At 36.7% G+C, this 72089-nt stretch overlaps 2 protein-coding genes across 2 annotated transcripts; both read left to right on the top strand.

Moving 5' to 3' along the window:
* The first annotated feature begins 23709 nt into the window (after window positions 1–23709).
* LOC103707704 (putative cellulose synthase A catalytic subunit 8 [UDP-forming]) lies at window positions 23710–36569 on the top strand. Its single transcript, XM_008792298.6, has 15 exons — window positions 23710–24719; window positions 24921–25058; window positions 25230–25422; window positions 25540–25748; window positions 25879–25975; window positions 26091–26280; window positions 27132–27398; window positions 27543–27888; window positions 27978–28115; window positions 28499–28624; window positions 28708–28920; window positions 29304–29568; window positions 32274–32476; window positions 34845–35195; window positions 35709–36569. The coding sequence occupies exons 2-15, from the start codon at window positions 25035–25037 to the stop codon at window positions 36291–36293; spliced, it is 3207 nt and encodes a 1068-aa protein (XP_008790520.3). The 5' UTR covers window positions 23710–24719; window positions 24921–25034; the 3' UTR covers window positions 36294–36569.
* A 26596-nt stretch (window positions 36570–63165) lies between these two features.
* On the top strand, window positions 63166–67976 carry LOC149753137 (polygalacturonase-like). Its single transcript, XM_089924120.1, has 9 exons — window positions 63166–63426; window positions 63509–63640; window positions 63730–63900; window positions 63984–64004; window positions 64116–64323; window positions 64548–64629; window positions 64762–64870; window positions 67572–67688; window positions 67758–67976. The coding sequence occupies exons 1-9, from the start codon at window positions 63166–63168 to the stop codon at window positions 67974–67976; spliced, it is 1320 nt and encodes a 439-aa protein (XP_089780246.1).
* Window positions 67977–72089: the final 4113 nt, after the last annotated feature.

Below are 72089 nucleotides of genomic sequence, written 5' to 3' on the forward strand. Positions count from 1 at the left end.
ATGGATCAAGGAGTTGATCACAATTGGACCTAGAGGATCAAGATCGAGTCAAGAGTTGAAGACGATCAAACCAATTGACGTGCATGTGCTTGTAAAATGACCCCATCTTGGATCCATGATCATCACCATTTAATTTTATTTTTGATAAATGCCTGGATGTTTAATGCTTATGATTATGCGGGTAGACTTATATTTGCATGAGATGTGAATACGCGATCGAGTGAGACCTAAATCGAAACCTCCCTAATCAGTCGAGGGTGAACCAACATGAGTTAGTCATATTAGATTAATTGATCTAATTGGTGTCTAGGCAAGCCTATAAGGTGGTTACTTAATTAGGACCTTATTCTCTGAGTAAGGGGAGCCTCCCACCTGCTTACCTGGCCAATTGTTCGATTACCTCTTATGAAGAACTCAAGTTGCAAACACTAAGACTTGATTATGCAATATTAAGTCCATAGGTCTTCCACCGTAGTAGAGTTGCTAAGGCGTTGATTTGTCTCGGCTGGACACAGTGGGCAAGTTGCATCGGGGGACTGGACCTCTCTATTAGACATGAGATGTTGTGGGGTAAAGGTGGGGTTGGGCACCAATAACTGTTAGGTGAGGACCCAATGACGACTTTATTTCTGCGGTTATATGGTGGGTCTGACTTAACTAAGTAATGGGGCCAATAACTGTTAGGTGAGGTCTTCATGACTTAGAGACCAAGTACCACTGCAATTTGCTTGAGAAGCATTGTACAAGAGTTGTACACTCATCCATTTATATGTCACCAATAACTGTTAGGTGAGGCGGCATGTAAATCGGTGAGACCGCAGTACCCACTAAAAATCCTAGTCGCGTAGGGTTTTCGTTTCTCCATCAGGGGAGTATGAGGGATTCGAGAAAATAGTGGGAGCATATTTGTTTTAAAAGTCCCTAGAACAAATTAAGTTCAAGTACAAAGTCTAACTAAAATCTTTACTCTCTACAGATCACAATGTCAGCTTCAAACCCTTTGATCCGAATCCTTGAGACCAACAGACTGACCGAAACCAACTATAAAGACTGGCTTAGAAACCTGAAAATTATTCTGAATTGTGAGAAAATAGGGTATGTGCTCGAGAATGATATCCCTAGGCTACCAGCACGTCCTACTGATGATCAGCGTGAGACGCATCAGAAGTGGACTGATGACGATATTAGGGTCAAGTGCTACATCATGGCATCCATGACTAACGAACTTCAATGCCAGCATGAGAACATAAAGACTGCTAGGGAAATACTGGCTCATCTGCAAGAGTTGTATGGTGAGCAGAGCCGCACTGCACGCTTTGAAGTGTCCAAGAGGCTCTTCAAGGCAAAGATGCGTGAGGGGCAGTCTGTCCACGATCATTGTCTGACTATGATCAAGAACCTCGAGGAGCTTGAGAAGCTCAGTATGTCCATGCATAAGGAACTGCAGATAGATCTGATCCTGCAATCCCTTCCTAATTCATTTGGTCAGTTTATAGTAAACTACCATATGAATAAAATTGAATGCGCAAAGACCGAATTGTTGAATATGTTGGTAACTGCTGAAGGGGCCTTGAAAGGTTCAAGGGGCTCTGTTCTGGCTGCTGAGCTGACTTCTAGTTCCAAGAGAAAGTCTACTTGGAAGAAAAAGAAGCCTGCAAAGAAGCACAAGAAAGACAAAAAGCCTAAGAAAGAAGTTCATAAGAAAAGGGCTGATGACAAAGGAAAATGTTTCCACTGCAACGTCAACGGCCACTGGAAAAGGAACTGCCCTTCATACCTCGAGAGCCTGAAGAACAAAAAGGACACACCTTCTGAAGGTATGCTAGACTTGCTCGTGATTGAAACTAACCTTACGGTTTCTTCTACTTCTAGTTGGGTTATAGATTCTGGTTCTAGTGCTCATTTGTGCACTACTATGCAGGGTCTAAAGGAAAGTAGGAGGCTGGCAGAAGGTGCAGTGACCCTTCGGGTTGGCAACGGGGCATGAGTTGCTGCTGTAGCTGTGGGCACCTACCCTCTGCGATTACCGTCTGGATTTAGTTTATTGCTTAGAGACTGTTATTATGTCCCTGCTGCTAGCAGGAATTTGATTTCTGTTTCGTGTTTAGCACAGGATGGTCATGTTTTGACTTTTGACGAAGACTGCTGTTCTATTTATTTCAGAAATAAATTAGTTGCATGTGGTTTCATGATTGACAGTCTCTATCACTTGCATATTGATGTGTCTGTGAATGTGTCTGAGCAAGTAGTGGATGCCATAGGATCTAAAAGATCGAGAGATGAGATAAACCAGAAGTATTTGTGGCACCTCAGGCTTGGCCATATTGGAGAGGACAGAATGAACAAATTGGAGAAAGATGGGCTTCTCGGCCCATTGACTTCTGAGTCATATCCAGTTTGTGAGTCCTGTCTTCAAGGAAAAATGGCTAGGTTACCCTTTGTAGGACATGGGGAGAGGACCACTGAAATACTTACCCTGGTACACACTGATGTGTGTGGCCCATTCGATGTGCTAGCCAGGGGTCGTTATTCATACTTCATTACCTTTACCGATGACTATTCACGATATGGGTATGTGTATCTTATGAGATACAAATCTGAGTCTTTTGAAAAGTTCAAAGAGTTCAGAAATGAAGTAGAAAAACAGATTGGAAAAACCCTTAAGGTTCTTCGATCAGATCGAGGAGGAGAATACCTTAGTGGGGAATTCCGGGATTATCTCAAGAAAAATGGCATAGTCTCACAATGGACACCTCCGGGTACACCTCAACTCAACGGGGTGTCAGAAAGGAGGAATCGGACTCTATTGGATATGGTCCGATCCATGATGAGCTTCACTGATCTACCTATATTTCTTTGGGGAGATGCCTTATTATCCGCAATTTATTTATTGAATAGAGTTCCCTCTAAATCCGTTCCTACCACACCGTATGAGATATGGCATGGTAAGAAGCCGAGTCTTGGTCATCTCAAGATTTGGAGATGTCCGGCCCACGTCAAGCAACTACAGGCGGACAAGTTAGAGCCTTGGACCATAAGTGCTCGTTTCATTGGATATCCTAAAGAGTCATTAGGATACAATTTTTACATCTCAGAGGATCACAATGTGTTTGTGAGCCGACATGCCGTCTTTCTGGAAAAACAGTTTATCCTTGATAGAGGCAGTGGGAGAAAAATTGAGCTTGAAGAGAGAGTCTCTGAAAAGCAACGAGTCATGGATCCTATAGAACCTATTCATACAGAGCCAGTACACGTAGTACCTCCTCCACCTCGTAGATCTAGTAGGGTCTCCCATCCTCCCGATAGATACTTAGGTATACTAGTAGAGGACACCGAGGAAATGTTTCTCATGGGAGATAGGGAACATGTACAGGATCCCAATACCTACGATGAGGCGATATCTGATATCGATTCCGAGAAATGACTGGAAGCCATGAAGTCAGAGATAGACTCCATGTATTCCAACCAAGTCTGGACCTTAGTAGATCTACCAGAAGGTATAGTACCTATTGGATGTAAATGGATCTATAAAAGGAAGATAGGTTTGGATGGAAAGGTAGAGACCTATAAGGCAAGGCTAGTAGCGAAAGGGTATAGTCAGCGCGAAGGCATTGACTATCAGGAGACCTTTTCACCTGTAGCCATGCTGAAATCCATTCGAACATTGCTTGCCATTGCAGCATTTCATGATTATGAAATATGGCCGATGGATGTGAAAACTGCTTTCCTGAATGGATATCTTGATGAAGATATCTATATGGAGCAGCCTTTGGGTTTCACTTCTAGTGATGGTGATCACAAGGTTTGCAAGCTGCAAAGGTCCATCTATGGACTAAAGCAAGCATCCCGGAGTTGGAACACTCGTTTTAATGATGCGATCAAATCGTTTAAGTTCATCAAGAACGAAGAGGAACCGTGTGTTTACAAGAAGGTTAGTGGGAGTGTTGTTGTGTTCCTCGTACTGTACGTGGATGACATCCTCCTGATAGGAAATGATATTCCTATGCTAACCTCGGTCAAGGTCTGGTTATCAAAAGAGTTCTCCATGAAAGACCTTGGGGAAGCATCCTACATTTTGGGGATAATGGTCTATAGGGATAGATCTAAAAGGATGCTTGGCCTATCACAAAAGATGTACATAGAGGAGGTACTGAAGAGGTTCAGTATGGAAAACTCCAAAAGGGGTCTATTACCCCTTAGACATGGGATTCATCTCTCCAAAAAGATGTGCCCCAACACATCTGAAGAGATTCAACGCATGAGCAGGATTCCTTATGCTTCTGCAATAGGAAGCCTCATGTATGCCATGCTGTGTACACGACCTGATATAGCCCTTGTTGTGAGTGTCACTAGCAGATATCAGTCGAATCCAGGTGAAGAGCACTGGACTGCTGTGAAGAACATTCTTAAGTACTTAAGAAGAACTAAAGATTTGTTCTTGGTCTTTGGAGGAGCATCAAAGTTAAAGGTAGAAGGATACACAGATTCAAACTTTATGACTGATATTGATGATAGAAAGTCTACATCTGGATATGTGTTCTTGTGCAATGGTGGTACGGTAAATTGGAAGAGTTCCAAACAACCGATCATTGCTGATTCTACCATGAAAGCTGAGTATATCGCCGCCTCTGAAGCTGCAAAGGAAGCCTTCTGGTTCAACAAATTTATTGCAGAGCTAGATGTAATGCCATCGGATGCCATCACACTCTACTGCGATAATAATGGCGCCATAGCTCTTGCTAAGGAGCCAAGGTCTCATCAGAAGTCCAAGCACATAGAGCGGCGCTTTCACCTCATACGCGAATACCTCGAGAAGAAATATGTCGAGGTGCAGAGAGTAGACTCCGCGGACAACGTGGCAGACCCGCTCACTAAGCAGTTAAATCAGCAGAAGACAGAAGCCCACCTTGAGAAGATGGGACTTAGATATATGTCTGATTGGCTTTAGTGCAAGTGGGAGATTGTTAGATGTATGCCCTAGAAGCCAATCTGGCGGACACATTATTAATTCTAGGACATAAATTTGTACTTGACTTTATTGTTATTGGATAATAAATGGGCATCTTTTTCATTCATATTGTTTATGTGTCTATGAATCGTCCAAGGAATTAATAAGATGATGATACATATTCTCAAGAGTTGAGAATTTGAGCCATGTATCATTGGTGATTAATTTCTAAATGCTCCTGATCAATGGATCATCACGAGGACGGTGATCGATCCGATCAGTGCACAGATCACTATTCTTCTGGATGGACGAGACTCGAGTCCACAGTGTAGGGACACTGAAGTGATAGTGCAGGTGCTTGTTAGAGAACAAGGGTACTGAGCGTGACCAAGACAAGAAGTCACTTGGATGTCTATCCACTCGTCAGTGACTTGCTTGATGTTGCAGTAGTATGACTGGTCCTTTGACCTGCGGTACTTCGGCTACTCACAGTGAGGTTATTGTAGTTTGACTACACGTATACATGGTCTCTAGCCATATGGGTCCTTATAGTGTAGATTGGCTGCAGTAAGTTCACTGTAGGAGTAGGGTATGCACTTACATGGAATCTATCGACCTTGATAGAAGAGGAGTGATCCTATGTGATTTATTAGACTGAGTTCTAAGACCTTGGCCAGGGCAGTAATATAAAGTGGAGAAAGAGTTTTCCACTATCGAACTCAAGTCGAATAAATCTAGACATATGACAGACGACGGAGTTTGACGAGTTATCCATGACTTCCGGTCTGTAGGGATCCACGATAGAAGGACTGTATCATACGATAACTGCACCTAGAGGTTCATCATTCTATTCTGCTGGGTGGCCACTACATACTGCTAGGTATCACTGGTGGATGGTGAGACTCACAGGGATCATCTTGATGGTCGATAAACCCTGATGAGTTGAGTTGAAATTGTTTCAACCCATTGAAAGGAGTTTTCAATGATATTGTGATAGAGATCGCAATATTTCTCACTACCAATCAGAATAGAACCTATGGGGTCACACACATTAGAGGTATTGACCGATCCGATGGTTGAATGTGATTAGGAATCATAAATAATCAATTAGATTGATAAATGGATAACCCGCTAAGAGTTAGTGGTTGGAAGAAGGAACAATTGCAATCGAATTGCAATTTAATTTAATTAATTAAATTTAATTAATTGGACTTGATCACGAGTCCTACTTGGAGTAAGATCCTTAGAGTCCTAATTGGATTAGGATTTCAAATTAAATTAGAATCCTATTTGGAATAGGATTTCTAATGTCCTAATTGTCTTAGGGCTGAAATTTGAACAAGTCCTGATTAGATTAGGATTTTCTTAAGTCCTAATTAATTTTAAATTTAATCTAATTAATTTCATGACTCCTAATTGGATTAGGATTGAAGAGTTCAATAGAGTTATGGTTCAATTAAGTCCTAATTAGATTAGGATTGGGAGGAAATTGAAATAGGTCCATACAAGTCCTATTTTGACTAGGATTGGACTCATGCTCTAGACCCAAATTAAAACCCCCTTTAATTTATTTAAATAGTAGATTTAAATGAACTTGAGGGAGGGGCCCACGCTCCTCCCCTTGGGGTGTGCGTGGGAGAAAGAGGAGGGGCGCACGCCCCTCCTTGTTAGCCAAAAGAAGAGATAAAGATGAGTTCCTAAAAAATAGGAACTCATCCTTATCTCTTAACTAATTAAAAGGGAGCATGGAATTTCGAAAAAAAAAAAATGAATGTTTTCTCCTCATTCCAACCGTGAGCACCCTCCTCCATCTTCCTCCTTTGAGCCACAATCAAGAGAAGAAAAAGAAAAGCTTGGGACGCCCTCTTCCTTCTTCATCTTGGTTCCAAAAGGAAGAAAAAGAGAAAGGCTGCGGGTCTTGTTTTCTTCTTCCTAAATCCATCCTTCTTCTTCTTCCTCTCAATCCAATCAAAGGTTGATTCAAAGGAGAGGACTTCAGCCATCCATAGCCATCTCTGCAAGGGAGCTAGCACCCCGGTGAGATCCAAAGGCTTCGATCGAGTCAGTACTTCGTGTGGATACCTGTAGAGGCCGGACGCGTATGCGGCTTCCACTGAGCCTTGATCAAATACCACGTAAATCAGATTTGCGGAGACCATCTACCCGCACAAGGTGAAGATCTGATCTTCTTAATGATTTTAAAATGGTTTAAAATAATTTAATTCTAATCTATCTACAAACGAATGGTTTTAAAATACGTTCATGCGATGAACGGATCCCGCATAGTTTTTCCGCTGCAATCTGAAAATTATTCGAAATTTTCATGGCATATGTGGGATGCTAACACTTCAGTCAAACGAGAGTCAACCCTAGAAGCAAGCAAGTCAACCCTTGAATGGCTATGGAGAAAAGACAGAGAGCAGTAAATTCAGTCTGCTGGAGAGTTGACGCATAAAAATATCGAGTCAACTCCAACAGATCACAAGTGGACCTTAGAACAATCTTCGACAAAAGATAGAGAGCTGTAAATTTCATCATATTGGCGAGTCAACCCATGAAGAATAAAAGCTAACTCTAATTAGACAAGAGTCAACTTGAGAAGAAAAGGAGTCGACCTCTGAATGGCTCCAGAGAAAAGACAAAGAGCTGTAAAATTTATCATATTGCCGAGTCGACCTATGAAGAACACGAGCCGACTTTAATTAGACAAGAGTTGGCCCCAAAAAAAAGGAGTCAACCCCTGAATAGCTACAGAGAAAAGATAGAGAGCTATAAATTTTATCATGTTGGCGAGTCGGCCCATAAAGAACATGAGCCGACACCTATTAGACGAGAGTCGACCTCAAAAGCAAGCAAGTTGACCCCATGAACGGCAACAAAAAAAAGACATGGACCAGTAAAATTTAATCTGTTTGAGAGTCAACTCATGAAGATATCGAGTCGACCTCTAAACTAAAAGAGTCGACTCTACAATGGTTACGGGAGAGAGATAGAGTGCGACAAAAACAACAAATTTAAGTCAACCCCAAAAAATCATGAGCCAACTTCTAGAGATCATGAGTCGACCCCTGAAAACGTTGAATCGACTTCTTTACTCCTGATAACAGTAACGACTAGTTTTTTATAAATCAAAACGGCTATTTTAATCTCACAATGGCTCTTTTAACTTGTCTAATGGTTAGGAGAGTCTTCGAACCACTCCTAAGTGGTATAAATACATGAGCACACCCAAAGAAAAAAAAAGAAATGGAATGAATTGAAGAGCCAAGAAAAAGAAGAGAGCTTCAAAGAGAAAAATATTTAAATGCATTCATTGAGAGCTAAAAGTTCACATCTGAGAAAGTTGGTGAAGTGTATTCAAGTTCAATCAAGGCTAACCAACTAAGACAAAGCTCCATTTATTTATTGTATTTATCATTAAGGAGCAATACTTTGTTGTGTTTACACATTATTCTTTATACTATATTGTAATAAGTTTTAAGGACTAAAACTTGAGGAAAGGTCTATCCAAATCTTGAACTAGATTCTATTGAGCCTGGGATAGGCTCGGTGGTAGTTTTGGTTGATTACCAGTAAAAATCAACTAGGTTGATTGTGATCTCGAGTAAAACAATCGTACTGTAATCCTAGAAAGATTATAGTAAAAATTTTTAAGAAGAATGTCTTGGAGGGTAGATATAGGTGCAGGATTGGCACCGAACCACTATGAATTTTGCTATATTTGTGTTACATGAATTGTCTGAATTGATCACTTGTATATTTACTTATTAATTACTCGCTGCAATTCACATTTACTCATTGAGTTTTAGTTCGCTGTATATCACTTAATGTTTTCGAAAAACCTAATTCATCCCCTTATTGGGCTGCATAGTTGGGCAGCAGTTAGCTTCATTTGTTTAAGATCCAAGTGATGGAATTGTCTTGTCTTCCCTTTTCTACTAGAGAATGGACTATCTTCGGTAGTTATATTTTAAAACCTTGTATTATGTAAGTAATGCATTCTTATGTGATACTTTACATTAAGATGCGTATATGTTGCAACCTTTAGGTTTTGTTGATAGTAATTATCCTAGTTACGTTTGAAAACTATAGAGTTCATCATGTGGATATAAATAGGCATCGCATGCCTGGTTCTAGAGATTAGACAATATCTTTCGGCACCTTGGTTGTTTTGAAGTTAGATCATCTCTTATTTACAAATCTGGTTCTAGTGTTATCTATATATCAATATATGTGGATGATATTATTGTCAAAGAAAATCACTCTTGTTGCCCAAGGTGACAAGCCAAGAGGGGGGGGTGAATTGGTTTCTTCTAAATTTTGGTGCTTTAATCGTTTTCTTAATTAAGTGCGGTGGATGCTTCCTTAAACTATTTGAATGATTTAAACTAGTGCAAAGATAGAAGATGATGCAAGAATAAACGTAAGCACAAGCACAACACAAACACAACAATATATAGTGGTTCGGTGCTCTCCTTAGCACCTACGTCCACTCCCCAAGCGTCCCCTTGGGAATTCACTATAATCCCGTGGATTACAGTTGGATTGTTTTCCGGGCTCACAATCCAAAAACCTTTGTTGGTTTTGCGGGCTCACCAACGAACCTATACACTTGGTTTTCCGGGTTCACCAAAAACCTTTGTTGGTTTTACGGGCTCACCAACGAACCTATATTGGTTTTACGGGCTCACCAACGAACCTTTACACTTTGGTTTTCCGGGCTCACCAAAAACCTATGTTGGTTTTATGGGCTCACCAACGAACCTTTACAAAGTGTTTAACAAATAAAAAGAAAAGATTCAAACTCCTAAATGAGCATATAAAACAATATGAACTACAAAGAAGAGTTAGAAAGTATTTATCGCTTTGAAGTGGCTTTGCTCTTCTTTGTCAAGGATGCTTCACTCTTCAAGGAAGGATGGAGCTCTTGATGCCTCTTTGAAACTGCTCAATCCCTTTCTTTGATTGTTGAATGAAGCTCTTGATGAAGCTTGCCTTGCTAGGGTTCTCTCTTGAATGCACTTGATGTATTTTCCCAAAAGCTTACTTCCTCTGATGAATACTCCATCTTAAATACTTCTCCAACCTCCAAATAGTCCTTTCTGACCGTTGGATTGAAGAAACTAGCCGTTTATAGCCGTTGGGAGTCCAAAAAGCATTTCTGCACAACTAGCCGTTATGTTCAGCCCGTGTTTGGGTCGGCTCAACCTGTCCTTGGGTCGACCCAACTTTGCCTTGGGTCGACTCAAACATTCCTTGGGTCGACCCTCTCAGAAACCACAGAAACCTCAATTTCAGCCTTCCTTCCCATGGGTCGACCCAACCATTTTTTGGGTCGACTCAAAGTTCACTTGGGTCGACTCAACTTCTTCTTGGGTCGACCCTCTCAGTAATTCCAGAGAACCATTTTCTGTCTGTCTTTCTGTCTTGCCTTTGGGTCGACCCTCTCAGGGTTTGGGTCGACTCAAGCTTGGGTCGACTCAACCACTGTGTGGGTCGACCCTCTCAGTAAATCCAGAGAGCATTCTTCTGTTGTGTTTTGAGGTTCTTTGGAGGTTGGGTCGACTCATGCTTACCTTGGGTCGACCCAACTTACTGTTCATTTGTGCCATTTTTGCAGGAGTGCGCCAGATGACTTCTTGATGTACCGGGGTCGACCCAATCAACCTGTGGGTCGACTCAAACCACACTTTGCTGCATTTTCAAGGTTAGATTCATCCAAATGAACAAGGCCATTTATCCATTTTCAATTAAACAAATATACTGAGAGTAATGAACTTATAAATGAAGTATCAATTTAACTTATAGCATGCTCTAGATAATTGCTTGTTAATCATCAAAATAACACTATCATCCTCAATCTCCCCCTTTTTGATGATTACAAAATAAAGAGTATAAGCCTATTGATACTTGTCTTTAAAATCAGTTTATAAAAGGGATTAAACTGCTGAATTTCAGCTTTTCATATATACTTGTGAAATCTCCCCCTATATCATTTAAATGTTGCCAATTTGACTCTTTGAATTGCTCCCCCTTTCATTTATAATTCATTAGCGATGAAACTTCAAAAATTTGAGATAATATGAGTTTCAGGCTATGTATCGGGGTGCGAGAGGTGCGTGCCAAATTCTGAATTTATGTGTACCAAATTCTGAAATTTGATATAAATTTTTGAGTTGATCATTTTCATTGTTGCAAATTGCTCCCCCTTGGATGTATATGCTTTCCTATATGATTTTCAATTTGTTTTACAAATTATTTCTCTTTCTTTCTTTACTTCTCCTCTTATTACTCTTTCTTTACTTCTCCCCCTTTTTGTTACTCTATTTACTCTAAAGATATCTTTACTTCTCCCTTTACTTCTCCTAAGATACTCTTTCTTTACTTCTCCCCCAAGATGATCTTTGCTTCTCCTAAAGTACTCTTTCTTTACTTCTCAAATAAAATACTCTTTCTTTTCTTAAATTGATATACTCTTTCTTTTCTTCTCCCCCTTTTTGTTATCATCAAAAAAAAATGTATATATGGGGAAAAGATGCAATAAATACCAAACTTCAAACTTCATTGATCAAAATAGGAATATTTTAGTATATCAAAAGCAAAAGCAAATACAATATTCCTCAATCAAAGTTTAAAGATGCATGATAACCACCAAATACATATGAGAACTAGATACATATCCTAGGCTCTAAACAAGATCATGAGACTCTCCCGGATCGCTTGGCTACGACTCTCTTGGGTCCCATTTCTCCAAGATCTTGAAGTAATCTAATGTTTGGAGATGATTGGAGAAGATTTGAGAGTGGGGAATAGGGTTTTCAGAAGAGGACAAGGGCAAACAGTGCCCTAGATAGCTCACGGGTCCCCCTTTTAACAGTGGGATCCCGACGTTGGGTCGACTCAAGAATTTTCTTGGGTTGACTCAACGTTGGGTCGACCCTATTCTGGGTTGGGTTGACCCAAGTGCAGTATTTTTCTTTTCTCTTCCTTTTTGCTTCTAAAAATTTTTCTTGCTTCCAATCCTTATAAATTCTTTCTGGGACAATGATACATGAGTAAGGAATCTATAGATAACAAGTTTGACTCATGTTTCATGGATTTTTAGAAATTGGAGGAATGTATCATGAAACTACTGGCTCCCTTTTATATTTCTTCAATAAAAAGGATCACATATACCCAATTCTCTCCTTAGCGTGCAGAATCTATCTTCACTCAAGGATTTTGTGAATATGTCGGCTAATTGTTTTTCAGTACATATATGCTCAATACATATGTTTCCATTTTGCACACGATCCCTAATAAAATGATATCTTATTTCTATGTGTTTGGCTTTAGGAATGAGATATTAAGGATGTAAGTCAGAAGTGATCTCTAAATGTAGATTCCAAAGATATTTTTCAAATCAAGTGTAGATGGAATCTTTTTCAAGTTATTTCAAGGAGTATCAAGAATAATATTCAAAGAAGGCACGAATGAAAACTCAACATCTTTATATATATATATATATATATATTAAGTATATAACAAGATGAGAGCAATCTAATTAATTTTCAGAGTATAGTATAAGAGCAAATAAAGATCAAAACTTATATACTCGAAAAACATAAGATTATGTTGAATCCTTAATTCTTAATGACTTCAAAGTTCTTTCATGATATAAAAGTATTGGAGCATAGATACCAAAATATGAATTTATGCAATGTAGGATGCATAAAATTCAGGGCTTTGAAAGTTCTTTGAAAGCTCTCTTAAAGACTTTCTTTTACTCCTTTAAAGATCATATCATCAAAATCAATTAAAATGAATTGGCTCATGATTGAAACACTAAAGTGCAAGCCAATAAGAGCTCATTAGTAGATTCCAAAGTAAATTTCCAATACTAAGACAAATGGAATCCTTTTCACTTAGTTTTCAAAACAAGTGATTTACCAATTAAGTACAGATGAAAATCCAACTTTCAAAAGATATTCAATGAGGCACAAAGTTTAATACCACTTTACATTTAGTATTCTTTCTCTCATCTTTAGTTGTGAATTTACATGATTAAGTTCTATATGATCTCTCCCTCTGAAATTTTCTTTCTCCCCCTTAATTAATCATTCTATTTGAGAGTTTTAGAATTTGTTCAATAAAATTGTCAATCTCGAAAATATATTTTATTTTCATAAGACTCAAGGTTTGAGATAAGACAACCTTTATAGAACTCATCTCAAGGTATAAACTTATTATATAATTAAAGCAAGTCTTGCAATATAAGGAGGTTCATCAAAATCAATCCATAAAATTCAAGGTATGCATCAAATTAAAGTAACTTTAGGATAAGATACTGAATATCTAAAGCTCCCCCTTAAAAGATGCATTCTTCTTTAATTATTCTTATCTTTTGCTGAATTTCAGATTTTAATGATAAACGTGAATAAAACTGAAACTTTATGATATCAAGAATGTAGAGTGATCTAGAATTATTCAAAATTTATAGCAATCACTCTTTTTAATCTCTGAAGAACAAGTTATGCTTCCTCTTAATCTTTGAGAAAATGTACTGAAATATTAATCAGAAAATAATTCATTTGAAGCTCAAATTCTTTCAAAAGCATTTACATTTTCTTTCTTTTAAGAATCATTTGAGTGAGCTGAAATATTTCTAAACTTAAGATCATTCACTCTTTTAATAATATATATATACATATATATTTTGATAGAAGTCTTTAATAATGTAGGAGAGGAAAAAAAATATATAGATGATCATTGAAGTATATATATTTATAGAACTCAATTTCTTAATCAAAGTTTTTCAGCAATGTATATATGAAGCACAATAAATCTTTTCAATATCAAAATAAAATCACATATTTAAAAATATTTGTTTGCAATCAAGATCATCGAAAGACACATCATTCAGACCAATATTAGTACACTTTGAAGATAAGAAATAATATGTTTCAGATGCGTATCGGGGCAAGCAATCAAGGCATCAGAATTATTCTATTTTTCTTAAGCTGTAGTTTTATCTAGGAATTCATATTGAGTTTAAGCTTTTATACAAAATCAGATTCTGAATTTCATAAAGATTCTCAAGGAGGCTTTCAAGGTTGTAATTTGAGATATGTATCTTCTCATTTGTTGCTTATCTTAAACTATTAAGATTGAAAACACATATTTCAAAAACATTAGAGCACATCCAGAATCTTTGTAATTCATATTGAATTTTGGTACAAATTGGAGGACATTATGTACTAATGTTAGGCAAGTTGAAAGATAAATTATAATCAATTCATTCTGCCTAATTTGCAAATTCAGATTATCCTTTTTTTTTTTTTTGGAAGATATTCATTAAAATAGAAGTATCCTTTTCTTCTTCTTTTTATAAATATATTCAACTTTCAGATTTCAAAGGTGATCATGAACGACAAATCTAAAATTTCTTTCAAAAATATTTTTAGAAAAATTCTTTATGTAATTTTTCAAACATTCAAACATTGGAACCGATTTAATAAGAAATTTTATTTTTGATCAAGAGAGTACAAGAAAAATCCAACATATCATTGATGAGTATAGAATACAAGTAAAAACAATTTTCATTAGGCTTTGAGGCACAAGTTATTTCGAAGTCAAAGGTGAAGCAAAAACTTGTATACAAAGTTAAAGCCTATTCCAAATTATGAGTGTCATAAAAAAAAGAAAAATAAATTTGCCATTGGTAGAAACATGTTTCAATCAAATTATTCAAGCATGAAGCATTTCAAACTGAACATTGAAAACATATAATTCAAAGTATGCAAAACATAACAAGCATGTCATGGATCAAAATCAATTCTTTTCAAATAAAATTTTCTTTATTTAAATACAATTTAGCACTGATTTTATCCTTAAGGTGTGTTTTCAAGTGATTGAAACTTCATTTGATTTTTCACAACCTTCTTATATATTTTCATTTATTTATCATTCATTCCCCAAAATTTTTTAATTTCTTTCTTTAACCATTCAATGAACATTTTGATTATCTTCATTTATTTTTTGGTTTTACTTTTCTATGCTCTATATTCTATTTGCTCCCTATCCGGTGGAGTTGGAAGGGACACGAGGTACTACCACTAGCCTCCCTCTTGTGCCATCCCTAATATGCCCTACACCGAATAGTTGGGTCAAATAGTGCCGGGTACTACCACTAGCCTCCCCATTGGCACCATCCCTATAATGAGCAATGTAGAAATGTTAAACTGTTCTCTTTAGCAACAAGATATTCACTCCAAACTCTCTCTATTTAAATATAATTAATTATGGATTTTATCCCTTCCAAAAGAATGTTCACACAAGTCTCACAAATATGCTGAATATATTATGCTTGCGCTGCTTTTACTTAAGATTGGAGTATTTACTTAGCTTTTACTTCTTCTGAGCAATGTTCATTTTCTTTTTCTTTATCTCTCTCTCTTTTTGTTATTTTCAAGTAGTTACATGAAAGAGCAGAATAAAGAATTAATCTAATATGCTGCATATAAATATATATCATGTAAACAGCATTTTCATTATGCCCAATGATTCATAGCTTATCACAAGTTATTTTGAATTAGAAACTTGAGGCATAAACTTGTGTATTTCATGGTTATGCATTATACAGGCAAAAGTGAACTTCAATTTAATCATACCATGAAACAATTATCATTAGCATGAGAATGAAGCATGATATCAAGAAGATTAGCAATTAAATGTTTAATCATGCTACCATATAATTTCAGACTATTAATTTTGCTCAACTAACTCACAAGAGAAGGGTTTAGATTACCAATGCATTTAGCATTCTTCAAGCCAAATATCTTTTAAATTCTTTACATCCTTGGCTGAAGAAAATCTCTCTTTTTTTTGTTTGCAAGGGGATGTTTATTGTATCTTTCATCGAGGTGTCCTTCAAGTTGAAATTTCTTGCTCATAAGTCCTGTATCATTAGCTAAATCTTTTTCTTTTCTTGAAGGCAATTCATTAGGTTCTCTAGGATACAAAAACATTCATACAACATATTTCTTAACTAGATGACTCAACATGAGACATGATAATAATTGAATTTGAGTCACTTTACTCAAGAGATTGCCTAAATATAAGCAAGCACAAGTCACTTGAACTAAAGAGATAACTTCATTAAGTAAAATGGTTCAAGGACAAGCATGTGAGGCAATAGAAGGATTCATCAAGGTCAAATCAAATTTTTTTTTATTTTCAGAATTAATTTAGCTTAGATTCTATTTGCTTAAGATAATTATCAATAAGATATACAAGTTGAGTTTTAATCAAATTATCTTAAACAGTTGTTTCTATCAAAAATTTTGATTATTATTTAGTTTTCAACACTAATAATCATGTTTCAGGGAGTTGAGCAATCTTCTTTTAGAGCAATTAGGATTTTATTTTGACTTATGAGTGATAGTTTAAAAGAATTAATATTCATGCTTTAAAAGATTTTTATGATCAAGTTAAGCATGACATGTTACAATTAATCAGTAGAATTTGAAATAATTTTTAGAGAAAGATATTAATCATGGATACAATGATTATACTAAATGAAACACTTTAAAGATCAGATTTATTAATCTTAGATTTTTAGAATAGTCTTGAGAATTACTTATAAAGAAAAAACAATCCATTGTTATAAAACTTTTTAGTAGAATTCCTATTATGATCACGACACATTAATCATTTATGATTGAAACATATGATGCATACATGCGACTTATAGAGTAAATCATAATATATTTCAAATAATCACATAAGGAATGAGTGATATAATGATAAATTATACTCATACCTTTACAAATAATGAAATAAGATTTCATAAGTATTATGCTCAATAAAGTTTTAACATGAAGTCAGCATCAACCATTTATATTAGAGCAGAAATTTAGATTTTGAAAAACTTAAAGGAGAAGGTTATACATATTCATTCATTGTTTTCTTATTATGATGCAAGCACTAGAAAGTTTCATGCTAAAATCGTTGAGATAAGATTTAACATATGAGGCATTTAAAAACTTTGATGCAGAGAGTATCGTAATTTCATAAAAAGATAATTTCAATACATGAAGTAGAATGTTAAACCTTATACTAGATTTAATGAATAAATTGAGACTTATCTTTAATTATGTGTCAACGCACCCATTTGTATGAAAATTTCATTTATTCCATGGGTAGCTTGGCACACCTACATCTACACCCTCATATTTTCATTTTGGGTACCCAAGCTTGCTTGGGTCCTTGAGGGTTAGTGCATATGGTTCCTTTTGGAATCCAAATCTGTTTAATCGTAATAACTTTACCATTTGATTTATTCGTATTAGAACCATAGGTAAAGTTTTTATGCCCAATCTTTTTATGTTTGAAATAAGTTATCTTATTTGATGGTTTGCTTGGCGAATTGATAACCTTTTTCTTTAGGGGTTTATTATTGAGCAAAGGAATCCAGCCAAGTCTTGATTTATCAAAAACAGCATGTTGGCTTTCAAACATCGTTTTTAATCTTTCTGAACTTACAGTGAATTTGTTAATAAAAGATTTCAATTGGTTAACTTCTTCACTTAAGTTTTGATTTTCTTTAATTAAATTCTGATTTTTCTGAATCAATTCTTCCGAATTTAATCTTAAGCGTTCATTCTCAGAATTTAATTTGTCTTTCATTTCAGCGGAAGAATTTCTTTCTTCTGACATTTCCAGATTTAGCTTTTTAAGATTTTTATTTTTCGTAGCTAATTTTCTACATTCACCATACAAATCATGAAAAGCATTTAATAGTTCATCATAAGAGAATTCTTCCTGAAATTCATTAGGTGTGAAATCAGATTCAGATTTTACCTTATCTTCTTGTGCCATAAGGCATAAGTTAGTTACCTCTTGTAGTTCTTTGGAGCTAGTATCATTATTGTTGCTCCTCACTTTCATTTTCTTGCTTGACTCTTCCTTGATCAAGGCTTTCTTGCTTTTTATCTCTTTCTTCCTTTCTTCTTGCTTCCTCTTCTTCTTTGTCTTTAGGAAGCTTTTGAATTTTTCGGTGTTTGGGAATGGGTCCTTGTTTTCATCACCGAATTCTTCATTTGTTGTTCTTTCTTCCGGATTGGGAGATTCAACATCTTTTTCTGCAGGCTCACTGTTAGTGTGTAATTGAAGCACATGTGAGCTAATCTGAATTTTGTCATAAATATTTTCTAAAGTATCCCAGATTTCCTTAGCAGATAAGCATGCAGAGATTTTATTAAATTCAGTTTCATGGATAGCACAATATAGTATGTTCATAGCATTAGTATTCAATTGTGCTAAGTCTTTTTCATTAATAGTGTGAGAGAGTGAGTGAGGGCCTCTAGTAACAATGTACCATAATTCATAGTCTAAAGCTTGAATGAATATCCTCATCCTAGCTTTCCAGTATGTGTAGTTTGTGTCATTAAATAGAGGTGGTCTATCAATTAATTGTCCCTCACTCATAGAACATCCCACTTGGGTTGTCATGATCTTTAACTCTTGATTGTGAGATCAATGAGTACTATTAGAGCACCTTGCTCTGATACCACTTGTTGCCCAAGGTGACAAGCCAAGAGGGGGGGGTGAATTGGTTTCTTCTAAATTTTGGTGCTTTAATCGTTTTCTTAATTAAGTGCGGTGGATGCTTCCTTAAACTATTTGAATGATTTAAACTAGTGCAAAGATAGAAGATGATGCAAGAATAAACGTAAGCACAAGCACAACACAAACACAACAATATATAGTGGTTCGGTGCTCTCCTTAGCACCTACGTCCACTCCCCAAGCGTCTCCTTGGGAATTCACTATAATCCCGCGGATTACAGTTGGATTGTTTTCCGGGCTCACAATCCAAAAACCTTTGTTGGTTTTGCGGGCTCACCAACGAACCTATACACTTGGTTTTCCGGGTTCACCAAAAACCTTTGTTGGTTTTACGGGCTCACCAACGAACCTATGTTGGTTTTACGGGCTCACCAACGAACCTTTACACTTTGGTTTTCCGGACTCACCAAAAACCTATGTTGGTTTTATGGGCTCACCAACGAACCTTTACAAAGTGTTTAACAAATAAAAAGAAAAGATTCAAACTCCTAAATGAGCAGATAAAACAATATGAACTACAAAGAAGAGTTAGAAAGTATTTATCGCTTTGAAGTGGCTTTGCTCTTCTTTGTCAAGGATGCTTCACTCTTCAAGGGAGGATGGAGCTCTTGATGCCTCTTTGAAACTGCTCAATCCCTTTCTTTGATTGTTGAATGAAGCTCTTGATGAAGCTTGCCTTGCTAGGGTTCTCTCTTGAATGTACTTGATGTATTTTCCCAAAAGCTTACTTCCTCTGATGAATACTCCCTCTTAAATACTTCTCCAACCTCCAAATAGTCCTTTCTGACCGTTGGATTGAAGAAACTAGCCGTTTATAGCCGTTGGGAGTCCAAAAAGCATTTCTGCACAACTAGCCGTTATGTTCAGCCCGTGTTTGGGTCGGCTCAACCTGTCCTTGGGTCGACCCAACTTTGCCTTGGGTCGACTCAAACATTCCTTGGGTCGACCCTCTCAGAAACCACAGAAACCTCAATTTCAGCCTTCCTTCCCATGGGTCGACCCAACCATTTTTTGGGTCGACTCAAAGTTCACTTGGGTCGACTCAACTTCTTCTTGGGTCGACCCTCTCAGTAATTCCAGAGAATCATTTTCTGTCTGTCTTTCTGTCTTGCCTTTGGGTCGACCCTCTCAGGGTTTGGGTCGACTCAAGCTTAGGTCGACTCAACCACTGTGTGGGTCGACCCTCTCAGTAAATCCAGAGAGCATTCTTCTGTTGTGTTTTGAGGTTCTTTGGAGGTTGGGTCGACTCATGCTTACCTTGGGTCGACCCAACTTACTGTTCATTTGTGCCATTTTTGCAGGAGTGCGCCAGATGACTTCTTGATGTACCGGGGTCGACCCAATCAACCTGTGGGTCGACTCAAACCACACTTTGCTGCATTCTCAAGGTTAGATTCATCCAAATGAACAAGGCCATTTATCCATTTTCAATTAAACAAATATACTGAGAGTAATGAACTTATAAATGAAGTATCAATTTAACTTATAGCATGCTCTAGATAATTGCTTGTTAATCATCAAAATAACACTATCATCCTCAACTCTCCTATTACAGATATTCTTGTTGAACTATTGAGTAAAGAATTTGCCATTATTAACCTTGGCCCCTTGTACTATTTTCTTACCAATGAAGTTCTTTCTAGTTCTCATTGGATTGCACTATCCCAACACAAGTACTTAGTGGAGCTTCTCCACTACGCCAAATAAAAGGGGACAACCCAATAGAAACTCAAAAGGTCACATCGCCTCCACTTTCTAAATTTTCAGTGAACACCTATGATAGATCCACATCTCTATCGAAGCATAGTTGGTGTTTTATAATATGCAACTTTAACAAGACAACATTTAGTATTTATAGTTGATAATCTCTTTCAATTCATGCAACAACCAATAGAACTTCATTGGCAAGCTGGCGAGAGAGTTCTCTGGCATGTGAAGGACACTATCACTTTTGTGCTATTCATTTGAAAGACTTCTACTAGTTTATTGCTATCCTTTTTACATGTGAATTTGGTTGGTTGCCTAGACGATCTCAAATGAATAAGTGAGTTTACCATACCTTCGTAGCACTCTTATTTTATGGTCCTCTCATACACAATCATTACTAAATCTTCCACAGAGTTTGAGTATAGAGCAATTACTAATACCATAACTAAGTTTGGTTGTGCTCTCTCTTGTAAAAATTGGGTGTCTCTCTTCTCCACTAGCATTGTGGTTTGGGTGCTACTTATCTCTCGGCCAAAATCCTATTTTGCATGCTCGAGCTAAGCATATTGAAGTGGATTTCCTTTTTGTTAGAGATGAAGTATCACAAAATAATTAAGCGTTAGTCTACTCCTAGTTTTCCACTTTTGAGAGACAAGTTTTATGTTCTGCCACAAGGACACTCAACTTGAGGGTTGTTGAAGATATCTAAATTATTTTTTTGACTTGAACATATCTTTATCTATTTTTGTTATAACTTTTATCAACACTTTCCTAACAACAATTCAAATGTACTTCAATTTGTATGCCCACAATACAAATATAGTTTTCAATCTCCAAATATTTTGTTTTCATAATATAAATAAATGAATATATTTGAAATTTGTGATTTTTCAATTTTACTATTGGAGTGCAACTAAAACAAACCCGTTACTTTTAAGCTCGTAATATAGAAGTCAACATTAAGAAAAAAATACTATAAAATATTCTATTTATTTGTCTTTAGATTAAACTTATTTAATTTAATTTTGAGTAATAGTTATATCTCTCAAAAAACCTGAGTAATATCTATGAAAAAATGTTATTTACAACTATTGCTAGTACTAAAAAATAGTAGAAGATAAATGTTGTATCTATTAATTGGTTGTATATGTCAAAATATTAAAAACTATGCATATGGGAATAATTATATGAAAACATTCAATTACTCTCATAATGTCCCAATCCCATAATACTCTTATAATATTTGAAATTTTTATCTATTCTTAAAATATCCTCAGAAAACTAAACAAATTTTGTTATTCTTAGAATGTCACTATCTCTCTTGATTAAAACTTCCATAGTCCTACATCTCAAAGCTCACAAAGTTTACATGAAAGAAAAGTTATGAAAAAACAACAAAGAAGACTTTGCTAATACATAGAACCCTCCCTCTTGGTGTGCATCAAGAGTAGAAAGGAAGGAAGATATAATCTATATGATAAATATATCATTACTCCCATATTACTCATATGATATTCTAATTTGTATCCTAAAAACTATTTAATTATGATGATATTTCCTACATGTGAAAGTTTTCTCCTCAATTAAAATTTTGAGGAGGTATTAGGATATCAAGTTTATCCCCAACCAAGTTTGAACACATCTCTAGCAAACCCTCAAATATTGTAATTAATAGTTACCAAAAATTAATTAATAAAAAATAGTAGAAATATGATAGAGGTGGCAATGGAAACTTGAAATTTGAACTGAAGTAAAGATAATAGATATGGTAAGGGCTCAATATATCAAATGGGCATTGACTTGAGCCAAGTTCGATAGAAATTAGGCTTAGATTACAAGCTTTCATTTGATGCTCCCCTCCTCCATCCTGATCTAAGGTGGTGGGAAGGTCTGGCCATTTGAAAATAAATAATGAGGTAGCTGATTATTTCATACTTGGACATATTAAACCAGCACAATTAGAATTATTTTTTTTCCCCTCCAAATGATGTAGCTAGTTTTTTATTATTTGACACAAACTAAAAAATAATTAAGTCGAGTTTAGATTTGCCCCTTGGACCTATCATGTCACTCTAGGGTTCGACTTGGATAAATCTAGCCAAAGAACTTTTAAGCAACAATAATAGCACTAGGCAATTTGAGGCTTGATTTGAGTCTTAAATCATCTTGATATACACCTTTTAAATAATTTAGGTTAAACTAGGCTATGTACAGATAGGGGCAAGCAGAACCTAAAAATGACTTGGTTTTATTTTAGGTCATGGTCTTTATCTAAACCTGATCATTGTCTAATCAAATTCGAACTTGTCCATAAAAAACTTTTTAAGCCTATTGAGTTATTTAGGCCAAGCCTAGTCAAGCATAACCTAACCCATTTAGAGAGGAGAGAAGTAGGGGTGAAAGTTTAGGTTCAGGGTTTAAGGAAGGAGGTGAGATTACTACTTTAGCGGAATAAGAAGTGGAGTATCTTTGGTGAAGAAGATTGACAATGGTTGATGGTAAGAAAAGAGAACACTTCGATATTTGGCCAATACTTATATTTTATGCTGCAATAAATACAAACGGTGGTCATTGATTTATCAAATAGCAAACAACTTTCTAGTTCATGACAATGGATATCGAACCTAAAAGTAATCCTCTCCTTGTTCCACTAAGATAGTAACCTCATTTTCTCTCCTAAACTCTTAACTCTTTGCTTTTGTTCATTTTCTCCAATCTCTCTCATCTCATTCCCCAAAGATGTCTTTTTTCTTGCTCCACCAAGATAGTGATCTCATTTCCTTCCTCTATAATGCAATCTTGCTTTTCTTTTGTAGTGTCTAGCTTCGGGCAGCCATTTCCTCAACCACTATAGAAGTGTGGAAATTAGAGAAGTCAATGGCATGATCCTGGGAGAGTTTGGTTTGCCACTAATTCTTTAAGGCCAAAAATTAGAAAACTGAAAGAAAATGAGATAGATAAGGCTGATCCAAAAATACCCCTCTTATGTAAGACTTAAGGGTAATGTTGAGGTAGGCTCTATGAATAAAGCATCCTCACTAGCTCTAAGATAGAAGATTTAGGATTATACTCATCTATACTATTGAGCTTAGGTGCACTCACCATGTGTTTATCCAATAGGCACATGGTGACTAGGGTTTAGAAATTAAAAAATATCACACCCTAGGATGCTTAGATCTAGGGTCATGAATAATGCTAAGGATTTCTAGGGAAATTATCAAGAACTTCTGGACCCTATCCTCCCATCTAGATCCACTATTTATTTAAAAAAATAAAAATATACAAGCCAAGGCAAAATAATTGATCATTAAAGGCAAAATATTAAATATATGTCAGCATTCATTATTACAAAATTTAAGCCAAACACAAGAGAAAAGGAGGCGGCATCAATTAATTGATGTGATTGGGTCCAATTAATATAAGTAACCGTACAATTGATCAATTAAAGGAGGAATATTGTGGGCTCTTGACCAATTTGGTGCTAAATTAAGGCAAGGAGTGTAGGTTAGATGAAGATGTATCAAAGGAGTTTTGCTTAAGTACATGATTGTTTATTGATTTTTAGGTCAAAGAGCTTTGGAAAGGTTGGTCGGGAGTGCCAATAATCAACCACCGCCACATCTCGAGCTTTTCAAAGATTGCAAGGAAAAAGTGGATGGAGATTGAGATCAATGTGTTCCTTCCATCTCATTTTCTTATTAATCCTCTAATAAGTTCTAACAACATGGAAATGTTGCTTTCTCTCCATCTCTTTTCCATTCTGGATGGCAGGACCTATAGCGAGTAGCCAATCAAAAGCATCCAGCTATGCAATCCTGTTAATTTCTTGCCTGAGCGGAAGCAACAGCTCCCCTCTGGTTAAATCGCATGTAGTGGTTCTTCTTGCACCTTGGGGTCCTTACTATGTGGACCAATCACATACTTGATGAGAGCCCTTTAAGTGATTCAAACTCATTTGTTAATGCTTAGGTCCAAAGAGAGTATTGAGCAAGCATAGAGTATACGAAATTGTTAAAAAATGGATAGGATGCGGTCGAAATCCAGATCCAAATTGACTTTGATCAGAAGTTTTGGAGCAGGATTTAGCCAGCCTGTCATCTTGACTTAAGCAGCCTCCTTACCACGCCAATCTCATGAGTGTCGGCAGTAGGCTTCTCCTAACAGCTAGCTGGATCTCTTCCTCTCCTCTTTCCTCCCACCAGCCCAGCCATCTTCACACTGGCATTTAAAATTCTAGATATCTTCTCTTCATCTCCAAAATATAAATATAAGTTTCATTGTTCAAGGTCGCTTTCGATCTAAGTTTCTTCTTTTTGTTGCATTGCTGGAATCCTCTTATCTCTCTTCCATTTGCTGTGGTTCGAGATCATTTCCGCGCTGGTGGAGGGGAGGAGGAGCGGGGATTCCAGGTCTTCGGGTGCTGTATGTTGGATCTCTGGAGCAATTTGTTCTCAGAGGTGGGTCCTTTACCTTTCTTCTTCAAGAAATCTTCTCCGGTTGTGGGTCTTATGACTACGAAAATTTTGTGAGCGAGACGTTACTTTTTTGGATCTAGGTGTCTGTTGCCGTTCCATAGAAGGATTTCACAGATCTCTATGGGTTTGTCTTAGCTTATGGGAAGTCTTATTTGTGATCGTTTTTGTTCGTGGTTTTGGTAGGGGTGAGGTTGGAATCGGTGGCCATGCGTTGCATTGGACTGAGATCTGGCTAAGATTTACGGTCTTCGTCCTTCAGATCTGATCAAGAGAAGCCCCTTTTGCTCGGAGTAATCCATGGAGGTGGACGGAGAGACCGGGGTCAGTACATATTTTGGGGCAAAAATGTTCTTTCTTTTTCCCCCTTCATAGTTTGCTTAAATGTAGCTTCTTTCCGAGAATTTACTTTTCTCGGAGAATCAGTATGTAGAATCTTTTTGATTGTTGGTTTGCTCAGAGTTTTGACAAGTGTCTAATTTTTGTTCAATGAAGAAATCTGCGAAATATGCCGGTGGCCAGGTCTGCCAAATCTGCGGCGATGGCGTGGGCGCTACGGTGGATGGCGATCTATTCGTTGCCTGTGATGTCTGTGGATTTCCTGTCTGCAGACCGTGCTATGAGTATGAGAGGAAGGATGGGAACCAGTCGTGTCCCCAGTGCAAGACCAAATACAGGAGACATAAAGGTTTCAACATGGAAATGACCTCGTTTTGTACTGATCTGCATCATTTAGTCTTCTTATTCTTACAATGAGTGGTTTCTCTTTGGTAACTTCTCTTGCCCTTTTGCTTTTAATTTTCAGGAAGTCCACCAGTTCATGGGGAGGAAGGGGATGATGGAGATGCTGATGATTTGAGTGATTTCAATTATTCCGGCAATCAGGATCAGAAGCAGAAGATTGCTGAGAGGATGCTGAGCTGGCGCATGAGCAGGGAAGATGCCGGGCCTCCCAAGTATGATAGTGGGGAGATCCCTCGCAATCACATCCCTCTGCTCACTCATAGCCAGGGGGTATGATTTTTTTCTTTTTTTCCTTTTTTTGCTCAATGTACTATCTCTGAGATTCATATTTTTTGTTTTTGCTGTTTCTTATATATATATATATATGTGAGTTTTTTCTTTTTTACTTTGATTTTTACAGCTATCTGGGGAACTTCCAGTGACTTCCCCTGATCATATGATGTCTCCTGGAGGAGGTGGGTCTGGGAAGCGTGTGCATCCGCTCCCTTATCAGTCACGTACGTATATCCTCTAATGGCATTTTGTGTACAATATTACAAAGTTAGCATGGGGTTTTATGTGTTATTATGTGGACTCTGATCTTTAGATCGTTATTTTTCCTACTTTGTGCAGCTAATACATCACGAGAATTTTCGGGTGGATTTGGAAATGTTGCTTGGAAAGAGAGGGTTGATGGATGGAAGGTGAAGCAAGACAAAAATGTTGTGCCGATGACCAATGGGGCTAGTCATGCCCCTTCCGAAGGCAGGGGAGTTGGTGATATCGATGCAACTACCGATTATAATATGGAGGATGCTTTATTGTGAGTTCTTTGCTAAAGAACTATTCCTCTCTGCGCTTTCTATGAGAGGAAACTTTGATGTTTCATTTGACGTGACATCTACTTCGATGATCTAGAAACTTTGACGTTCTTTGCTAAGGGACACAGTATTAAATTGTTACAAGGAAGGATCTAGTGAGAGCTGCTGTAGTTTGTTATTTATTTTCATAACCAGTGCATTATAACAATTACAATTTGCAAAACCTTTAACCATCATTGTTATATGGAGGTCTTTAGAAGAGTTTTGACACATTTCAGGATGTTCTGAATGGTGAAATATTGGTATGCCGTACATGTGAGTGGAAATATGTTTTGGTGTATACGTGATATAACCAGTTGTACCACCTGTCTTAGCTTAACACTTCTTGATGTCTACACCATTTGTTGGAAAAGTCAACTGCTTACTTGCAAAGATGATTTCTTCATAAATTGACAATCTCAAGTGTTAAAAAGTTGTCGTTAACTGCCCCACTGTCCAAGACCTTGACTACTCATTATATCATTGCACATAAGGAAAAAAAGGAAGTTAGGAACACTTAAATATAAGCAATAACACTTAAACTCTTATAGTTTTTGAAAAGAAAGTAATAGTCTCTTTAACTTTCAAGAAGATGACATTATCTAGACAAGTTAACTAGATATTATATTATGTGGAATTTCACTCTTAGAAGCTCTTGTAACTTGCAAATTCTTCGCCCATGTCTATACTTATGAAATATTCTTTGTTATCTAGAATGTTTCTTCATAATACTCTTTGGAAATATAGAAGCTCTTGAAATTGGACCATTAAGAATTTTCTTACTGATTTTTATTCGCTGCCTTATGCACTGCAGAAATGATGAAGCTCGCCAGCCTCTTTCTAGGAAAGTGTCACTTCCATCCTCCAGGATAAACCCATACAGAATGGTGATTGTCTTACGGCTTGTTATCCTCTGCATTTTCCTACATTACCGTGTTACGAATCCTGTGCGCAATGCCTATGCTTTGTGGTTACTTTCTGTGATTTGCGAGATTTGGTTTGCTATATCCTGGATATTGGATCAATTTCCTAAATGGTTTCCAGTGAATCGTGAGACTTACCTTGATAGGCTGGCTATAAGGTATTTACTTTTTGAGTTCCTCTATTCTTCCTTTAGAAGTTTTTGTTATTCTGAACCTTTAAACTTCCAGCTGCCAACCTATCAAATTCGTCTTTTTATTTTTGTATTTTTGATATTATGATTCTGAATTCACTTAATCAACAGGTTTGACCAAGAAGGTGAACCATCTCAGCTGGCTGCTGTTGACATTTTTGTCAGTACTGTTGATCCTTTAAAGGAACCTCCTCTTGTCACTGCCAATACTGTGCTATCAATTCTTGCAGTAGACTACCCTGTAGACAAGGTTTCTTGCTATGTTTCTGATGATGGAGCTGCTATGCTGACATTTGAAGCCCTGTCTGAAACTTCAGAATTTGCAAGAAAATGGGTTCCGTTCTGCAAGAAATACAGTATTGAACCCCGGGCTCCTGAGTGGTACTTTTCTCAGAAGATTGATTACCTGAGAGACAAGGTTCATCCTTCATTTGTGAAAGATCGTAGAGCTATGAAGGTATCTAAATTACATGGTTTTTTTTCTTTAGATGGGTCTCTCTGTTTCTTTGGGCATGCCTCCATCTGACAAAAATCTGTTTACTGCAGAGAGAATATGAGGAGTTTAAAGTCCGCATCAATGCCTTTGTTGCAAAGGCACAGAAAGTTCCTGAAGAGGGATGGATCATGCAAGATGGCACACCTTGGCCTGGGAATAACACCAGAGATCATCCTGGAATGATCCAGGTTGGTGCACTTAGCAGTTTTGCTTCACTCTGTCATGATCCAAATTGAAGTGCCAAGTAATATTATTTCAGAATGGAAAGACCTGGATTCAAAGTTACTTAGATATAATTTGAGAGAATGTAATATATTATTCTTTTTGAGGAAAAGTATAAAATATCATTCAAACTACTGAAAATAGTAGTTCCAAAACTTAAACCTTGTACTGCTTATGGATCCATACTTCTCAAAGATTAAAAAGAAAAAAATAAATAGAAGAAAGTCTCCAGAGTTTGCTATCTGTTATTATAACATGCTTGTTTTAAATACTACAAATCACTGATATGAAATACTGTTATACTGGAAGGTAGTACTTTATGCTTAATATGATTATTCATAATGTGCAGGTTTTCCTAGGCCATAGTGGAGGACTCGACACTGAGGGTAATGAGCTACCACGTTTAGTGTATGTATCTCGTGAGAAGCGTCCAGGTTTCCAGCATCACAAGAAGGCTGGTGCAATGAATGCACTTGTAAGTACCCAAACATAGAAATACATATTTAGCTGCATATAGATATCTCTTTCCTTATTAATTTAATCAATATTCCTCTGCAGGTACGTGTGTCAGCAGTCCTTACTAATGGATCCTATCTGTTGAATCTTGATTGTGATCACTACATAAACAACAGCAAGGCATTGAGGGAAGCAATGTGCTTTCTTATGGATCCAAACCTCGGAAAGTCAGTATGTTACGTACAATTTCCACAGAGGTTTGATGGTATTGATAGGAATGATCGTTATGCCAACCGTAATACCGTGTTTTTTGATGTAAGTAGGACATTTTTAGTTTGTTATTAATGGTTGTAGATGATGGATAGTTAGGAGCATATAGGTTCTTGCATGACAGTATTCGGTGCATTTTAGCAATTAATTAACAGTTTCATACTCTGATAGTTAGGAGCATATAGATGGGATGAGGTTTGTTGGATATTCGTTTTTTGGATTCTTTTTATTCCTCTAATCTTTCTGAAGTTTGTCTTCAAGCCATTGAACATGCAGTCCTAAAAGATATATTCGTTTTAGTTTCAACAAGTGAAAGATATCCAAATGAATATGATTCTGAAAGTAAAAACACCAAAAAACATATTTAAGGATTTATGCAACTTCCAGTTTCTTCTGACCAATTTTGTTGGTATTTGTATTAACTCTAGATCAATTTAAGAGGTTTTGATGGCATCCAAGGCCCTGTTTATGTGGGTACGGGGTGTGTCTTCAATAGAACGGCTTTGTATGGTTATGAACCTCCTATCAAGAACAAGCATAAAACAAAAGGGTTCCTTTCTTCGTTCTGTGGTGGCTCTCGGAAGAAGAGTTCAAAATCAAACAAGAAGACTTCTGACAAGAAGAAATCTAGCAAGCATGTGGACAACACCGTGCCAATATTTAATCTAGATGACATAGAAGAGGGGGTTGAAGGTAATTGTATTTCATTTTGGTTGTTTTAGCAAATATATGAGGCCCATGAACGTAATGATTTTGTTGTTGATGTGCACCATTCATGCCTTCTAATTGAAATCTTGAAACATGTTTTGGTGGCAATTTATGTATTGCTTTCCTGTCATTTGAAACAAATACATAGGTCTCTGCTTGGGAAAAGCCATGATCCAGTGTCATTATGCTGATCATGTCTCAGGAAAAGGGGAGAGGGGGAAAAAGAGCACAAGTTTTATTGAATGTACAAAGCATAAGCAACTGATGCAAAAGCCTTCAGATTTTATACTTTCTCATTTCTGATGTCTCTAGTGTTCTTGAATCTTTTGTTATATAAACATTATCATGTTGATGCAAAAGGTTATCCAGTTATCTAGGCAGCAACACTCTTAATTGCTTAGACAGCTAGGGGTGCTCGTGGAGTTTAAATAATTCAATGATTGCAAAATTTGTATATAAATCTGCTAAATAAAATGCCGATAAAGTATTCTTATTGATAGAGAATAGTTATTTTAAACAACCAAATTTTGAGATTGATTGAAATATTCATATATTATTCACCATCATTTGCATTCTTGAATCTTCAGCTTAGTACAAGTAACTTTTATATATTGTTCATGACATGCTCAGGTCCAAAGATTCCATTGTTAACATGAAACTGTTCTCTTTCGCAATTTTGTTGTGCACGAGAACACCTTGATGCTATGAAGCATGGACATGGATATGGGCTATGGATGTGACATGATACAGATATGCTAATACGAGATCTGTTGAATAAGTAGGATACTACATGGCTAGGATATGAAAATGAATACACACACGTATACACACACACTTGTATGTATATATATATATATGTATAAATATGATGTATTTGTATACGTATCTATAGCTGTGTGCGTGTGTAAAGTATACAAAAAGCATAGCAGCCTATCAAACAACATAGTCCATACATTATATGATATCATGAACTTCGACAAACTCATTATTTGGCAATCATTCAAATTCATAGACCTTGATTCTGACTGCATATTACAATAATAACATCAAATTCCAAAATTAAACATTAAATTCATCATTAAAAGTTTAATATTCATGAAAAAAGAGAAAAATCTCTACTCAACATTCCCTTAGGTATTGGGGGAGTATCTTGAGCATATATACAAGAAGTATTTGTAAAGATTTTTTAATTTTAAAAAATAGATACTTAGGGAAGTATCAAATATATATTCTAGAAGTTCTAATTAGTATGGATATACAATATGTAATTGATGCAGACATGGCATTCATTTTGAAGTATTAGTGCCTCCTAGTCCTATAGACAACAACGACATGTTGAACAAAATATACAAGGGACATATTCATGGAAGAAATGGTAAGTCGCAAGCTACATGACATTGCCAAGTGCGACATTCATGAAGATTGTCTTCTATGTGAATCCTATATTATAAAATTACGAGGCACCTTTTTAATACCTAAATAATCCAATCAAGGTCTGCAGTACCGGAACCGACACTTATGCCAGAGGCCGGCGGTACGGTATGGTATGGTACCGTGTCATCCAGTCCTGACGCATATCGAAAAAGAAAAACCGGAGGGGGAGGGACAAGGAGAGAGAGGAAAAGAGCGAGAGAGGGAGAGAGGGAGAGAGAGAGATGGAGAGCGAGGGGAGAGATGCTAGGAGAGGGAGAGAGGGGGGGGGGGCTCGGAAGCCCTTCTCTCTCCCTCTGGTCATCTGTTGGGTGGAGCCGAGCCCTATTTTGAATGAAATAAGGGCTCGGCCCATTTCTTTAAGGAAGAAAAATTTAAAGAAATTAGTTTATTGGCCAAGGTTTGCCAAACTAGTATTGGAGGGTCTACTGGTCGGTGACCCATATCATGCTATTCTGGGGCATGCCAAAATAGGAAGAGTCAGAGAGGGAGGGGGAAGGGGAGGAGAGAGAGGGAGGGAGAGGAAGGAAGAGGGAGAGAGGGAGAGGGAGAGGCCATTAACATCGTTCAGGGGGAGATATAGAGAAGAAGGGAGGGAGAGAGGGAGAGGGAGGAGAGAGAGAGGGAGAGGCCATCGACATCGTTGAGGGGGGGAGAGAGAGAGAGGAAACGAGGAGAGAGGGAGAGGGAGTGAGAGAGAGGTCGAGAGAGATGGAGAGGTCGTTGTTGTCATTGGCAGGGGGAGAGAAGGAGACAGAGAGACTTACTTGTGGGACCTTGTTGGTGTTAGCATCATCGTTGCCGAGCTGTTGGGGATGAATGGAGGACATTAGGGTTTTGAAAGAGGGGAAGGGGCGAAGCTGTGAATGGAATCGAATGTGCAAGGGTGACTGGGTGAGGCTTTAATGAAATTGAACCGAATATACGAACAGTGCAGGTAGCTGGTGGTCTGGTCCAATACATTCTGAACCGGCCAGTTCGGCATAGTAGGCTATATATTATATAAACATATCACCTAGGCAGAATTTCATATTTAATGTTGTCAGTTATAAATCAGTTTTATGACTTTGGAAGTTTATTTGTTTATCAAATGCCTGCCTTGTCCATGTTCGATGCTTGTTTTATGAACCTGTCATGTAGAATATTGCTCATTTCATGTTCGGTTCCTCATTGGTCTGGATTGTGTAACTTAGTGTTTTATTTGGCTTTTCCTGATTTGATGTTGCTAATTCATGTTTTTTTTTGTTTGGAAAATCCAGGTGCTGGTTTTGATGATGAGAAGTCCCTGCTCATGTCACAAATGAGCCTGGAGAAAAGGTTTGGCCAGTCTACTGTTTTTGTTGCCTCTACGCTAATGGAACACGGCGGTGTCCCTCAGTCAGCAACGCCCGAGTCTCTTTTGAAAGAAGCAATCCATGTCATTAGCTGTGGATACGAGGATAAGACAGAATGGGGAAGTGAGGTGTGAGAGCTAGCAATGTGAAACTCTTGCTTTCTTCTGCCTTCAACTTTTCTAAACCAGTGATATTTATATTACCTTGCTCAGAATAATCAAAATATATTATGCGCTGATCCTATCCTTTAAAAAGAATGGCAAAATAGACCAGACCCTGCCCAATCCTATTTGGGCTGGGTTTAGGTCAGGATTTTTCAGTTTGTATTGGGTATGGGTCAATTTTCTTGATCCAGATTTTAAATTGGTTGGAATGGGTCCGAACTTTTACTTGACTCGAGTCATGAGGATATAGTTTTATTTGGACAAAGCAAGTTTGGGCTAAGGGAGAGTTTCTAGCACTTGGTAATAGTCCAACTTCTTTCAGTTGACAAAACACGCTAGTGTTGCTTCTAGCAATATTCTTTATATACATTATAGTTCATTCTGGATGATGAATCTGCAGGAGTACACTAGAAAAGCTACTGTTTATAGATTCTTGGTGTTATTGTCATGCCAATTGATGATTTCCATAATGATCTAGTTCATGTTTTTTAAAGAATAAAATTCAATTTTCGCCGTCATAGGAGATTATAACTGGATGATAAGTTTTCGTTCACTTTACTATCATAGTGCAGATTATGGGGGTGGAGCCCATGTATCTCTGCCATTTACCTTTTTATCTCTCATACTCTTCTTTTTCTTTCTGAGGACTCTGGGTTGGGCTTCTCCCTTATAGGTACACCCTTCTTAAAATAGATACACCACTCTATTTTCTCTAAAGTGACTAAAATAGACAAAAATACATGATACTAAACCAGAAATATATTTATCAAATCTACATCAAAATTTTTTTGGTTGGTAGATTTAAGCCCATGCATCAAATCTTCTCTTCTATAAACCATGTGCTTTTGAACATGCCAAATATTGGTAGAAAACTATAAATTTAGCTTGCACAAGATGCTATTACATGAACGATATAGCCACTCCATTTTCTAAATGCTACCAAGGTGAAGCCATTATAGCTTGCTGACCACATTTTTAGTTGCCTAGATGTCATCTCGAGGTAAGGACACTCTTATTATCTGTTAAAGAAAAAAAATGCAAGTCCAACACACTGATAGAATTGTGTTTGTTTTCATGATATGTGTGGCATCTTGGTCTGTGAATTATATCTACTTCTTATTTCATAAATATGTTCTTAGCTTCTGACGAAAATCAATTATTCTGAACAGTTTCTGATAGTATGGCAAAGAGGTTTATGGATGTTTTTAATATTCATTCTCTCTTCCTCTTGTTTTATTGGACCTTGAGTTGCAACAACTTCTTCTATTTGTAATCTATCAGTATGTCATACAGAAATGGAGCTTTTCCATTTCTTTTTATATTTCTGATTTTTGCATAAATTGCTTTCTCTTTTCCTTTAGCCATATTTATGCAACATATGAGTTAAACCTGTTTTTAGTATGGAATCTTTTGATTAAGAATTTATGCTTCTTTCTGATTGATATTTTTGCTGTGCATGGACCCTAGTTCATAACACCATTCACTTAGTGTAATATGTACCTTATGCAAGACCTACCAGCATGTCATTTATTGTTGTTGATATTTGCTTATGTGCTGTCTACCATATTTTTGCAACTTGGTCACTCTTGTTTTAGTATGGCATGCTGCTTTCTGATTGATATATTTACTAATGCACAGGCCGTATTTCATAATACCATTCATCTAGTGTAATAGTGTATCTTATGCAAGACCTGCCATAATTCCATTTATTGTTGTTGATATTTGCTTATTTCTGTTGCCTTTTCCCAAATTGAAAACTTTTGCTGATTCAGCCTTCTAATATCCAGGGTTCTCCTAGTTTCCAACTAGAGCCTGGTTAAAGGTTGACAAGGTATTTTTAGAGGGGAAAGGAAAAGCAAGATGTACTTTTGTATGGAAAATAGTAATTTAAATAGCCTAAATTCTGCCAGGAATTGGCTTTTATGGTAAAAACTCAGTTTTTATAAACTTATTTGGAAGTAACTTAAGATACATTTATCAGGAAGGCAAGCAGAGGTGCCGATGAGGAACAAAAATTCCCAGAAAACCACTTAAATATGAGCTCCAACATAGAACTGATTGATGAGGAATTTCATAAAATAATAGTTTGATGCTTTATGTAGCTGCCTCTTGGTTGTTGCTAGACTGCATTATGGTCTTATCAATCAAGGACCTCAACACTTCTGAAATGTGTTCATTTTATCATGCTAGTTAGTGGTCTCTTGCTCCTTTAGAACTTGGGTTATGCTTTTTTCCTCTGCACTGTGTGAAAGCTTTTCATTATTGTCATGACAAGTTCCTTCCACAAGCTTTTTATGATTGTATTCTAATAAGTCTTTAACTGCCTTGGCAGATAGGATGGATTTATGGCTCTGTTACAGAAGATATTCTCACTGGGTTCAAGATGCATGCACGTGGCTGGCGGTCAATCTACTGCATGCCTCAACGCCCAGCATTTAAAGGATCTGCTCCAATCAACCTTTCAGATCGTCTGAACCAAGTGCTTCGTTGGGCCCTGGGATCTGTTGAGATTCTCTTCAGCCGCCATTGCCCAATATGGTACGGGTATGGAGGACGGCTGAAATTCCTAGAGAGACTTGCATACATCAACACTACCATTTATCCACTCACCTCGGTTCCCCTCCTCTTATACTGCACACTGCCAGCCGTCTGTCTACTCACTGGAAAGTTCATTATCCCTCAGGTATTCAGATTAACCTTCTTAAGCACTGCTAATATGAGATTGCAAGCAATTTGGTTTTATATTTAAAACTTTCCCTTCTGCTCTGTAAGCTGCAAATTGCAGTCTGAAGGAGCCGAGCTTTCGGAACTGATCTTTATAGTTAAACAGCAACCCATATCCCACCCATGTGAATGGGGTTGCATAGCTCAAAGTGTGATCTATCAAGGTTCATTAACATTTTCTAGCGAGCTCTTGACCTAATGTCCATGTTTTGCGGTGCTGACCATACCAGTTACTGGCTATACTGACTCGTACTGCTAATGATGTCTTTTAGACTAGATGGGTTGCTGCTGCAAACTTTATTAATGTTAATTTCGATTAAACTTCTCGTGGCCAGACTCATCTAGTCTAAAAACCATCAGAATTAACAGTCTTTATGCATTGATGTGTTACTATGCAGATGCGAGCATAACAAGCATGTGCTATTTCACAGGCAACTAAGTGTTTTTTTTACCTGCATGAATTTGATTACAGATTAGCAACATAGCCAGTATCTGGTTCATCTCTCTCTTCCTTTCCATCTTTGCCACTGGTATTTTGGAGATGAGATGGAGTGGTGTTGGGATCGATGAGTGGTGGAGGAATGAACAGTTTTGGGTCATTGGAGGTGTTTCTTCCCATCTCTTTGCTGTCTTCCAGGGTCTTCTCAAAGTTCTTGCAGGTATTGACACCAACTTCACTGTTACCTCCAAGGCATCGGATGAAGAAGGTGACTTCACTGAGCTCTACATGTTCAAATGGACCACACTTCTGATACCACCAACTACCCTTCTGATAATAAATCTGGTGGGGGTGGTGGCCGGGATCTCCTATGCTATAAACAGTGGATACCAGTCATGGGGTCCGCTCTTCGGCAAACTCTTCTTTGCTTTCTGGGTGATTGTCCACCTGTATCCGTTCCTCAAGGGTCTGATGGGGCGGCAGAACCGAACTCCAACTATTGTCGTTGTTTGGTCTATTCTCCTTGCATCGATCTTTTCTTTGCTGTGGGTTCGAGTAGATCCTTTCACCACTCGGGTAACTGGACCAGATATTCAGCAGTGTGGAATCAATTGCTAGAAGATTGAGGCAGAAAGGAGGAAATGCAAAAAGATGCATCATATGCTCCCAAAAGACTGCAGAAATGGTTGAGCTTATTTATGTAGACTCGTACACTCTTGGGGCTTACAGATTTTACTTAGAGCTAGGACTTGTTTTAGATGTTTGCTGTTGCACACATTAAATTAATGTCATTATTTTTTTGTCTATTTCCTGTATTTTTGGGTCAAACATGCTTGCCAGCAATTGCTAATGATTTCATTTTTCGTCCAATGGAAAAATTTGACTGTTTGTCTACTCTCGGTGGCATAAAATTAAAGCGATTTATATCAAGGCCTGCTTCGTTGTTGTGTATCTACTTTTTTTGTTGGATTTTTGTTATTTTAAAATAAGATTTGCTTGAAATGAATATACTACCAGTTGGGTGCCACAATAGGTGCAAGGCAGTTACAACTCTAACTGCATAAATGCAGTTTCACTCCAAGAGGTGCCAGGTAGTTTTCACAACCTTTACACTCCATAAAAAACATCCTTCTCATTCAAAACAGGAGAGATATTATTATTATTTTTTCTATCTATTGCTGTTACTTTGATCTCTGGTTCAGTTCGAATTCCAGTTTTTGCAATCTGTAATTCGAAACATAGCAGTCTTATATCCTGAAAACAATATTGCTGTGGTTATTACTATTGCAAACTAGAGGGAGGCAATAATTGTTTGAAAGATAGATTTACAGTCGCCTACTGCTCTACGGTGAAGCCATATTCCACTCTTTTTCCAACAATGTTTCAAACAATTATTCAAGTTCGATGGCGTCCACAAGTTCAACAATCACATCTTTGAATGTTGTATCACAAGACTTATTCAAACTGGATGGTTTTGATGGTAACAACTACAACAGATGGAAGGAGAAGATGGAATTTATTTTGACCACATTGAAGGTTAAATATGTTCTAGAGAACCCCTGTCCTACGGTTCCAACAGAAAACCCCACAGAAGAGCAACTTGCAGTTAAAAAGAAATGGGATGAGGATAATTTCTTCTGTCGTGGTAATATCCTCAATTCCCTCACTGATTCCTTATTCGATATGTATGCACCAATGAAGTCTGCCAAGGAGATATGGGAGGCGTTAGAGACTAAGTACAAAACAGAGGGTTCTAGCAACAAAAGCTACCTTGTAAGTAGTTATTTTGATTTCAAAATGTTTGACAATATGCCTATACTAAACCAAGTTCATGACTTACAACTTATTGTTCAACAAATGAAATCTGAGGGCATCCCGGTTGATGAAAAACTCCAAGTGGGTGCAATTATTGCCAAGTTACCACCAAGTTGGAAAAATTACCGCAAGTCTCTTAAGAGAAAGAGTGACAATTACACTCTTGAGACTTTTCAAAGGCAACTTCGAATTGAAGAAGAGTCGAGACTTCGGGACAAACTTGAGGAGAATGCAGAAATGACAAAGTTTGCTCATGTTGTTGAAACATACAACCCGAAGGGTAAGGAACCATGGTTGCAGAATTCTTCTAAAGGAAAGAATAAAAGGAGCAATTTTAGAAAAAGAAAATGTCATTACTGCAAGAAGCAAGGACACTTCAAACATGAGTGTAGACTTCTTAATAAAAAGGAGCAAACCAACAATGTTGAAGAAAAACTTGTTGCTGTAGTATCTGAAGTAAACATGGTGGTCAACCAAACTGGTTGGTGGGTGGATACAGGTGCAACTCGTCACATCTGTGGAGACAAAAATCTCTTCAAGAAGTATGAGAAAATGAGAGACGAGATCGCTCGGCATGGGAGGAAAGGAAGATCTCTGAACTAATTAGGGATTGGATTCAAAACCGGAAGCGGTAAGGCTTCGCCGTTTGAGAACACCGGGGGTTCGGGGGGTGGGCCCCCCGGTCTTTCGTCTAGTTAAATTACCTCCTATTCCCTCCCGAGGGGGGCTTTGGGGGGGTAACGTTCCATAGCCTAAGGAAGGGGAGGGGGTTCGTACTCTATATGGGAAATTCTTCCACTGCGAAAGTAGTTGGAAAAGGGACTGTAGAATTAAAGTTCACTTCAGGCAAAATTGTAACTCTGCAGGATGTGTATCATGCCCCAGAAATTAGAAAGAACTTAGTGTCTGGTGGTCTTTTGTCAAAGTATGATTTGAAACTTGTTTTTGAGTCTGATTAATTTGTACTTAGTAAGAAGGGTGTGTTTGTTGGCAAAGGGTATGCTGACAATGGTATGTTCAAACTGAATTTGATAAATGAAAATATTTCTGCTTATATTGTTGAGTCTTTATCATTATGACATGCTAGACTAGGTCATATGAATTATGATTCTGTGCAACGTATGATTAAATTGGATTTGTTGCCTTCTAATTTGCAAAATGACAAAAGCAAGTGTGAAACTTGTGTTAAAACCAAATTAACCAGAAAATCTTTTCCAAATGTAAATTGATTTCCTCAAATTTACTTGAATTAGTACATTCAGATGTATGTGATTTGAATAACAAATTGACAAGCAGTGGTAAAAGATATTTTATCACTTTCATTGATGACCTTTCGAAATATGCTTATGTTTATTTGCTTAGAACAAAAGATGAAGCATTGGATCAGTTTAAGTTGTACAAAGCAGAAGTTGAGAACCTCCTTGAATGCAAAATTAAAATGTTAAGAAGTGATAGAGGGGGGGAATACTTTAATAATGAATTTGATGCATTTTGTGAACATAATGGTATCTTGCATCAAAGGACAGCCCCATATACACCACAACAGAATGGTGTGGTTGAATGAAAGAATAGGACCCTAATGGATATGGTCAATGCCATGTTAGATCATTCTGGTTTACCTAATGATCTTTGGGGTGAGGCAATTTTGTCAGCCACACATATCCTAAATAGAATACCTTCTAAGAAAAGTTTAAAATCACCTTACGAATTTTGGTTTAAACGAAAAATAAATTTGGGTTATTTTAAATTGTGGGGGTGCCTAGCCTATGTTAGGTTGCCTGATCTTAAAAGATCAAAATTAGGACCAAGAACTACTAAATGTGCTTTTTTAGGATATGCCTTAAATAGAAAAGCATATCGTTTTCTAGATATGGACTCAAAATACTATTATTGAATCTAGAGATGCTGAATTCTTTGAAAATGTCCTTCAAAGTGTCCAAATCTTTAGATCCAGATTTATATATTAAAGAAATTTCTTTAGGAAATTATGCTTTGGAGAATGATGAGAACTTGGAAATCAGAAAGTCCAAGAGAATTAAAAAAGCAAAGAGGTTTGGTCCTGATTTTATGACATATCTTCTAGAAGGTAGATCTGATTGTGTTTTGAATGAATATGGTGTTTGTTGTCATATGGAAAATAATCCTACTACATTTGATGAAGCAATAAAATCAAGAGATGCTAACTTTTGGAAGGAAGCTATTAATGATGAAATGGAGTCCATTCTATCAAATAATACATGGAAGCTAGTAGACTTACCTTCATGTTCTAAACCTATTGGATGTAAATGGATTTTTAAAAAAAAAGTTAAGACCTGATGGATCCATTGACAAGTATAAGGCTAGATTAGTAGCCAAAGGATTTAGACAATCAAAGGGCATTGATTATTTTGATACCTATGCTCCTATGGCTAGGATATCTTCTATTAGAACTCTTATTTCATTAGCCTCCATATGTGACTTCAAAATCCATCAAATGGACGTAAAAACAGCATTCCTAAATGAAATTTTGGAAGAAGAAGTATATATGGAACAACCAGAAGGTTTCATAATACCTGGTCAAGAAAAGAAAGTATGCAAACTAATTAGATCATTGTATGGTCTAAAGCAAGCTCCTAAGCAGTGGCATGAGAGGTTCGACAATATTATATTATCCGATGGTTTTCAACTAAATGAATCAGATAAGTGCATCGATTCTAAGATGGTTGTTCATAATATTGTGATAATATGCTTGTATGTGGATGACATGCTAATTTTTAGCAAGAGTGATTCGTGCATTAAAATCACTAAAGATTTTTTGTCATCACATTTTGATAAGAAAGATATGGGTATTGCAAATACTATTCTTGGTATTAAAATACACCAAATTGATGGGGCATATGCAATATCTCAATGTCATTACATTGATAAAGTTCTGAGCAAATTTTCTTATTTGTTTGATAAAGTTTCGAGAGTTCCTTATAATCCCAATTTGAAGCTTGAGATGAATAAAGATCGATGTGTGTCTCAACTTGAATACTCAAGAGTAATTGGAAGTTTAATGTATGCAATGCATTGTACTCGGCCAGGCATAGCATTTGCTGTGGGCAAATTGAGTAGATACACAAGCTATCCAAGCATTGAGCATTGGAAAGCAATTTCCATTGTATTGGGTTATTTGAAAGGAACTAGATCCTACGCACTGTACTATGGAGGAAGTCCTTCTGTAATAGAAGGATATAGTGATGCTAACAGGAATTGCGTAGATGATGGATCTAAATCTACAAGTGGATGGATATTCACTCTTGGTGGAGCTGCTATTTCTTGGGGATCCAAGAAACAGACTTGCATAACTCACTCTACTATGGAGTCCGAGTTAGTGGCCTTGGGAGCAGCTGGAAAAGAGGCTGAGTGGTTGAGAAACCTTTTAATAGACTTGCCAATATGGCCAAGTCTGATGCCTCCAATTTCAATGCATTATGATAGTCAAGCCACATTATCAAGGATATATAGCAAGTCTTATAATGGAAAGTCAAGACACATAAGTCTTAGACACAATACTATAAGACAATTATTAGAAGAAGAAATAATCACAATTGACTACGTTAAATCATGTACGAACTTGGCAGATCCTTTAACAAAAGGCCTAAACAAGAATCTGATTCGCAAAACTTGTTTTGAAATGGGTCTACGACCATTGGAATAAGACCACCAAAAGATGGCAACCCTACCTATGCTCTAGGTTCAAAGGGCAAGAACAGGTCTTGAGGGTGATAGTTGTAGCACTTCTTGAAGACCCATGCAGAAATGAATAGTAAGTGCTAATCCTGTAATAAAATGGAAAGGTTGAGTTTAACTCTTAATGGGTTCGCATAAAAGGTGTAATTATCTACAGGAACACCTAGAAGAATTCACCTATGTGAGTGTAAAGTCAGGCCGCTTTTGTCGGGGTTTGGTCAACCACCTATAGCAGTCATGAAGTCGAGATAACGTGCATGGCCATCAACGTGCGGCTGAGAAGAACAATAGAGATTATGGTGTTGGTATGTGCAGATTCTCCGGTTGTATCATAAAGTACGTTAGTATCATAAAGTACGTTAGTTCAAGGACTTCATGTCTACAAGCATACTGATGTAACTTTGAGAGTTTTGCTCTACGTGGAAGTTCAAACTCTAAAAGTACTTTCATTTATGTATCAACATCCTGTGTCACAGCTAATTTATTTTAAAATAAGTGGGGGATTGTTGGATTTTTATTTTAAAATAAGATTTGCTTGAAATGAATATACTACCAGTTGGGTGCCGCAATAGGTGCAAAGCAGTTACAACTCTAACCGCATTAATGCAGTTTCACTCCAAGAGGTGCCAGGTAGTTTTCACAACCTTTACACTCCATAAAAGACACCCTTCTCATTCAAAACAGGGGAGATATTATTATTATTTTTTCTATCTATTGCTGTTACTTTGATCTCTGGTTCAGTTCGAATTCCAGTTTTTGTAATCTGTAATTCGAAACAGAGCAGTCTTGTATCCTGAAAACAATATTGCTGTGGTTATCCCTATTGCAAACTAGAGGGAGGCAATAATTGTTTGAAAGATAGATTTATAGTCGCCTACTGCTCTACGGTGAAGCCATTTCCCACTCTTTTTCCAACATTTTTCTCTCATATTTTATAGCTCTGTCGTCTGTTGTTGATTATCTATTTTAGTCTACGATAATCATCTTCGATCCTTACTGCTGTTTGGAGGTTGGAGCAATCACCAAGTTAAGAGTCAAGGTTGGTGCCTAGTAATTCAGAACTCTCTCTATCTGAACAAATTGCATTTAGGCAGGATGACTAGCTTTGTTTGGCTTGCTGTGTCATATTTTAGCATAGCTATATAGCTTTGCTGACATGGGCCAGATTGGTGAAGGGTTTTAGCATGTTATAATGCGCAGCGGAAGTTAGGAATTTTAAAAATTTCTTGATAAAGTTCCTTAACATAAAACCCTTATAAGCCAAGATCACCTTAATGAAAGCAATCAAATAATATAATATAAATGCAGAAATAGAACAATACCTCTAACGCTAATCCAATATGCAGAATTTCCACTAGGTGCCCAAGTGTTCACCCTCCAACGTTGATCCACACGAAAACTTGATTTAAGTCTTAAGCTCCAAAGACTTTGATCCTTAATGCAGAATTCTTAAAGAACTCTAATGGCTTGCTTTCCTTTCTTTCTATTTTTCTTTAACCTTCTAAAATCACTTCTAATCCTTTTGTCCTAAAGAAGACCACCTTGTCTTGGCTTAGGACACACTAGAAGCAATGCTAGAAAGAAAGAAACTAATGTAAGAAAGAAAGAAGAGAGGAGTGGGGTGGAGTTGGAATGATGAAACCCATGGAGTGCTAGCCTATTTATAATAGGTGTAGGGATGCATCTCCAAGGGATGCATCCCATCCACACATCCTTTCATGAAAGGACATCATCTAAGGGCCATATCAAATAAGAGGAGGTGCAGATCAAGTGAGGAGGTGTATCAAATGATATGTCCTTTCATGTGGTGCCATATTTTGACCAAGTCAACATCACATGCTAATCACATGTCCATCACGCCTCACCTCTTGATCTTTCATGATGATGATCCAAGGGCTCCAATGCAAGGTGCCATTTACTTGACCCATTATGTCTTCATCCAATGGTGGGATTAAGATCCAATGGTCAATTATGGTAGCCATTCTCTAACCCAATCCAATTGGGTTAAACCAACTCTCCATTATGTCTTCATCCAACGGTAGATCAAGATCTAACGGTCTAGATTGAATGATTTATTAAATGTAATCCAATTAGACTCAAACCAAGCCAATTAGGTGCCAACTCTTGGCTAACCCATATTAGAATATGATCTAATCAAATTAGATCAATTAAGAATCAGATTCGAATCCAATTCGAATCAGATTCGAATCCAATTCGAATTAGGAGCTAAGGTTTGCAACACCTGCTAGGATGTTTATCTTGCAAACATGATCTAATCCAATTAGACCCTTGATAAGTTTTCTTGTGTCTGACCCATTGTGTTCCATACTTAGCCAGCAATAGGTGTGAGTGCGAGTTGACCCAACTTGATTAGAACTCTTCTAATCGATTTAAGTCCAAACTGCGCGAACCCGAACTTAACAATTAGAATCCTTTCTAATTGGTGATCGAATTAACTCTTTAATTTGATCAAACCTATAAAACAAGATTGACGTCTAGCAACGTGTCATGTCTACCCGAAAAATATGGAATTTGGTGGAAATACCAAAAATATCCTTCAGTGGCAAGTTACCATGCAATTCAATCCTTTAATCAAACTGCATCCCAAAAATGCATATGAGTATGAATATATGTCAAACTCAATTTCATATTCATATTTTTCTCAATCTTTTAATGATAATTCAAATAATGAAATATTAGAAACTCTTTCTAATTTTCATTCTACTTTGATCAAAGGTTTCCTGAATTATCATATGATTAGAATAAATAGGATGCTATCTTCTCTTACTAGAAGTGATTAATTCCTTGTTGACCTACTCATAATCTTCGTACACAATTCACCATATCCAGAAGACATCGTACATAACTTATTGTCATGAATGAGTGTAAACCAAAATATGGGTTCATGTGCACAAGATACCATGGTGATCTCAGGTCATAGGATCAGTTGCACAACTCCCACTAAGAGAATCATCTTTTGACATGTAAGTAAGACTTCATAAGATTTCTCTTTGTAGGTCAATTCAGTGAACTCATTCCTCTAATGAGCACCCACATCTTTGTATTAGTGTCTCCACACAAATGATTGTGAGATCAATCATCCTCTGCATCGAGCATACATAAGACATGCCAGTCTTTCCGGTAATCATTGATCCCCGACTCAATGTACCAATGACTGGGAATATTTAAGATTAGGATTTTAGGATTTTAAGTCTCACTAGTATGATCTCATCATAGTCTTAAAACCATTGCCCTAATCTAAGGAGTTTATCATAAATATAATCAACAGCATATGATAAAACATAACGCCTTTATTCATATTTAAATGTCATGTACATGATTTGGACAAATCAAAAGAAAAAACCTTTCGCAATACATATTGTGATTGGCTTGTAGGGCATCTACTATTTCAATCTCCCACTTGCACTAAAGCCAATCGCTCTTATATTTTATCCCCATACAATCGAGGTGGCGATCGAACTGCTGTTGTGGTAGAGCTTTAGTGAACGGGTCTGCTAAGTTGTTCTTTGTGTCTACTCGTTCAATGACTATGTCTTGTCTCTCGACGATCTCTCGAACGAGGTGGAAGCGTCTTAGAATGTGCTTGGATTTGTGATGAGATCTTGGTTCCTTTGCTTGAGCAACAGCTCCAGTGTTGTCACAATAAACTGAAACTGGTCCAGCAATCTCAGGAACTACTCCCAACTCAGCGATGAACTTCTTCATCCAGACAGCTTCCTTAGCGGCTTCACTTACAGCGATGTATTCTACCTCAGTAGTTGAGTCAGCTACAGTTTGCTGCTTGGAACTCTTCCAGCTCACTGCACCACCATTTAGGGTAAAGACATACCCTGAAGTGGACTTGCTATCATCTGGGTCTGATTGAAAACTAGAATCAGAAAATCCTTCTAGTTTCAACTCAGATCCTTCATAAACTAGAAAAATATCTTTAGTCCTTCTTAAGTACTTAAGAATATTTTTCACAGCTATCCAATGATTTTCTCCTGGATCAGCCTGGAATCTGCTTGTTATGCCTAAGGCATAAGCAACATCAGGCCTAGTATATAGCATAGCATACATAATTGATCCTACTGCCGAAGCATAAGGAATAGAATTCATTCTATTCCTCTCTTCAGATGTCCTAGGAGACATTTTCTTAGAGAGACGTATGCCATGACTCATAGGTAAGTAACCTCTTTTACTTCCTTCCATGCTGAATCTTTTTAGCACACGATCTATGTACTTAGACTGGGACAAGCCTAGCATCCTTTTAGATCTATCCCTATAGATCTTTATACCAAGTATATAGGATGCTTCTCCCAAGTCCTTCATGGAAAAGCTTTTTGATAGCCAAGTCTTGACCGATTGTAACATTGGAATATCATTTCCAATGATTAGTATGTCATCTACATACAATATTAAGAAGACAACGGCACTCCCACTAGTCTTCTTGTACACACATGGTTCATCCACATTTTTGATAAAACCAAACTCTTTAATTGTTGTATCAAAACGGATGTTCCAACTCCTCGATGCTTGCTTTAATCCATAAATGGATCTCTTAAGCTTGCATACTTGATTTGCTCTCCCACTTGAGACAAATCCTTCTGGCTGTGTCATGTAAACCTCTTCCTCAAGATAACCATTAAGGAAGGCGGTTTTGACATCCATCTGCCAAATTTCATAATCATAGTATGCAGCTATTGCAAGCAAAATCCGAATAGATTTAAGCATGGCAACTGGTGAAAAAGTTTCATCATAGTCAATTCCTTGCTTTTGCCTGAAACCTTTTGCCACCAATCTAGCCTTGTAGGTTTCTACTTGGCCATCTGCTCCAATCTTCTTCTTATAGACCCATTTGCAACCTATAGGGTTTACACCTTCTGGTGCATCAACCAAAGTCCATACTTGGTTGGTATACATAGAGTCTATTTCGGATTTCATAGCTTCTAACCATTTGTTAGAGTCATTACTCATGATAGCTTCCGAATAGGTCAGAGGATCATCATTTTCGATGATGTGGGCTTCATCATTCTCAATGATAAACCCATACCTCTTAGGTGCATTTCGCACTCTATCTGACCTTTGGAGAGGAGATGTGTGTTGTGGTTGTACTTCATCAATAGGTACATCTGGTTGAAGAATTTCTTGTGTTTCTATTTGTAGGTCTTGAACTTCATTAAGTTCAATTCTTCTTTCACTGCCCTTTTCTAAGATAAACTCTTTTTCTAAGAAAGTGGCATGCCTACTAACAAATACCTTTTGTTCAGTAGGGTGATAGAAGAGATATCCAATACTTTCTTTGGAATAACCTATAAATGTACATTTATCTGATCTAGCACTTAGCTTATGTCCAAAATTTCTTTTGACATATGCTTGGAAGCCCCATATTTTAAAATATTTAAGATTGGGCTTTCTACCTCTCCATATCTCATATGGAGTACTAGATACAGATTTTGAAGGTATCCTGTTTAGCACATATGTAGCAGTTTCTAAGGCATAACCCCAGAAGGAAATAGGAAGATCTGTAAAGCACATCATGGACCTTACCATATCTAATAGAGTACGATTCCTCCAGCTACACCATTTAGTTGTGGCGTATACGGAGGTGTCCATTCAGAGAGAATGCCCTTTTCTTTAAGATGATTTAAAAATTCACTAGAAAGGTATTCACCTCCTCGATCAGATCGAAGGATTTTAATACACTTTCCGGTTTGTTTTTCAACCATATTTTGATACTCTTTAAACTTATCAAAGGCTTCGTATTTATGTTTTATAAGATACACAAATCCGAACCTTGATAAATCATCAGTGAATGTGATGAAGTAAGAGTATCCACCTCTAGCTGGAGTTGTCATAGGACCACATACATCTGTATGTATAAGTCCTAATAACTCACTTGCCCTTTCTCCATGTTCAGTGAATGGAGACTTGGTCATTTTTTCCATAAGACAAGATTCACAAGTTCCTAATGATTCATAATCATAAGGATCAAAGAACTCTTCTTTGTATAACTTGTTGATTCTTGATTCACTTATGTGACCAAGTCGGCAATGCCAAAGGAGGGTATTATTCACTTCCTCTCTCTTTCTTTTATTGCTTTTATTAATATGAAAGACATTGTCATTAAGTAATAAAACTAGAAGACCATTTTCCATAATGCCATTGCAAAGATGCTTATTAGAAAAATAAATAGAGCAACCATTGCCCTTTCCATTAATTTCAAAACCTTTCTTTAACAACAAAGGAATGGAAATTACATTTCTAATAATTTTGGGCATATAATAACAATTTTCTAATTGTAGGAGCTTTTCCGAAGGCAATTCCAAGTTGTAGGTTCCAACAGCTTCAGCCTGGATGGACTCTCCTCCAGCGCCATACAGCTCGAAGTCACCTTTCTTCAAAATTTTAATTTTCTGTAGTCCATGCAAAGATTTGCAAATGTGAAAACCACAGCCGGTATCCAATACCCATGAATTTGAATTTGAAGAACTTAATGACAAGTTGGCATGTAACATAAACATACCTTTTGATGCAACTCTTGCATCGGTCTTCATACTTGCAAGAAAACTCTTGCAATTTCTTTTCCAGTGGCCAGCTTTGCCGCAATGAAAACAGGTACTTGATCCGGAGTTTTTCTTTCCTTTTTTCTTTTTGATGCTACTCTTGGGGTTCAATCGTTTCTTAGAACCCTTATTTCCCGATTTTCTCATAGAGGTGCTATTTATAAGAAGGAGTGGACCTTTATCCTTCTTAATATGCCCTTCAGCTGTTTTGAGCATATTTAACAGCTCGGGCAGGGAGGTGTTCAGCTTGTTCATGTGAAAGTTCACAACAAACTGAGAGAATGAATCAGGCAGTGATTGCAGGATCAAATCCTGACTGAGCTCACTATCCATAGCAAAACCTAATTGACTTAATCTGGTGATCAAGTCTATAACCATAAGAACATGGTTTTGCACTGGAGTTCCTTCATTCATTCTAGCACGGAACAACTGCTTAGATATCTCATACCTAGCAGTCCTGCTTTGTTCTCCATACAACTCTTTTAAATTGAGAAGTATGGATTGAGTATCCATGCCTTCATATTGCCTCTGTAATTCATTGTTCATAGAGGCAAGTATGATACATTTGACAGTCACACTGTCATTTTTCCACATCTTATGTGTGGCAACCTCCTCTTCTGTAGCATCATCCCCTAGATCTCCAAGATCAGGGGTTTCAAGTATATAGGAAATTTTCTCCTGAGTGAGTACTATCTTTAAATTCCTCAACCAGTCCACATAGTTTGGTCCGGTCAACTTGTTGGCATCTAAGATGCCTCTTAGTGAAAGTGAAGAAGCCATTTAATAATTCTACATATGCAAAACAAAACTAATATAAGCAGACCAATCATGATGACATGTTTGCAACTAGATAAGGACTTTAATCTAATTTGTCTCCTACTATTTTTATCGAATATCATAGCCCTCTCCTATGATAAACGTGAAAATATAATTTTTCTTAGTAGGGTTGAGATCCTAATTCATCATAAAAAGCCTTGTGTTTACACAACAAACTCTTATGAGTTCAAAGGTAGGAAACTCTTTCCAATTGCATCTCATGCAATTCTCAACTTTATCTTGTCCTCTTAAAATACTTATTGCCTTGTGTTAGCACAACAAACAATAATATTTTAGTTAAGTCAAACCCTTCATTTCCATATAGTCATATTCGAATAATATTGCCCTTGTGGTTGCACAACAAGACAATATATTAAAATATGCCATAAGCATCTTAATGCACCAAGACAGTATAACATCAGTCTCCATTGCAAGTCTTGTGTTAGCACAACAAACTAGCATGGATCTTGACATAATAATATCGAGGCATGAAGGAAGGCTATCAATAGTGTTATATCAATATTAAGCTTATCCATAATAGGCAATCAAACAATTGGCCAGGTAAGCAGGTGGGAGGCTCCCCTTACTCGGAGAGTAAGGTCCTAATTAAGTAACCACCTTTAGTGCTTTCCTTAGACACCAATTAGATTAATTGTTCTAGAATGGGTTAGCTCAAAGTTTTTCAACACTATGACTTAATATAATTTTTATTGAGGGCTTACTAGTCTCTAGCACATTCTTTAATTGTAACATACATTTAACATGTCTAAAATAAACTATTATGCATCATGGCTATCTCATAGCATATATAAATCATAAGCAATTAATTAACATGCTTCAACATATTTTCATATGAAAAATTTCATATCATGATATTTTATTACATAACATATCATATATTAATCATACATTTCAGCATTTCTCTAAGCATATGACATTACTATCTCATAGTAAATTAATAATCATACATCATACATAATTATTTGATTGAACCAATTAAGGATGGCTCTGATACCACTTGAAGAGTTTTAGCATGTTATAATGCGCAGCGGAAGTTAGGAATTTTAAAAATTTCTTGATAAAGTTTCTTAACATAAAATCCTTATAAGCCAAGATCACCTTAATGAAAGCAATCAAATAATATAATATAAATGCAGAAATAGAAGAATACCTCTAACGCTAATCCAATATGCAGAATTTCCACTAGGTGCCCAAGTGTTCACCCTCCAACGTTGATCCACACGAAAACTTGATTTAAGTCTTAAGCTCCAAAGACTTTGATCCTTAATGCAGAATTCTTAAAGAACTCTAATGGCTTGCTTTCCTTTCTTTCTATTTTTCTTTAACCTTCTAAAATCACTTCTAATCCTTTTGTCCTAAAGAAGACCACCTTGTCTTGGCTTAGGACACACTAGAAGCAATGCTAGAAAGAAAGAAACTAATGTAAGAAAGAAAGAAGAGAGGAGTGGGGTGGAGTTGGAATGATGAAACCCATGGAGTGCTAGCCTATTTATAATAGGTGTAGGGATGCATCTCCAAGGGATGCATCCCATCCACACATCCTTTCATGAAAGGACATCATCTAAGGGCCATATCAAATAAGAGGAGGTGCAGATCAAGTGAAGAGGTGTATCAAATGATATGTCCTTTCATGTGGTGCCATATTTTGACCAAGTCAACATCACATGCTAATCACATGTCCATCACGCCTCACCTCTTGATCTTTCATGATGATGATCCAAGGGCTCCAATGCAAGGCGCCATTTACTTGACCCATTATGTCTTCATCCAATGGTGGGATTAAGATCCAATGGTCAATTATGGTAGCCATTCTCTAACCCAATCCAATTGGGTTAAACCAACTCTCCATTATGTCTTCATCCAACGGTAGATCAAGATCTAACGGTCTAGATTGAATGATTTATTAAATGTAATCCAATTAGACTCAAACCAAGCCAATTAGGTGCCAACTCTTGGCTAACCCATATTAGAATATGATCTAATCAAATTAGATCAATTAAGAATCAGATTCGAATCCAATTCGAATCAGATTCGAATCCAATTCGAATTAGGAGCTAAGGTTTGCAACACCTGCTAGGATGTTTATCTTGCAAACATGATCTAATCCAATTAGACCCTTGATAAGTTTTCTTGTGTGTGACCCATTGGGTTCCATACTTAGCCAGCAATAGGTGTGAGTGCGAGTTGACCCAACTTGATTAGAACTCTTCTAATCGATTTAAGTCCAAACTGCGCGAACCCGAACTTAACAATTAGAATCCTTTCTAATTGGTGATCGAATTAACTCTTTAATTTGATCAAACCTATAAAACAAGATTGACGTCTAGCAACGTGTCATGTCTACCCGGAAAATATGGAATTTGGTGGAAATACCAAAAATATCCTTCAGTGGCAAGTTACCATGCAATTCAATCCTTTAATCAAACTGCATCCCAAAAATGCATATGAGTATGAATATATGTCAAACTCAATTTCATATTCATATTTTTCTCAATCTTTTAATGATAATTCAAATAATGAAACATTAGAAACTCTTTCTAATTTTCATTCTACTTTGATCAAAGGTTTCCTGAATTATCATATGATTAGAATAAATAGGATGCTATCTTCTCTTACTAGAAGTGATTAATTTCTTGTTGACCTACTCATAATCTTCGTACACAATTCACCATATCCAGAAGACCTCGTACATAACTTATTGTCATGAATGAGTGTAAACCAAAATATGGGTTCATGTGCACAAGATACCATGGTGATCTCAGGTCATAGGATCAGTTGCACAACTCCCACTAAGAGAATCATCTTTTGACATGTAAGTAAGACTTCATAAGATTTCTCTTTGTAGGTCAATTCAGTGAACTCATTCCTCTAATGAGCACCCACATCTTTGTATTAGTGTCTCCACACAAATGATTGTGAGATCAATCATCCTCTGCATCGAGCATACATAAGACATGCCAGTCTTTCCGATAATCATTGATCCCAGACTCAAATGTACCAATGACTGGAAATATTTAAGATTAGGATTTTAGGATTTTAAGTCTCACTAGTATGATCTCATCATAGTCTTAAAACCATTGCCCTAATCTAAGGAGTTTATCATAAATATAATCAACAGCATATGATAAAACATAACGCCTTTATTCATATTTAAATGTCATGTACATGATTTGGACAAATCAAAAGAAAAAACCTTTCGCAATACATATTGCGATTGGCTTGTAGGGCATCTACTCTTTCAATTGGTGCAAATGTACAGCGTAAGAGCAGTACGTGAAGGTTAAGAGGATCTTCTTTTCCTAATTTGCAATATTCTAGTGCCATAATCGATTTCAGATTGTTTTTAGTCCTGGTATTTTAGAAGTATGGAAGAAAGATAGCCAAAGGATAGGGATTACTTGTAGGGTGCCTACCCGCTGATATGATGAAGTCTCTTGTTCTAATACAAGAGACCTGGATTTGGTTTTGCTTTTCTAGTAAAGAAAAAGCTTCCCACCATCATATTTCTTTTCTCGAGAATAAAAAAGAAACCAGTTATTTCGTAGTTGCCAGCATTGCATTCAACTAGTTTTTAGATCAGAGTGACTTTTATCAAATGCGATAATGATAAACAATAATAGAAAGAACAAGAGACCATGAAATTATGCATGGAAAAACTTGGAAAATCTGAAAGGCCTAATGCAAAGCTCAACTATCTATTATCTTCAATAATAGGATTGCAATGCTTCTTCTCTCCAAACTTAACTCTCGAGTTAGCCATGTGACACGACCACATGAACCTTAGAGCGCTGCCCTATAGATCACGTCTAGTACAACCCTTAGCAATCATAAACTTCAATTTTGATGCCACTTAGAGTTTCTAGTGGTTTTAAACTTAAATTTGATACCATCTATGTCAAAGTCCCTAGTAATCTTAAATCTATGCTCTAATACCACTTCTCTCACGCCGCAAACCCAATTTTCAGATCAATCATATGACACAACCATATAAACCCTAGAGCGGTGCTTTATAGATCACTTTAGGCACAACCCTAAGCTATTATAAATCTAAATTTTGATGCCACTTCATTAAGGGTTGTGCTATAAGTGATCTATAGGGAACCACTCTAGAGTTCATGTGGCCGACCCAGGAGTTGGGTCTACAGTGTGACACTCCAGGCCAAGCTAGTCGGTGTCTACCTGGAGCTTATAGCTGTTGGGTTACCGTAGATTATATATATTTACCTAGAGGTGGTTTTTAACATACAAAAATTGAATGAATACTTACCTGATTAAACCTCGAAGACACCTGTTGGCGACTGTGAATCCCAGCGTGTACTTATGGATGGGTAATGCGTTTCGCAAATCCTTGAGGGGAGAGCTGATTTCTTCTTCCTCTAGAAAATCAAATATAGGTGCTACTAAAAAAATCTTTCCGAAGCCAAAACCAACTTTAAATTAGTCTCCATGACAACAAATACTGCCAGAAGTTTAATAAAATAGCTTACCTCTAAACATCGTTTTAGAAAGAGGGATGAAACGAGAGAAGCAAGGAAGAGAGAACAGGTGGAGCCACTAATGACCTGCCTTTTGCAATATTTTCTTTATTATTATTATTATTATTTTGCCTCTGTTAAAAATGAAATGGTCCAATTCCGCTATACAAGGAGTTAAAAACTACAAAATATGGCTACTAGCCACTAGTTAGTAGCGATTTACATTTATTTTTTTTTGTAAAAAAAAATGCACCAGATTACTTTTTCTTACTATGAATTTTAGTGGATGCAAAAAAATACTCTCCTAAAAACACTGTGAGCCAAGATATTCCTCGTAATACGTAGGGGTGGCAACTTACTCCACCCAATTAAGCACCCAACATGATCCGATCTAAATGGACCGTAGATTCGGGATAGATATAGATAATGGTAAAGTCCATCCCATGATTCGAAATAACTTATTTGTTCACGTGTATGTACAGAGGATGTCTCTTCCATGGATGGAAGACAAGACCTAGTTATTTTTCTTGACCAAAGAGAACATGCTACAAGAACTCGTAGGCTATTTAAATTGCAGATATGAGTCATTCTTCACGCAAATCCATGCTGAGCTCCTTTCAAACCAAAGTCTAAAAACCTCAACAAGCTGTACTGAACCACATTGAGCTACCTACGTAAGGTTTGAACCATACTGGGATAACCGTGCTAACCGCACACTTGACACTCCCTTGTTACATGAGGAGGGATTCTTGCCACAGGAATACTAACTAATTAGCTAGCTCATTATTTTTCTCACATTTGCATCAGTCTCTAGGACTGTAGAGATACGAAAATTCTGAAAATTCAGACAACTTGTGACATTTTCATTATTTCATACTTTGATACTCTCTACTTCTTGATAAAACTGTTGAATGGTTTGGTTACTATGAGGCCCATTGTGAGGGCCTGGTCCACTGACCGGCCTGCATTTGATTTGGGCCTATGGGCCGGCCCAAAGAGGCCAGATCTAAGCTAATTCTAAGCTGCAGCACGTTTTCAAATTGGGCTAGCAGGCCGGCCCGAAGAGGTCAGGAACAATTGGAGCGAGCCCTGTTGCTCATGATGGATGGAAGAGAAGACTCCTGATCAAAGTCTTCTTCCTTCTTTGATTTCAGTGGAAATCAGAGTTATCCGAGATAATCCGAGTTCGACTTGAACTTTAGACGCTTGGCTATTTAATTCCCCTCCTCCTCCTTAGATTTTCTCCATCAGAAATGTCAAGAGTAGCCACCGATTCCAAGCCGTCTTCCTGAGTTTTCCTCGATTTCCTTGTCAGAAAGAGTCGTCGGAGGCTTCACCGAACCAAGGTAAGAATCTTTCATCCTCTTCTATTTCTTCTCCACCGTCTTGGCTTTCGTTCATGTTGATTTAGCCGGGTTTCGCCGCTGTCTAGGACTTCTGAGAACGTGTGGCTATCGGTAGGATTTTAACCATTGTTTAAGCCGAGTTGCCATGGATCATCCTCCACCTTTTTTAGGATCTTCTACTGTTCTTCTTTGTGCTAGCCGACCACCATAGCCAACAAGGCAGTGGCCGATGGGCTACCCATAGCCACCATTGTTGGGGCTGGCCACCATGGCTACCACCCCCTCTAATCCAAAGACGAAAGGGAGAGACGTGCTCTCCCCTAATTTGAGAAGGAAGAAGGGAGTCTTCTCTCTTTTTATCTGTTCTCTCTACTTTGTCTCTCTAGAAGATTTATGAATCTCAGTATAGGGTCCTGTCGATCCAATTTATGAATCTAAGTTGACCCCTAGAAAGAGTTTCTAAACTGCCTTGGTGCCCGGACTATCTATTGGATCAATCACTCTGGCCCTGTTTAATATTTCTGAAATCTTCATTGATGAACCATGTTGAGAAAACTTGACCCTCATCGAGTTTATACCCTATAATTTATTGATCGAATCGCTCAGGCCTGACCTACTCGAAATCATCGAACACTATCATCCGGCTAATTGTCTCTTTTTTTATTATTTCAATTTGATTAAAATCGTCAAACAGAAATTAATTTTGCTTTTAATGTTTTTAATAGGATTAACTGAATTGCTTAGCGAATTTTGACGGTCTAAGACGAAAGAGGTAAGTAAATCTTATACTCCTTACTAGTTTTTAAACTTGTAAGTAACTCTGAGACTTCTTATTAGATTTTAAATTTCTACATATTGTCCATGCTTATGGTTTGTATGAAAATATGAAGATAGTATAAAATATTGATGATAACATATTTTCTTAAAATCAAGGATTAAGCATACGATATTATGAAACTCATATTTTATTACGAAATAATGGTTTCATGATTTTTTTACCGTTAAGCACTATTTATGAACTATGAACTCCATATTTATGAAATTTATATTTTTATTTATGCAGAAAATAATTTTATGATTATTCTACCATTAAATATTTATTTATAGGTTGTGAACTCTATAAAGGCATTTAGTGTTTTATTCATGTATGATTCAAAAAATATAACTTAAAAATTATCTTAAGAGCTATGGCAAAAATACTTTAAGATAGCTATATATGGCCTTTGAAAGTAAGGTAGATCAACATCTAGTTTCATATGACCCTGTCACCAGGTAATAGTAGTAGGCGTACGACTCTGCCAGCAGGTAATAATAGTTGGCATTCAACCCTGCCAGCAGGTAATAATAGTTGGTATACCACTCTGCTAGCGGGTAATAATAATTGGCATATGACTCTATCAGTGAGTAATAGTAGTTGGCATTCAACCCTGCTAACGAATAATAGTAATTGGTGTTTCTCGACTATAGCCTTATCACAGATATAATAGTGACCTTAACATTTAGTCTAAGAGAAGTAATTTGATCAATGATATAGTTATATAGTAAATAATTTATAATTTTATTTATGCTATACACTTGAAACTCTTTTTATGACATATTGATGATATTGCATGCATGCTTGACTTTATGACTTACTTTATCATAAATGAAATATTCTATCTTGTAATAATTGTTATTTTTATATTATGATGTATCAATTCATGCAAAACCTTATGCTTGAACTTAGTAAGATAGTGAAAGGTTTACTTTCTGAGCCATATGGCTTATAAATCTCTATTTTTATTCTTCTCTCCACGCAAATAGGATCAGTAGAGATAAAGAATAGTCCAAGCTTGGAGTTCATACTAGCAAGCTTTGCGATCTATATAGCAAAACTTTAGTTCTTCAGTTGATGATGGATTTGTAGCTTAGTAATTTTCTAAATTTTAAGAATTATAGATTTGGTATTTATGTTTGGATTTAGAATCTCTGAACCAATAATGGTTGCATTTAATAGATAATACAATTGGATTCCTATTTATTCTATTTTGTTTGAGATGAGTTTGAAAGTTAAATGTAATGTTGGCTTTATGTTATCGTGGGTTGTACCCCTCCGTAGGACGACCATGTTATGCTCCAAATTTGGGGTATAACAAATATGGTATCAGAGCAATAGGTTTGAACATGGGTAAAACTTAAATTTTAAGAATGGATAGTTAAGTCTCATTTAATAGATATTCTTAATTTTACTATTGCTCAACCATGGAAATTGTTTAATGTTAGTATTTTAATAGTTGACAACGAGCAATAGAGAAAAGAAGGTTTTAGCAAATTTTAATGCTAGAAGAAGAGGAGCAAGAGTGAATGCGGGAGGAGATGCTGCCAACCAGCCAGTTGAGCAAGCTCCAAATGCGCCACTACGGCAGACATTGCAGGAGTATGCTAGGTGGTAACTCAACTCCTTCAACAGCAGTAACAAATGCAGACTGCTCCTAGACCTGCACCACTTCGAGAGTCCTATTATGAGAAATTCAGAAAGCTTAACCCATCGATGTTTGAGGATGGAGCTGATCCTCTAAATGCAAAGACTTGGATTTGAGAGATGAAGAAGATGTTCAATGCATTGCGGTATCTTAAGGACATAAAAGTTAGAATGGTCATACCAATGTTTCAGAAAAATGTTGAGTTTTAGTGGATTGCTATAAAAGTTGCTAATAGGAATGAGGATGACTAGCTGATGTGGGAAGAGTTCAAGAAAATATTTTATGATCATTACTTTTTCAAGTCAATGAAATTAGCAAAGGAGAATAAGTTTTTGGCTTTGGGACAGAAGAATGACATGGCAGTATTAGAGTATATAAACAATTTAACGAGTAAGGCTGATTCTGTCCCCAATTCTTGGAGTCCAAAAAGAGCAAGGCTAGCAAATCTGAACAGGGTCTAAGATATCCGATCCGGTCTCATTTGTTGTCTCACATCTTCAGTAGTTATAAAGATGTGCTCGAAAGATCCCTAAAGGTTGAATCAAATTTGAAGAGATCAAGAAGAAAAAGGGTGACAAGAAGAGGCCCAAACCTGCAAGAGCTTAAAATGACCAACGAGAAAATTTTGAGAACAACTCTGACAAAAGTAAGGGAGCTGAGACTTGTGGATATTGCGGTAGAAATCATGGTGGGCCTTGTTTTAAGAAACTTGAAGCATCCTTTGAGTGCGGCAAGAAGGGATATTTGGCACGGGATTATCTTAACAGAGAGAATGGCACTAGGCCCACCAAACCTACTAATCAGAAACAAAAAAAGAATGCACAGGTGTTCGCTTTGACCCAGCACGATGCTAGTGCAAGTGATCAAGTAGTGACAGGTACCATTCTAGACAAATCCATAAATGTTCATGTGCTATTTGATTGTGAATGTTCTAACCCCTTTGCATCTTTCAAATTTCTACCTCTTTGAAACACATATCCAAAAATTGAATCAGCCTTTATATGTTGCCAACTCTCTTAAGAAAGCTATTTTTATAGATATTTTGTTTAAGAATTTTATCACTTAGATGAGGAAGTTAGAGTTAATACAAATTAATCTAGAATTTTGAGCCTTAGAAGAGTTGGGCTAGAAAATTTTCTTTAAGGGGAGAAGAATGTGAGGGCCTAGTCCACTGACCGACCCACACATGATTTTGGCCTATGGGCTAGCCCGAAAAGGCCAGGCCCAAGCCAATCCTAAGCTGCAGCCTATTTTTGAACTTGGCTAGTAGGCCGGCCTAAAGAGGCCATGCCCAATTGAGCAAGCCTTGTTGCTTATGATGGATGAGGCGAAGACTCCCGATCGGAGTTTTCTTCCTACTCCGAATCTAGGAAAAATCGGAGTTATTCATAACAATCCGAGTTTGACTCAAACTGTAGAAAATTGGCTATTTAATTTTCCTCCTCCTCAGATTTTCTCCACCGAAATAATCAAGAATAGTCGCCGATTCCAAGGCCACTTCCCCAACTTTCTTCCTCGATTTACTCACCGAAAAGAGCTGCCGGAAGTTTTGCCAGACTGACGTAAGAATCTTTCATCCTCTTCTCCTTCTTCTCTGCCATCTTGGCATCCTTCCACCGAGTTTCACCGCCTCCTGCCGCCGGATTCGGTTGGATTTTGCTGCCATCTAGGACCCCTGAGAACGTGTGGCTGCCGGTAGGGAGTTAGCCATGGTTAAAGCCGAGTTGCCATGGATCATCCTCCATCTTTTTCGAGATCTTCTTCCCTTCTTTCTTGTACCGATCAGCCACCATTGCCAGGGAGGTAGAAGCCGACGGGCTGCCCATGGCCGCCGTCATCGGGGCTGACCGCCATGGCTACCGCCCCCTCTTATCCAAAGAGGAAAGAAGAGACAAACTCTCCCCTAATTTAAGAAGGAAGAAGAGAGTCTTCTAGCTTTCTCTCTCCTCTCTCTACTTTCTCTCTCTAGAAGATCTATGAATCTCAGTATAGGTCCTATTGACCCGATTGATGAATCCGAGTTGACCCCTCAAAAGAGTTCCTAAACTGCCTTTGTGTCCCGACTATCTATTGGATCAATCACCCCGGCCCTGTTTAATGTTCCTAAAACCTTTATTGATGAACCATGTTGAGTAATCTTGGCCCCGATCGAGTCCATACCTTATGATTTATTGATCGAATCGATTAAGCCTGACCCACCCAAAATCGTCGAACATCATCTGGTTAATCGTCCCTATTTTTTATTATTTTAATTTAATTAAAATCATCACATAGAAATTAATTTTGCTTTTAATATTTTTAATAGGGTTAACTAAATTGCCTAATGAAGTTTATTAGTCTAAGACGAAAGAGATAAGTAAATTTTATACTTCTTACTAGTTTTTGAACTTATAAATAACCCTAACATTCCTTATTAGATTTCAAATTTTTACATATTTTCCATGCTTATGATTTGTATGAAAATAGGAAGATAGTTGAAATGTTGATGCTAAAATATTTTCTTAAAATCAAGGATCAACCATACGTCATTATAAAACTCATGATTTATAGCAAAATAATAGTTTCATGATTGTTTTACCGTTAAGCACTATTTATAGACTATGAACTCCATATTGTTAAAATTTATATTTTTGTTATGAAAAGAATAATTTCATGATTATTCTATTGTTAAATGATTATTTATAGGCTATGAACTCTATAAAGCCATTTAGTATTTTATTCATATATGATTCAAGAAATGTGACTTTAAAAAAATTATTTTAAGAACTATGATAAAAAGGCTCTCAAATTGCTATGTATGGCCTTGAAAGTGGGATAGATTGACTTTCAGTTTTATACGACACTGCTAGCAGATAATAGTGGTTAGCATAAGAACCTTCCAGCGAGTAATAGTAGTTGGCATATGACCCTGCCAGCTGGTAATAGTAGTTAGCATATAATCCTGTCAGTAGATAATAATAGTTGGCATACAACCCTACCAACGAATAATAGTAGTTAGTGTTTGTCAATTACGGCCTTATCATGAGTATAATAGTGACCTTTGCATTTAGTTTGAGAAAAGTAATTTGATCAATCATGTGGTTATATGGTAAATGATTTATAATTTGATTTATGCTATACACCTAGAACTCTGTTTATGACATATTGATGATATTGCATACATGATTGACTTTATGACTTACATTATCATATGATACTATGAAATGTTCTATCTTGTAATAATTTATATTTTCACATTATGATGCATTGATTCATGCAAAACCTTATGCTTGATCAGGTAAGGTAGTAAAATTTTTACTTACTGAGCCGTGTCGTTTATAAATCTCTATTTTTATTCTTCTCTCCAGGTGAGCAGGATCACTAGGGATGAAGAATGGTCCAAGCTTGGAGTTTGTGCTAGCAAGCTTGGCGATCTATATAGCAAAACTTTAGTTCTTCAGTTGATGATGAATTTGTAGCTTAATAATTTTCTAAATTTTGAGAATTATAAGTTTGATATTTATGTTTGGATTTAGAAGCTCTGAACCAATAATAGTTGCATTTAATGGATAATAAAATTGGATTCCTATTTATTCTATTTTGTTTGAGATGATTTGGAAGCTAAATATAATGTTATCTTCGTGTTATCGTAGATTGTACCCCCTGATAGCACAGCATATCATGCTTCAGATCTAGGACGTGGCACCAATATTAGTCCTAAAGCATTGCCTCCACTGCTGCATTCCATGGGATTCCACACATGGGAATAGGTTTCGTTCAATTTGGTTATCAAATAGGGATGAACAAGTACTGCAAATTGGTCTAGTGAGGACTTTGCTTAGTGAGACCTTGCCAACTTCCAATTATTTCAAGAACTTGCCAACTTTGTTTAACCATTCTTTTTCTCCTGTTGATTCAAAGCAAGCAAAGTTTCCTGCATGGTTGTCCGCTTCTACATTCTTTCTCCTGTAGAGCCTACCATTTTTGATCTTGTGGAGCAAGCTCTGTGGTTTACTAGTGAAGGAACCTTTTTGTTACTTGCAGCAACCAAATGACTAACAAACCACATGCTAGAAAGCTCATCCAAAATGATTCAGCTCCCTTGCCTTCATCGGCCGGTGATAAAAGATCACACATCATTCAGCGACGCTAGGAGTACTGCAAATGATGGCAAAAGATGTGTAGTATTTGATGTCACATTACATCCCTAACTGATGTACATGTCCGTTGAATAAGGCAGATTTTGATAGGCCAAAAAAAATCTAGGTAAGATTCTCAACCGGTTTACAACCTTCCATTCTGGGGCCTCAGTGAGTTTTAGACCTTGCCAAGTATTCCAGTCTCAGAAATTTGGTACAACTAATTAAGTTTTAATTGATAGAGACTTCAGCTTGTCAAACTCTTTTATTTACACAAGCAAAGGAGATGGCATTGGGGCAGTTCAGACCCTTCCGACCAAGCCGGCGCCATTGTCTCCAACGGCCCTGATTCCCAGTCCTAGAAGAATGCAGACTTTTACCATAGCAAGTGCTACTAAAACTTGTGTCATCGCCGGTCACACTCAACTTCCATTATTTTCACTGAACACATACATGCCTACTCTTTTGGCATTGCTTGCATATCCCAAACATCATGGGCATTCATTTTCATATTATGTCATGTTGGAGTAACTTGTTACACCTGGTTGTTATTGAATCTCTTGGAAACAATTTGGATCATGCAATTGGAGATTCTCATACAACCCAAATTACCGACCCAGTCTTTTCATGAAGAGAACTCTCTCTACTGCTGCATCAGAACGGGTTGTACCTTCGGCGTGAAACAAGGATTCGCCTTCCTTCATTTCATTCAGAAAACAAAAACCTCCCTTCCTGTGAATCCACAGTTGGATCATGTAATGGTTGCTTCAAGATTTATGCAGGCGGATGAATGAAAGAGTTGGGAGTGCTTTAAGATCAATGTAGGTTGTGATCTATGCAAGATTAATGATACTTTAAGAATCGCATTAGCTGAAGTCTGACATCGATCAGTGCAAAACCGTCCTATCAATGAATGGGGCATGTTGTAATGACTCTACAACTACATATTGCATCCAATTTACTGTGACTAGTTTTCAAAATGAAACAAAATCTTAAACAAACTTTTCTTGTTCCATTTGAGACTTTGAAGTTGTTATTATATTGGGATTGTACTTACAAATTGACATCTTAGTCATTTTAAATAGTATCATGATTGTGTATTTGATCATAACTATACAACGCAAGATAGAGCTGGCAAATTAGAATTAATTGGACTATGCCAAGTCACATAAGATCCAGTAGATTCATAGTTGATTTAGAGATTTTTTTATAAAAAAAAAATGTTAACTTTCTAATGGAGACCATTATTTTTCAGTGGATGTTTATTCTTATAGTTGTGAAATTTTAGTATACTAGTAAATAACCCATGCGATGCACATGAGACATTTTTTTCTTTTTTTTAATTATTCTTGGAATTCAATATAGAAAAATATGATAAATTGTAATAGATGAAGATTTCAATACCCGAATTTTTATTGCATACTTAAAAATAAAATTTAATGATTGCCAAGCAGAAACTTCCGTCATTGATACAAATGTCATTAGTGCTGGCAAATGAAGAACTCTAAAAAATTAAGCATCTGTGTACAAACCTCCAAATTAATACGGCCATTATTGATAATAGTCCTACTAAATATGTTAAATTTGGTTCTTTGCCAGCTCTCTATTTGCCATGTAAATGCCAGCAGTATTAATAAAACCAATATTAATGCGAAGATATGCAAAGATATGCAAAGATATTAGTGCTGGTATTAATATGCTCGGTATTAATGTTCATTGCTTATTATACAACAAAAATTCAATAGCCAAATTTCTATAATGAACTTTAATGGCCGAGTTCATTGATACCGGTTACATATTAGGTAGTGAATTTCAAAGACAGCCATTCAAATTATTATTGGCATCATTAACACCGGTATCACATAGAAAATGAGCTTTACATATATGATTGGCCACCATTAAAATTTACTGTTTATTATGCAATAAATATTAATGACAATATCAAAGTGCTTGACTACTAAAGTTCATTGCTTAACATGCCAGAGTTTAGGTAATAACGAACACCTTTCTTTTCCCCTCTCATTTTGCCCTCCAAAAGATGAGCAACCCCATCTCGTGTGTGTATATATATTATAAGCCTATCATGGCATGCTCCCCATCTCTGCACTCTTATCACCGAAGATATATAGTTGTCATCTCTTTCTCCTGAGACTACAAATGGCCAGACGCAATCTTCTCTTGCTTCTGACGTTCTCCTTTCATTGCCTCTCTTGCTTTAGCAATTCAGAAGAGCCTTTTGCCAACTTCTTTGGGGAACCTCCTTTCAGCATGGTCGCAGGTGAGGAAGCGGATGCGCCGTCCAGCTCCGAGAGATCTAGCATGGAGCGTTTAGATCAATTAGATGGTCGAACACCCTCAAGGAGAGTGGTGAATGTGGAAAACCATGGTGCTAAGGGTGACGGAACTGATGATAAGGAGGTACTGTTCATCTTGGAACGCCTAACAAAAGATTCAGTGCTATTTCATGCGTTCTGACACTTGAATCGATCTCTTTGGCTAGGCATTTGAGAAGGCATGGAAAGAAGCTTGTGCCTCTCATTCTTCAGTAGTTTTTTTGGTGCCTGAACACAAGAGATATCTTCTTAAGCCAGTTAACTTCTCTGGCCCTTGTAAATCTGATGTCACAGTGATGGTGAGACAAGCACCAATACCGTGCTAACATGTGAATGGTCAGCGCTCCCTGTCCAATTTGTACTAATGCCATTTGTACTTCATAATCAGATCAAAGGAACCCTTGAAGCTTCTCCAAATCCATCGGATTGGGATCACAGTGATAGGAGGCACTGGATCCTATTCAGTGGCATAAGAAATCTAGCAGTAGGAGGTGGAGGAATTCTCGACGGCAAAGGGCAGAACTGGTGGCAAAACTCCTGCAAAATTAACACGAGTCAGGTAATTGTATTCGCACAATTAATCAATCCACCTGTTCTCCTTGATAGATTACTCATCTGCTCTTGAATCTCTTCTTTTTTCAGCCTTGCATTGGTGCACCAACGGTATGTCTGCGATCGATGTGCAAGAATTTTAGACATTTGGATAGAGCTATAGAGTGTTATCAAATGATCCTTGATCTATGAATGAGAATAGTGTTAATTTGGTTCCAACAGGCCTTGACCTTCGCTTCATGCAATGATCTGCGGGTGGAGGACCTGAGAATAAAAGACAGCCAGCAAATTCATGTATCATTCGAGCATTGTACACAAGTTGAAGTTTCCAGGCTCACCATCACTGCACCTAAATGGAGTCCAAACACTGACGGAATTCATGTGACGAGTACTAAGAACATACTCATAACCCAAAGTATCATAGGAACAGGTGAAGTATTCTTCTGATGGTATCAGGTTCTTTGCTTTAATTAATGAATTGATGATGCTATAAAACTACAATTAAGATAACGAATGATCCAACCAAATGCAAGCAAATCCCAGGTTGTAGAAATCCAATATGTTGATTGCTATGTTACTTAATATTTCTTTTCCTCAAATTAAAGCAAGAAAAAAATGAAAAATATGTTGCTTATATTTATACAACTGATGCAGGTGATGACTGCATATCCATCGTCAATGGTTCGCGAGGAGTGAAAGCTACTGAAATAGTTTGTGGACCTGGTCATGGGATCAGGTCCGTGTCTCTAACTCCAACCTGTTGAGAGTTCATTACTTTCAGATGGGAGCACCTACTTAATTAACTTTTATATTTTGGTGCGTAGCCTCCCAATTTTTAATGCCTTCCCTTCTTTCTTCTGGTGACCAGCATTGGAAGTCTAGGAGCTGCCAACTTGGAAGCTCACGTCTCCAATGTGCTGGTCGAAAATGTTACCTTAAAGAATACTACAAATGGAGTCCGGATCAAAACTTGGCAGGTAACATTCAAATCAGTTACCAATGACTCACATTTCCCTCTCAACGTGACTTGGTCTACATCACCTCTAGAACTCACCATTCCCTCTAGAGCTCACTGCCGGGTGAATTTTGAGGGATGTTTCCCATAAAGTTTCTCATTATAGCTATATTTTGTCAATATTAATTAACATGACGAAGTTTAGTGCTAAGAATTATGCATATGTTTTGGTTAAGCTAAGAAATTTTACTTTTGCATGCCGAAATGAGTTCTCCTGCAATTGTGATGTTATAATTATATTGTTTCTTATTTTCTTCCCAATACCCTAAATATATAGGTTTAGTATTATGTTGGACTAAGACATAGGCCTTTAGGCAGTACTAGATAACCTAACCCAGCCATTACAGAATAAACTATGTTGAAGCCTATGACTAATTAGAATCTACTCATTGAGTTAGGTTGCTTTATATGGCTAGATAGATTGTAAACCTAATAAATAAAAATGATGTGTTATTAAATTAAAAAAAAGCATATATAAGAGGGCAGGGACTAGTGGGGCATGCCCAGGAAATCTGGTCTCAATTGAGAGATAATTGAGATATATCTTGTTAAAATATACGTTTGTGAAAACAATGACGAGAGGTTTAGAGATGAAAAAAGTAAAACATGGAGATGGATGAACCCATGAACCCTAAACTAGGAGTTTCGACCGCATAATTCTATGATACATTCAAATTCTATCTATTTATATATATCCTTTCCACCTTCAGCATGGGAATTGTTACTTGTCAGCAAACATACTACATATATTTCAATTACATAGATTTGAAAAATAATGAGAAGAAGCAAACTTGCAATGACTCTTGTCACAATCTTGTAATCATCTCTGCTCTCTCGCACCCCTTCTACCTCGCCCTCCCCCCCCCCCCCCCCTCTCTCTCTCTCTCTCTTTGCATGTATGTGCGTGCTTGCACCCATAGTGAACTTTTTATAAACCACATCATTAGTTATGTTGAGATTCGATTCTTCTAAGACAAACAAAGGGAACAACACCTAGTAGAATTATCTCATACTTAGAAAATAATCCCAAAATTTAAACGAAAACACATCCTCCCATATGGAGCGGTAAAATATATGAAATCTAATCCATTAAAAATACATAACACTAAATCAAATATCTTGATAGGTACCCTTTTGCAAAAAGATAAAGAAAGTATGTTGAGTCATTACTATTAGATTTGGAACTAGTGTTTACAAAATGTTCCTTTTCTATGATACTGATTTCATATATGAAGAAAAGCAAATTATTTTTTATCATAAAAACTCTGATATAGGTAGCCTTCTTGGTGAATTTAAGCCTATGTAGCAAATTTCCAACCTTTTGAACTCCTCTAGTCACCTTCTAGATTTTGGTAATATGCAATACATGTCTGTATGTTCTTGATGAATGAATTTTTACCAATTTTGACCACTGCAACAAATGTCTCAATGTATCTAAATAATGATATCTTCTCTCTCAACTAAATAAGGTTTTAAATATTTAATAAGCATTTGATGTCTTTGATATAGAGGTTAACAATTGTCTTGAAGTGATCCAAAAATAACTTAAAGTATCAATTCTAGCTCAAGGATGTTCCTTTAGAAAAATCATTATAATGATGATGATGGCATTTTAACTTTGAATTAGCAGTTATATCTAGTTGATATTTTGTATCCCCAAGGAGGATGCTTATTCTTAGAGAAGGACATGGAAAAACTTATTACTTGTTATATCAAGTTTAGTGCTTATTTCGACTTGGATATTGACTTAATATTAAATCTCCTATAATCCATAACTCTAGAAGGATAGCACATAATAGGTGTCAAAGTTGATTAGAGCAAAACAATAGTCAAACAGTTAAAGATTTTAATACAAAAGGTTTAGCAAGAAGTGCTCTACCCCAACCCCACCCCCTCCCTATCCTTGCACACAATAGAACCAACACCACAAGCACATAGTGAAATATATTACATATTTTGGCTCATAAGTAATGATGCTTTTGTCCTGAAATTATGGATAGATATGATGATTATGTTATATATGCAGTCCTTAAATAATATAAAAGCATGAAACAAGTTCAATTACTGATTTTATAAATCATCTATGACATATGCATCTAAAATCATCATCAACTTATTTAAATCAAATCCATTCAATCCTTAATTGCATTAGCAACTGAATCTCAAGCACTGTAAAATTTTTATAAGTAAATCTCAACTTTTAGAAAAGAAACACATTTAAGTATCAAAGATTTAGCCCCTTACACCTTTTATAAAATTATTCATTAATTTTATAAGGATTAAAACATTTATTATATTATCTTTTGTCTAAGAAATACTATATGATCAAGGAAAATTAAATTACTAATGATCATTATCTTCTTTGCTCTTCATTTTGATATACTTATGTTGATGCAATTTATGCTTCTTTTCTTCTATCTATTTTGTTACTTTCATAAGCATCAATAGCAAAAATGAATTCAGATATCAAGGTTAAATTTGCATTCCTTTGAATGACTAAAAGGATAAACCAATGTTATTCACTATAAGTACAGTTAGAATTAACTAACATGGATGTATACATAAGGTATTTGTATATGTATGTAGATCAACACATTTTTTTCCCATTAGTAATCATATCTTTCTTTATGTGACATTATTTATATCTTTATGTTGGTGAACAGGGAGGGCACGGGTATGCAAAAAACATCATTTTCCAAAATATAGAAATGCATGATGTTCATCATCCTATAATCATTGATCAAAATTATTGTGACTCTAGGATTCCATGCCATGAACAGGTAAATGCCCATAACACAAATCTCTCTCTACCTTATACTTAATTAATAATTTCTGTTTTTATTTTTCAGAAATCAGCTGTTGCAGTAAGTCATGTTCTTTATAAAAATATTAAGGGAACAAGTGCTTCAGAAGTGGCTGTGAAATTTAATTGCAGTAGAAGTATCTGGTGTCATAAAATAATATTACAGGATATTACTCTCAAAGGAGATGGGGGAGTTATAACGAAAAGTTCATGCAACAATATTAAATGGACTAAAATTGGAAAGATTTTCCCCTCTTGTCCTTAAAAGAACTAAAATAGAAAAGCATGTTTGCTATGACAATGTTGTATTGTTATTCATTTATATTTGATACAGTAATATCAAGAACTTAAATTTCTCATTTTTCACTATGGAATCTCTCATGGCTCTTAACTTTTAATTAATTAATAATATTATTAGATGATTAGAGATAACATAATATAAAATGTTGATTATAATTCTTAGAGTATAAGGTACAGTATTTTTTAATGTTCTTATTGATTTCTACATTTCAAGCAGTGCTAATGTGCATCAGAAAATAAAATATGAGAAAAAACAGAAGGAATATTCGATAATGCAACCCATAAAATAGTTTCTGGGTGATTTGCCATATATGTCACCATCCAATAAATAGCACTTTTAGCTTTTCTAAAAATATGTGTCATCTCTTAAGAAAACAGAGTAGAAGCCAAACTCCAACAATCATGTATTAATGGATGGGAAGCCTCAATACCTGATGGATTTAATAATTGCCCAACAAGTCCCCTCCAAAAATAATATTGGAAGCATTTAGGTGGTTTCTTGTATATGTGAAATCTTCTCATGCAACCCACAACTTGGCCATTGAATAGCTGTCTCATAAAGTTTAACTCCATTGGCTATAGTGATGCGCCACTTGGACTTCCGATAACAAAATTGGTCCCCTCCAAACTCACATTTATTATATACACTCCCATCAACATTGATCTTGAGGAAATAGGGAGGTGGTGGCTCTCGAGAGATATTTATCAGTCGAGAAGATGCAATATTTGCAAAGTAGGAACCACATATTTTTCTTGCTATCAAAGATCCCTTCAAGGTGGTTGTGCAAACAAATTCTTGAGCTAGTGAAGCAACTTCCATCAAAATCAATCTGGGACTAACAGCAGTTAGCGGAAAATCATATACAGCAGGTGTCAGAATCCATTAGTTGCTACAGCTCAGCTCCAGTAGGCTTCCGGAAGTAGTTCACCAATTGGCTGGCTAGACTCCTCCTAGCCATTATCCTACTGCAATAATTCTTGCTAAGAAGAATGCCCATGTTGTGGCAATTCCACCCAGAAGCCCAGCCGGATAAGCGGAAGAATGAACTTTCTAAAATATATTATCAATCCTTGCCAACCAAAACTAATAAGCAATATAAGACGTCAAAGTTGCCTCATACCTTTGGTTGCTTCTAAAAGATTTTTCTTTAATTCTTTGAATAAAATAATCCATAGAAAATAATGATATATTAGCTGCATCAGTAAGAGGGGCCTCTTTCCAAACCTTTCTAACCATTCTATAATTCAGAATAACATGAGAGATAGAATTTTCAACACTGGGACAAATGTCACAATAATTCAAAATGTGTAATCCATGTTGTACTAGAAAGTCATAGCAAGGAAGCCGATTCCATACAATCTTCCACCAAAATAATGCAATTCTTGGATGAGAATCAATCTTCCAAATCCAACCAAAACTGTATTAGTGAAGCTTCTGGCATTAGTAATTTATAAAACTCTGCAAGACTGACTTTCACCCCCCAGAGAAGGACCCTATTCCAGCCTATCAACATTGTCACCTGTCAGAATGGGAACAGAAAGAATTTTATCTGCCAAATCTTTAGAAAAATACTGCACTATTAAAGATTGATTCCGCTTCATTTTTCCTTCTAGCAAAAGATCCCTCATATTAAGATTTTGCAAAGCCTCAATATCCATAGGAGCATGCCATCGAATCAAGGGAGAGGAAGATATCCATGGATCTTAAACAACGTCAATAGTAACTGCATTACCCACCAACCATTAAGATTAGAATACACCAACGTGACCAAAGAACATAACCTTTTCCAAATAGGAAAACTATTTTGTGCATACATTGGGTAAGATAGAAGAGACTAATGTCTCCATATTTCACTCTCATGAATGAAATCAACAAACCATCTACTATCAACATTAGCCTTGCAGCATGTTTAGCCATTAATACCTCACTTCTTACAATCTAGAAAGAAATTCCTAAACCTCCATTACTAACAGAGTGGCAAACAAACTCCCAGGATAGCAAGTGCACTCTTCTTGATACCTTTGACGCACCACATAAAAAATTTCTAATAATTCCTTCTAATTCCAACAAAATACCTTTGAGCATAACATAGTTCGACATCAAATAAATAGGAAGAGATGTAAGATTAGAATTTATTCAATATCACCCTACCTATCATAGATAAAGCTCTCCACTTCCAGCGCTCTAACCTCTTCATAAGCTGCTGAACCAACCCTTGATAATTTGCTAAAGACAATCTTTCCTGAGCTAGGGACCCCAAATAATTCCAAGTACCATTAGATTCCTGAATATGCCAATAATTCTTAATCCATTGTCTTGATAAAGTACAAACCTTCGGGTTGAATCTAATAGAAGATTTCTCCAAATTAACATGCTATCCAAAAACTTAAACATCAATAATATCTGCTAGCACCGCGGCATTGTTTAGAGTAGCATGGGCAAACAAAACACGATCATCCTCAAAGAAAAGATAGGAAATATATAAACTTGAACTAGCAGGGCGATAGACAGATAGAGAGTTAGCCAACACTACCACCCTAAGCATCTTCGATAATGCATCAGCAAAAATAATAAACAAATACAGTGATAATTGGCAACCTTGTCTCAAACCAATAGAAGAATAAAATATCTCTAAGAAATGCCATTAATCAAAATATCAAAAGATGGGGAATCTATAAAGTCATGAGTCCAATCAATCTATAAAGCATGAAAACCCAGTTGTTGAAATGAGGAGAAAAGAAAGTGCCACCTTACTATATCGTAAGACCACTCCATATCTACTTAATTGCCATATAACCACCTCTATTTGGAGCCTTCAGCAAGTTATGTAAAATCTTTTGGGCCATTAGAATATTATCGAAAATGATCTTGCCCTACTCCAAGCTTCATAAAATTTTCTACAAAATCTTCTGAAATAATAATGCCCCCCAGCACATGGCTTTTGATGCATAGTCCATTTGAGCTGGATGTAGTGGCTCCCATTGATTTGGTTGCCCCTTAGCTATAGCAAATGTGACTAGTACCATAGGGCTGTGATTTTGCCACCTACCTATTAAGAGGAGGCTAGCTTCACTTATTGAATTATATACTCCTTCAGCCCAACACTATCCCTCACATATAGGTAGAACTTTCCCACCTCGGTTTGAGAACTCAGAGGGCTTCACCAAGCCATATTTTCTTAACTGGCTGATATCACATAGTCAAGTTTCTTGAGGATTTGAGCATTCTGCTCCAAACACTAACAAGCCGATTTATATTTCTCAACGGCCCAATCGACCACTTTTACCACAATCTGTAGCACAGCATGTTGTGGCTAGCACCTCTGCTCTTTGACAACAAAATCAGCTTCTCAGCTTGTTTTATCATTAGCTTTAGAGCTACTCAATTTTGCTCTGGAAGTGACTTCAGTATGGCAGCTACTTGCAATGAGAACATCTTCAACAAGCTACACCGACTCTCTTCCAAATAGCCACTTCCTGTAGAAGATCATTTGGTAGATGGGTTGTATTATCTGACAAGCTACCATTATGTTCTTGGCAATATGATGGTAGCTACGTGACTGTCCCATCGAGCATGCCAGAAAAAGAAGTTTGCTTCTTGGGATGGGATCATAACTAAAAAACAAGGCCATGATAGATGTGTGGGTGTGCCACCAGCATTGGACTTGCTAGAAATAGGACGGTAGGATCCAAAAAAAATGATAAAAGTAGCATGGGTCCAAATACCCTCATCTTCAAGAACTTTTACTATTGTCATACTGCCCGTTAGAAAGAAGATGGATAAGAGAGGATAAACTAGGATAGGATAGGAGTGTAGCTGAGGCTATGATTGATTTGATCTGCAATTATGGCTACTCCTACAATAGATTAAAATCTTATTGGTAAACTGTTGCCCAAAAAGACGACCCAAGAGGAGGGGGTGAATTGGGTTTTAAAGTAATTATTGCAATTAAAAACTTTGTGAGTAACTAATTAAAACTTATTGCAAGTGGTTTAATTAGTTGCTATATGCAGTGGATGAAGGGAAAGGAAGAAACAATGAAACAATCACAAACACAAGCGATTTTATAGTGGTTCG

This window comes from Phoenix dactylifera, chromosome 7 (assembly GCF_051530095.1).
Source record: "Phoenix dactylifera cultivar Ajwa chromosome 7, Ajwa_hap1_PhDact_Kaust_v1.1, whole genome shotgun sequence".
Classification (NCBI taxonomy): domain Eukaryota; kingdom Viridiplantae; phylum Streptophyta; class Magnoliopsida; order Arecales; family Arecaceae; genus Phoenix; species Phoenix dactylifera.

Bases quoted from the DNA above. Each gene is read 5' to 3' on its own strand.
- LOC103707704 (XM_008792298.6), top strand. From the start codon at position 25,035: ATGGAGGTGGACGGAGAGACCGGG. The intron at 28,625-28,707 runs GTAAGTACCCAA...ATTCCTCTGCAG, and splicing joins CTGGTGCAATGAATGCACTT to GTACGTGTGTCAGCAGTCCT. The intron at 32,477-34,844 runs GTGTGAGAGCTA...CTGCCTTGGCAG, and splicing joins AGACAGAATGGGGAAGTGAG to ATAGGATGGATTTATGGCTC.
- LOC149753137 (XM_089924120.1), top strand. From the start codon at position 63,166: ATGGCCAGACGCAATCTTCTCTTGCTTCTGACGTTCTCCTTTCATTGC. The intron at 64,005-64,115 runs GTATGTCTGCGA...TGGTTCCAACAG, and splicing joins CTTGCATTGGTGCACCAACG to GCCTTGACCTTCGCTTCATG. The intron at 64,324-64,547 runs GTGAAGTATTCT...CAACTGATGCAG, and splicing joins CCAAAGTATCATAGGAACAG to GTGATGACTGCATATCCATC.